General features: G+C 41.1%; 3 protein-coding genes across 4 annotated transcripts in view; 2 read left to right on the forward strand and 1 right to left on the reverse strand.

Annotated features, from left to right (window-relative positions):
• Nucleotides 1-12529: 12529 nt before the first annotated feature.
• Nucleotides 12530-16309, reverse strand: adra2db (adrenergic, alpha-2D-, receptor b). The gene is made up of 2 exons (XM_080416032.1): nt 15088-16309; nt 12530-13506 (listed from the first exon to the last, which is right to left on the reverse strand). The coding sequence occupies exons 1-2, from the start codon at nt 15838-15840 to the stop codon at nt 12946-12948; spliced, it is 1314 nt and encodes a 437-aa protein (XP_080272158.1). The 5' UTR covers nt 15841-16309; the 3' UTR covers nt 12530-12945.
• A 32899-nt stretch (nt 16310-49208) lies between these two features.
• Nucleotides 49209-57260, forward strand: LOC308075499 (uncharacterized protein). Its single transcript, XM_080415408.1, has 9 exons — nt 49209-50360; nt 50814-51076; nt 52469-52538; nt 53858-54018; nt 54151-54225; nt 55135-55266; nt 55708-55858; nt 56346-56430; nt 56508-57260. Exons 1-9 carry the CDS (start codon nt 49275-49277, stop codon nt 56717-56719), a joined length of 2235 nt encoding a protein of 744 aa, XP_080271534.1. The 5' UTR covers nt 49209-49274; the 3' UTR covers nt 56720-57260.
• A 953-nt stretch (nt 57261-58213) lies between these two features.
• The window catches only part of cnot6a (CCR4-NOT transcription complex, subunit 6a), a 21652-nt gene continuing 7776 nt past the window's right edge, over nt 58214-72089 (forward strand). The window contains exons 1-10 of one of the 2 annotated variants that reach the window (XM_080415423.1): nt 58214-58379; nt 60057-60178; nt 60415-60601; nt 60902-60987; nt 61459-61563; nt 62038-62106; nt 62834-62991; nt 63134-63288; nt 66988-67142; nt 70891-71124. In XM_080415423.1, coding sequence (XP_080271549.1) covers nt 60067-60178; nt 60415-60601; nt 60902-60987; nt 61459-61563; nt 62038-62106; nt 62834-62991; nt 63134-63288; nt 66988-67142; nt 70891-71124 — 1261 coding nt within the window. In that variant the 5' untranslated portion in view covers nt 58214-58379; nt 60057-60066. The remainder of the gene's footprint in view (nt 58380-60056; nt 60179-60414; nt 60602-60901; nt 60988-61458; nt 61564-62037; nt 62107-62833; nt 62992-63133; nt 63289-66987; nt 67143-70890; nt 71125-72089) is intronic. The other variant, XM_080415424.1, reaches the window with a different exon arrangement.

Here is a 72089-nt window from a genome sequence, read left to right on the forward strand (position 1 = left end):
CACTCACACCGGAGCGCGCATGCGCATAGCAGACTTGAGACTTGGCATATAATATTCACTTAACGTGCACAGTGGGGTAATCGATTTGTTTTGCATTCATGCAGTGCTTGGACTTGAAGGCAAAATGATCGATATGCACCAACCACTGTAGCCTTCCCTGCACCGCCAGCACTTGATGCACTGTATCTATGTGCTGTCAAGTCAGATTCACTAAACAGATGCCACATATTGCACAATGCCACCTCCAAATGGGTCTGCCAAGTCAATTACTGTGGTGTTTGCTCCTCTGGGAGTTCCCTGGGTGACCCCAATAGCCAGTTGCTATGAATTAGCTTAAAGTTTACTTTGTACTGGGCCAGAAGCTGTGGTTAGTGCATCTGGAGATTAATAGAGTTGCCTGTGCGATTAATCCTCTGTATGAGTCTGATTAATGTGTGGTCTCAGTAAGGGCTCAACTTCTATTATTGGCTTTTTAGTCAGTGTGTGAGTAATACTTTTTCTTTCTACATTGCTCATTAGCATGGGAGAGACTAGGGTATTGACTGAAATATCAATGTGATTAATCAAAGCTTTGCTCTTTTGTTTAGATCAGTTGTAATACTGGAGACTTTATTTGAAATATTATCCTCTTAGAAATATTGATGGGGTGAGATAAAGCAGAGAGATGGGTGTGTTTTGTCAAGAGAAAGTGAAAGATCAAGCTAATAAATCCCTAACCGTATTTTCCCTTTGCTGTAATCTTTTCAGCGCGTCTTGGTTTTTCTCAGGCACTTAGTCATATATAACACATTTCAGATCTGAATCCAAAACTGTAAAGTACAGTACGTGATGAAAAAATAATCAAATCATATGGACCTCGGGATCCACATGGAAACTTCATGGGAACTCCAAATTGGGATCTCGGACTTTGTGTCCAACAACCTGCAATGTCAGTCATTTATGACGTGTCACTCCAATTTTGGGCAAGGTTTCAGCCTGATTCGTGTCCCTTTGACCGTATCGTTTTTTAATTAAATGAAACACTAAAAAAATACAGTATGTGAAAACAAATGCATGGAGCTAACGTTAGCCTACTGGCACCGTACACAAACAATTTGGCCTGATTGGTCCAGTGGTTTGCAAGATTAGCTCTGGACAAACACACAAAAACATAGTCCGACACCTGCTGAACAACTGTCAGCATTGAGCAATGTTTTATAGGGGGTATATGTGACCATACCTCTCTATTACAAAAATAGACTACTGAAAATGTCTTGGACCCAGAAATGTTGTTTTCTATTACCTTTTATTATTGAAATGTAATCTATTGGCCTAGTGTATACTCAACTTTGTTGCTAAGAGTTGAGTGTTTTTGTAATTTGCATAATTAGCGTAATTAACCATTTATTGACCAATAAAAGTCCAAAGGGCCGAGTGGGGTATACTTTGGGTATGACATTTTTTTCCAAAGGTGGCTCTAGGTCCTTCAATGCCTTAATAACAAATTCCCAACTGCTGATCTTCTTTGCTCAGAATTATGAATTGTGTTGTAATGAAAGAGGCTTGCAAAAGCGCATGTTCTGAATATTTGCAATCAAAATTATGTCAAGTAAAATCAGTTACTCTCCAGATTATCATCTATTAGGAGGTAGACGTGATAAACATTCTGCCAAATGAGCTCCCAGCTAAGGAACTGGTGCTGTGGGCTTCTACACATGGGCTTTGATCACAAAGGTGTCCCACATCAACATAATGTGGACATTCTGATGAAGGATACATGAGCAGAAAGTAGTGGTGAGCTAGCCAGAATGATGCATGGAGGACCAAGATGACTGCAGGCACCACTGGAGGTTTCATCTGAGGTCAACCTAATTAAATGGAATGAAAAAGTAACCATACAGTATTGACACCATCACATATTTTATGCTTATAGGAATGATAGCTGTGTTTATAGGAGTTATAGCAGCAGGTATTCAGGGATGATAGCTGTGCTTGTACCTCCAAAAATCCATGTATTCTAATAAAGCTACCTAATTCTGAAAAATGCTCAAAGGTCAGCAAAGAAGATCAGCAATTGGGAATTTGTTATTAAGGCATTGAAGGACCTAAAACCACCTTTAGAACAAATGTCATACCCAAAGTATACACCACTTGGTCCTTTTGCAGTTTTATTGGCCAATAAATGGTTAATTACGTTATGCTAATTACTCAACACTCAACTCTTAGCAACAAAGTTGAGTATCATACACTAGGCCTATAGATTACATTTCAATAATAAAAGTTAATAGAAAACAACATTTCTGTCATTTACAGTAGTCTATATATACCCCAAAGAAATGGCTCAATCTTGACAGCTGGTCAGCAGGTGGTTTCATGAATGTATGTGTAAAGACAATATTTTGGACCAAAAAAAAAATCTATAGACCACATTTCCCATCCCACCTCAGCGGCTGCCGGACTACACAGACACACAGATCGACCCTCTTGGTCGGCTAGCCTCCTGTAGAGCCATGCCGGAATCGAGGCATGAGGAATGAGGAAAATAAATGGCCTAGAAAGAGGTTAAAGTTCATGAAAATAAATAAACAATCCTTTGTTGGGGCTGCTATGCAGCTCTCTCTGAGGTATCATCACAGTCCTCAGGGTGTCATCTGCTGTATGTAATTTCTCCTGTTCCTCCCGTTTTTGTTTTTATGTCACAGTGGAATTGCAGCCATCTCCATTACGTCTGCAGAGCCATGTTTCACACAGCTGTTCTGTCCCCCAATTTCCTTCAATCTGCCCTCTCTTTGATTTGCTATTTCCTGTTGCCCTGTCCGGTTGGGATCGCTGGATGTTGGCATGTTTCCCGTTCACTGTGACATGAGAGCACTGACCGCAAGGCCTAATTTTATGCTCTAAAGTTAGTTCATAGTTGGGGAAGTAGACTAGAAGTGTCTCGGGGTGGAAGCAAAACAACTCTCCAGACCGTGGGTTGGTTTTGGGCAGGTTTCTGACACCATGCCAGGGGGATTGTTGTGTGCGTGACCTGTGAGCTAGCCTTGAAGGGAGATGGGATGGGGTTTCTGCTGACATTACACACTTCATGCATTGTTCCCCTGTATTGCATGAGGAGTCGCGTTGATGTCATAGGATGTTCCTCTGTCCATACAAAGAAGGATAAATGAGTGAAAGGAGCTGTCTGGACTGAGAGGGCACCTCCTTTAGCTGGGGTCATGTCCCAGTGGACTGTGCAGGGTCAGGTCTGAAAAACCCTCTCCCTCCCTTTCCTGTTCCAATAGCCTCCCTGAGGCTCTCCTCTCTTACTGTAGGATTAAGTAAAAGTTTATCACAACATGTCTGAGTTAATCCTAACAGTGCCTCCCAAATAAAAGATTGTGTCAGGGCTTTGCCTTAACTTGAGAAGTTCTACATAGCTAGATCACACAGTTATGTTAAAAATAATTGTTGCAAGGAATATCGTGTTTGTATGGGAGCTAAACATTAGAAGCATAATGCACACAGTATATATCAGAAGTAAACTAGAAAAAGTGCTCCTCGGAGCACAGGTCTCCGCCAGGTCAGGTACGTTATTGTGGCCTCCTAGTGGCGCTACAATAGGCCAATGTGAAAAGGGTACCATTTGTTCAAGGGCTTTTCACTGCAATCGGACACTGCATTCATGATTTGAGGCATTTTGTTCCAAAAATGTGTTTTGCTAAATTAGACCTGCTGGTGGTGCTATAACAGGCCAATGTGAAAAGGGTGGCATTTCTTCCTCGGCCTAATAGAAATGTGCGTGTGAAATTACACAGAAATCTTAAGCTGCGTTCGTGATTTGAGGCATTTTGTTCAAAACGGACCAATCCTGCAAACTTTGGAAGCCAATCTTAGGCAATCAGGATGGAATATGGGAAATCGAATAAATCCGTGTTGATCACATGACTATAGAGATACTGTGTACCGATTTGTGTGATGTTTGGACAAAATCTGTAGGAGTAGTATCAATAAATGTGTTTTGCACATATTGGCCTCCTGGTGGCGCTATAACAGGCCAATCTGAAAAATCCAGGGAGTGTGTGTGCACAGTTTCGCAGCGGCCGGGCCAACAGTGCCAGAGATTAGCTGCTAACTGACGGACAGGACGGCCGGACACACGGACGGACGTACGGACGGACAGGGGGTAAAACATACTCTCTCGCCATGCCTTTCGGCCTGGCGTAGACAATGAACACTAGAGTTTACAGTGTGATGATTACAGGTGGTGCATATTTGATATTGGAAAAATAATTATATAACCGATTATATTGTAATGGCTTAACACATTACATTTTTCCCACTGCTATGCATGACATTAGTTCCCTGTTCATTATGAGTGTACTGTAAATGCTTCCGAGTCCAGTCCTTGGACATATTCATACATTTAGACTCTTCAAATTACAAAAAAACAAAACATTATGCATTTCCTTCCAGGGGTTACAAATTACCCTATCTTCCTTAACCCCACATGCATCCAAAGTAACCGGAATGCAAAGATGACATTTATCAGAACTTCTTTCCAGTTTCCATCCACATTAATGAAACATCTTCTGGTAGCAGAGTGGATGAACCTTCACCTCTCCCAGCTATTATAATTCAGGTGCAGCACATCTCTCTCGTTACATAGATAAGTGTAGACGGGTATACTGAACCCATCATACGGTTTGGTTGTTGGTTTGGCTCAGTGAATCACCACCACCACCGGGCATGCTCTTTGTGTAATAGCTGTGTGTCACAGCCTCGAAAGTGCAGACACATCACATACATTTAAATGTGTGTGTGCGCGTGTGTGTGCGTGTGTGTGTGCGTGTGTGCGGGTGTGTGTGTGCGTGTGTGCGTGTGTGCGCGAGCGAGCGAGAGAGAAAGAGAGAGTCACAGAGAGCTCAATTTCCCTTTTCACCTATTATTTATTTCCATTATTTGCTTCAGTTCCTGTGGTCATGGGATTCATCAAGGAAAACAGACCACAGGGACTGCAGTGCTTCCTTGAATATCCGATTATTTTACAGTCTTTGTTGGAAAACAACACACAACAGAGAATTGTGGAATGTTTCATTTTAAACCATGTTACTGTGAAGTTGAATGTAATTTTGTTTAAATATTGATGGAATGATGATAGTAACTTTTGAGAGGTTAATCATCAGACCAAAGTATAAAACACACTAGTGATACATTTATGTACAATTGAGATCCTGCCTGGTACATATATTTGTCTAGTGACCTTGTTTTGTATCTCTGTTTTTGCATGATAACTCTCAGACAACATAATAATGAAAGAGTGAAATTTCAACAAAAAAAATAGGATGATGATGATTTAATAAGGGTAATAATAATGATAATAATAATAATAATAATAATAATAATCATCATCATAATCATCATCATAATAGTGTCTCCTTTAGTTGTTGTAGCTATATATTTTGCACTTACGTGGGAATCTTCAGAATTTACTCATCCTAACTCGGAGCAGTGAATGCCATTAATACGGTGCCCAGGGAGTAGTTAAGGGTTAAATGTTCTGCTCAAGGCTACTTCAATAGACTTGGCGTGCTGGGTGTCGAACCGGCAACCTTGCGATTTCCAGATGGCCTCTCTAACCACTCAGCTGTGGTTGCCCATAACTTGGCCTATTTTTGTATCATAGAGGATTGAATGTTTTCTGAATTGCTTTGTGTTTTCTGCCCTCCTCTGCAGTCTGCTGTGTTCGAACATGCTACCTCCACTGGCTACAGGCTCATTAAAGCGCCGATGCTGTCAACCAGTTCTTAATGAGACTCCAGAGTTGACCGGTCGACAAATGAAACAACGTTCTGCAGTGGAAGAGTAAGATGGGTACGGAACAGAGTAACTGACACACACAGGTATATGCACACACACACACACACACACACACACACACACACACACACACACACACACACACACACACACACACACACACACACACACACACACACACACACACACACACACACACACACACACACACACACACACACACACACACACACACTGACACGTGCACATACGCACGCACATTCACATCAATAATGCATCATGCATGTGCTGAATGTTAAATATGCCCCCCAGCCTGACTGCCTTTGTTTAACTGTTCCATGATTGTTTCAGAAGCAGCAGCACAAACTACAGAAAAGCAATGAGGGATTAGAATAAAATCCTTTTGGTTTTATGCCTCTTCTTGGTTCTGTCAATGCCACAGCAATGGGTTTATTTATGTTTTACTTGAACTCAGTTGCTCCAACATGGAAATGTTGGAATGTGTATTAAATTGCTGACTGGCTGTTAATCTCACATCTTGGACTTTGTTCGGTTTTACGTAGATGCTTGCATAGAAATAACCATAAGCCACCCACTGCTTATTAATATACAGCAGATTCATGCAGAAAATGGGGTTACAGAGAGTGCAGAGCCGTGTCCAAATACCTCCTGCACAAAAATAAATGTGTTGATTTGTACAAAGGGCTCTTTACACCCATTTCTTATTATTAAACACTGGAGAGATTAATAGGACTGTGGTACCGCTGTCTGACTTTAAAAGGACTTATCTGTCAGGGATTAGCCTACCATTTTCTTTGGTCATAAAATATACAGGATATTTTATGTCTGTATCCTAAGATCTTCTTCTCTCCCTACACACACAGTGAACCAAAGGCACATATGTCCAACTCCTTCTCCTTCACACAGGTATGTCATGTTTTTATGACCGATACGAGACCTACAGTAGCTGGCAGGCATCTTGCAGTGTGATATATCACCCTGCTCTTCCCTCAAGAAGTGATATTAACTGATTTACACTAATGACAAACTGTCTACACCGTTTCCTATAGGATTGATGCGAGTGTTGGCCTTGTAGGCCTCTAACCCATGTCTTGTTAGAGACAATTGAAAAAAGCAATTACTTGCAGGCTTGCAGCCCATTACATGTGATAAACAAGGTAATGCAGACAGAAAACGACAAACAACCATTCTCTCTCACACGCCGTCTCTGGCTCACCTCCTAATAGCCTCTGTTCTTTTGTGCAGCTCCCATCTTGAAACATTTATAACCACATCTCCTCTACCTGTTGTGACTCTAAATAGCCTTGTCCATCCTGTCAACCTTAAATACCTCCTGCGTCTGTGTGACGCTCTGTACCTCTTCCTCTTCCCCTTCAAATAGCCCAGATGAGGCATTCCCTAAAATAGCCGCATAACAGCAAATGTTTCTGGTTGTCTTCCTTTAGTCTGGTACTCTCAACAAAACAGCATAAGAGGGGATAATGGCTCCAGGGTTGCCGCAGTCCTTGCTTAACCTCCTGAACTACACTTCAGTCTTGTTTACAGTCTCGGACGTGAAAATGGCAAGACGAAAGACAAAAGCAAAGCAAAGGGATAATTCTGAATTTTCCTCCCTGGGTCTGCAGCCGACAAAGTTAACAGTATGGTTTGCCAGGAGTTTATCAGGATGTTAAAGCACGGGAGGGAGCGTGTGAGCATGCAGACCTGGAAAGCATCCATGTGGATCAGTCAGGCTAATTAAAACATTGTGATTCATTCTTTCTACAACAGAGCATCTGATGAGATAAGTAATTAAAGCGTAATAATAATAATAATTTGACTAGGGACTTCCATGTCTCATCATATAATAATCAAAACCAGCACAACTGCTATCAGGAAACAATTTGCATCAGAGCCAGCCATGTAACCGCACAATCCCTATACAGAATGGAAACAAAATGATTCCATTACGATGGTGTTGTCTCTTGGGGAACGTCCACCACATATTAACATCACTTTCACCTTGTGAATCAATACTAATTTAAAATGAAGATGCAGATTATAGGTTATGTGTCCTCTGAGGACCGTGAGGCAGCCCCCCAACCCCCCACCCACCCACACTTACAAAATCCCAAATCAACTTATCTGCGATTCTGATAAATACCGCAGTGGTAATTCAATTTCAATAATATGCTCGTGCATAAATAAATAAAAAAAAGATACTTGGGATCCTCCATATCACCAGAGGATTATCATTGGAAAAGAGCCAATGAGCACAATGGTTGGGGGTTCATTTGAAGACCCTCCTATTGGATATTTATAGTCCCCCCCCCCTCCCCCCAGACACACACTTCATGAGTACAATGGAGGGTCAACTTTCAGTTACCACATTGTGCCTTTCTCATGGATAAGAGAAAACAAGTTGTAAGTCTCCACATATTCCATGTCTCACATATACTTTATGCCCTATACATATATGGCAACCACAATATTGCGTAGGACATAAAGCTACTATTTGTGTACAGACATTAGCCTCCCATTTCATAACCCTCCTAACCATAGCATTTTCGACCATAATATGTCATCTCCACAGCTGGGGGAAAGAATATATGGGGTTTTTTTGGATCTCACTTGATGGTTTATTCCTGCAATATATTATGTTTTGGATCGCATTTTCATGATATAGAATGCTTTTCAGAGAAGATAGAGAGCTGCAGGTATCATGCTCATGACTTTTTCCACAGTAGGCTAATATACTGATTTACAAAACAAAGGCTTGAGGCTTGGATAATGAATATTAAGCCCTTATGAAGCCCAGCAATCCAAGAGAAGGGGTGTCACTCTAAAGTCTCTCTAAGCGCAGTAACAGTGTGAGTGACTTTATCTATATTAAGGAATTAAGCAGCTTTCTATTTGGGTGTTGATAATGCTCCTGTCAGACTAACTAACATACATTAGGCCTATTCGCAACTCTATTTTGGGAGAATACAATTTGTTTAATACTAAGTGTTAATAATGCCGCCTACGCTGGATTAAATGTATCCAAACCCAATGTGTGTGTATTATGTAATGCAGTGTTTCTCAAATGGGGGTATGTGTACCCCTAGGGGTATGCGGAGGCAGGGCGTAAGTGAGATAGTGGAAATTGGAAGACTTAATTTTACTGTTAGTTATGATAAAACATGATACATGATAACATATTTGTGAACTTGCTGATCTGTAAAGTGTTAATCCTAATTAAATCCAAAACTTGACTGGCACAACTGAATAGAAAGCAATTCTTATTTGCACATTATTTGATCATCCTGACATCAAAACTGAACTCACTGACTATGACCAAAGTTTTACATAAATCTGCTGCACTACTTGCAACTCTTTCACTCCATTCTTATATTCTTCAAAAGGTGGGTTATCATTCATTCATAGCGTCTTATGCTAGCTATGGTTTTCTTTTGCAGTTTTATAAGCAAAATGTTGTACTCTGGTAAAGGGGGTACTTCGATTCAGAAATCAGGAAAAGTCGGAAAAGAAGTCAAGAAGGTTTGAGAACCACTAATAATCAATCCTCACTCCTCATTAAAAGGATCCCTGGCTAATATACCTGCCTTAATACATTATAATTGCCCTCTATAACAAAAATCTAAAATTAAAAACACATTAGATATGTCATTTGTCCATGTGTGGTCCAGCCCTATGGAATTTATGGAATGCATGTGTAAATAAAAAATCACACCCTGTGTGAAGTGGGCGGTGTCTTGCTAGCTAATCACAATACTGAATGGAGTCAACCAATCATGTACAAAAAATAAATACATTTATTGAAACACTCTTTGGAAGAAACCATAACTTTAAAAAAAACAAATTTATGTTTTTTTTAAAGTTATGGTTTCTTATATAGGACTATGCACATGTGTCATGTGACACTGGCCAATCACAGTCCTGAATAGACTGTGATTGGCCAATCACGGTGCAGGGTTAGGCGGGGTACATTTTTGTACATTTTTGTACATTTTTGTACATTTTTGTACATTTTTGTACATTTTTGTACATTTTTGGCCAATCACAGCGCAGGGTTTGTTGTACAAATATCCAAACCTCACTTATAGGGGCGGTTTCACCGCCCAAAACAACTTAATACTTCCTAAGGTTAATATGAGCATCAAAACAATATTTGAAATATTGTTTTATTAGCACATGCATTCCATACATTCCACAGGGCTGGACCACACATGGACAAATGACATCATCAACTTGTGGGCATTGTCCCCCTTGAGTAAAATATGTTCTATTTCTAAAATAAATTAGATATTTAATGTGTTTTTAATTTTTAATTTAGTTACAGAGGGCGATTATAATGTATTAAGTCATATAAGGCTTAATAGCCAGGGATCCTTTAAGAATAGCCTAATCTCAGCACCACTGCCCTAAACATGTTGTTGTTGTTGTTAATATATAATTATTATTATATTATTATTATATAATAATAGTGGACAAGAAAGGGGAGGAGCCAAACCGAGTACCTATTTCTCCACAAAAAAGGAGGTGCCCCCAGACGCAAAAACAAAGGAAAAAACAACAACAAACCCTCCCCTTTTTTTTACCCAATGGGTTCCCAGATTGGGAATAGTCAAAGGCTTACTATTGGTTAAACGGTCTTGCATAATTTGCCAAAGGAATGACACTGCTGCAAGGTAGGCTATTAACCGCTTAAGCCATATACATTCCAAATTAAAAAAGTCAATATTTTGTGTTAATTAATTAATTAATTAAAATAAATAAATAAATAAATAAATAAATAAATAAATAAATAAATAAATAAATAAATAAATAAATAAATAAATAAATAAATAAATAATAATAATAATAATAATAATAATAATAATAATAATGATATTAATAGTAATAATAGTAATAATAGTAATAATAGTAATAATAGTAATAGTCGATATAAAAGCATGTGCAAACAGTCATTTCAGCACTATGGACAGAGCCATATACGGTATAGGCCATATACGGTATAGATCGGTTATTGTCTCCGCCGAAGGTGGAGAATATGTTTTCGCTTTGTGTGAGCAAACATTGTTAGCCAAGCTAACATTGGGCAAGCTCCACGTGACACGTGTCAATTTGTTGACACCAATGCCTCTGATTGGCTAGAGGGACGCGTGACGAAATAAAATTCTATAAATAGGTGTGTCACTTCAGAAAGCCCCTACTTTTTGAAGTGAGGTAAAACAGGATCAATCAGACTTGATTGGAATAGTACCTTCAGTAAGTCCAAGTCACCCGTCTGTGCGTGTGTGTTTCCCTCTGAGAACACCTAACATTGGTCAAGCAAAGGCGCAGAAGGCCAAAGCTAAGAAAGCATACTCATCTACAATTGTAACGTAGAAGAGGACTAGAGTTGAAATGATCCCACAACAAAGCCGAACTCTTAATACGTGTCAATATGTTGACATCAATGTCTCTGATTGGCTAGAGGGACGCATGACGAAATACAATCCTATAATAAAAAGGTGTGTCACTTCAAAAAGCCGTTTACGTTTTTGAAGCGAGGTAAGACAGGATCAATCAGTCTTGATTGGAACAGTATCTTCTAGTCCAAATCACCCGTCCGTGCGTGTGTGTGTCCCTTTGAGAACACCTGACATTGGTCAAGCAAAGGCGCAGAAGGCCAAAGCTAAGAAAGCATACTCATCTACAACAGTAACACAGAAGAGGACTAGAGTTGAATTGATCCCACAACAAGACCGAAATCTTAATACGTATTAATATGTTGACACCAATGCCTTTGATTGGCTAGAGGAATGCATGACGAAATACAATTCTATAAATAGGTGTGTCACTTCAAAAAACCGTTTACGTTTTTGAAGCGAGGTAAGACAGGATCAATCAGTCTTGATTGGAACAGTATCTTCTAGTCCAAATCACCCGTCCGTGCGTGTGTGTGTCCCTCTGAGAACACCTAACATTGGTCAAACAAAGGCGCAGAAGGCCAAAGCTGATCAAACACACCAATCAACTGCTGAAACTGTTCAAGACAATGAAGATGAAGAAGACAGACAAGTATTTGAACAAACCAGTCAATTATGACGACTCCCATATGATAGATTGCTTCAATGTAAACAGAGCATTGCTTCAATTAAACAGAGCTAAGAATCATAAAGAAAGAATGAAATTAATAGAAAATGGTGGACACAATTTTCAAGAGCCAATTTAACCACCGCCTTTTGCATTATGATGATGATATTATGAAATTAGAACATTCCTAGAGAACTATGGTTAAAGATAGGGTAGGTGATTTCATTTGATTAAAATAGCACGGGTCCGCTGGCGGAGACTTGTGCTCCGAGGAGCACATTTTCTAGTTTTCAATCATTTTAGTACTTTTACTTTTGGTACTTTTAATTATATTTTGATGCCAATAATTTTGTACTTTTACTCAAGTAACATTTTGTACACAGGCCTTTTACTTGTAACAGAGTATTTTTATATTGTGATCTTGCTACTTTTACTTAAGTAAAATATCTGAGTACTTCTTCCACTACAATATAGATGTATTCAGGGATGAGTTGTTCTATAGGTTTGCAGGACTCATTAGTTTCTTATAGTCTACAATCAATACGAAACCAGCTCACCAGCTTCATAGTTTCTGTTACACATTTAAAAGACGTCAAAACACATTTGCCTTTTTAATACTGTTTCTTTCCCCCCTCCTTTTTTTTCTTTTTTTCTTTTTTACAGTTCACAAAACATTTAAACATCTGTGCACAACATTAGAGCATTCTTTTTATACCATACTAATTACATTGAATATAAGTTCATTTTTTGGATCACGTAGGCTATAGCCCTATGTCTACAGCCTTAAAGGCATGTATAGAATCATAATTCCTTTCCATCTTGAAGAAGAGAGACATGGAGAATTGTCCTATAAGCCAATGGTTCTCAAACCTTTAAATGTCAAGGTCTCCACTTAACTCTGACAGTATACAAATGGAACCAAATGGACCCTGACGGATCCATTTAGTTCCATTTGTACACTGTCAGAGTTACAGACTTGTAAGGGTCTATTTAGAACCCCCTAAAGGAAACCCAGAGAGTCACTGGAATCCACTTTGAGAACCCCTGCTGTGCTGCTACAAGCCCATTTGATGCGTCCTTACGCGTTTATCATGTGCGTTTACGCGTCCTGCATATGATCTTCTTGAAAGCTTTCCTGAAATCCCTGTTGAAGATGGTGTATATGATGGGGTTCACGGAGCTGTTGCAGTATCCGATCCAGAAGAAGGCATTGAACAGAGCGCTGGGGATGTAGCAACGTTCTCTGCAGACCGCGTGCAGGCTGTAGGTGAAGAAGAACGGGAACCAGCAGACCACGAACACCCCCATGACCACCGCCAGCACAAACGTGAAGCGTTTCTCCCTCATCTGGGCAATTTTGCTCTTGTTGGCCGCCGTCATCTGCTGGCGACCTGCCGGGTTGAGGTTCTGCTGCTGCTGCTGGTGGTCCGCGAAGAGGTGCGAGGCGCGGGCCGAAGCCCAGGACAGGCGACAGCTCTGTGGCCGCGGCGGGCAGCAATCCGAACCCTCCACCTTCCTCCGCTTGCTGAAGCGGTGGTTCCTGGGCTTGATGTCCGGCGGACAGCAGCTCTCCTCCAGGTCGATGTCGTCCAGCTCCTCCTGTCTCTGCTGGTTGATGCTGCCGGAGCTCTGGCTGCTGGGACTCTCCACCTTTCATTGATTGATTGATTGAATACTTGATTAACAGTTTGCAAAAAAGTACAGAAAGTACAGTTATATACAAGGTCTGCTAAAAGGATTTAAGTTAAAGGTAGGGAAAGTGATTTACTTTGGTTAAAACAAGTGTTAAATAGCTCTATATTCTGATAGTACTCATTGCTATAGAGTGTTTGTTCAGTAACAGGAGTCTCCCATGTCTCTCCAGCTCTTTATTAAACAGAAAATGCATTTTCAGTGCTCTCTCCTGATTGGCTTAAGTTTTGTCACCTATATACCTGAAAATGCACTTTATTCTGTTTACTAAAGAGCTGGAGAGACCCCTGTGACCGAACAAACGCTCTGTATACAGCAATGATTACTATCAGAATATAGTACTTTAACCTTTTTAACAAAACAAAAAAAATATCACTTACCCTACCTTTAAACCCAAGATAGCACTATGGCTTAATTGTTTACATTGGGGTCCTGTGTATTCACTTCATAGAAACATTTAACCACTTAAACCTCAGCATCCGTATTGTGGGGAAAGCTTTGGCAGAAAATAGCACATCGACAAGCTCACAAAGCGTCGCCCTGCGACGCGTTGTGCTTTAATGTTGCTATGGTTATAGAAAATTGATTGATGACTTGACTTTGACAAAAAATAACTTGACTCTCAAAGAAGTTTCTCTGCAAGTTAATACCGTACTGACATGACAATGAAACAAACATGTCTGCCTTTGATTTCTGCCTTCTAATGTCTCTATTCTCTCCTAAAAAAAACTCGACTTGGTTTTTAATCGTCTTTTTTTATTAATCTTCTCTTAATGTCTATTTCACTGTTGATGTACTGTATGTTTTATGTTATGGATCTACCCAACCTAAGATTTTAACAATGAGTGTACATTTAAGAGAAAATAAACTTTTCTGAATCTGAAATAAAGCTAAAGTGTGTCTACTAGTTAATGCACTGATCATAGAACTGACTGCCCCATCCTGGCTGTGAATGAGACTAAAGGACCTCTGCTGCATGTCATCACTCCTCTCTGCTGACTGTTTATTGAGACAGATGGAATGACAGCTGAGGAGGAGACTGGCTTTTCGTAGGCACAGCAGTGAGGTCAATAGAGGAATTTATAAGACTCTTAAGCACCACATGATCAGTGGACAAAACCAGTTACATTAATAACAGAAAACAGAAATGACACTAGCATAGAGCCCTGAGGGACTCCGCTCAACCATATGGGGTTTAAGTGGTAACAATAATATACAATACTATGCAAAAACATCATATAAACTAGGCCTACTACAAAAATAAGAAATAAAATATGTACATTAAACAGTTCAGGGGGCATTTCTGGTGATAGGCGTTGACTTTTTATAGGGGCCAGCTCCAAATTGCAGCCACTGTGCTCTTATAGGGGCCAGCTCCAAATTGCAGCCACTGTGCTCTTTTAGAGCGCTTTTGAAGGAGAGTAAGGATTCACACTGTTTTATGACTGTTGGTAGGACATTCCACAGTGTTGTGGCATAATAGCAGTTGAACTAATTTAACCCCCTGTTTTGTGAACGTGATTTGTGGAGCTATAATACCTCGAAGCGGTCCTTCCTCACGAAGCACGTCTCCGACTGGGACGGCTGCCTCTCCAGGCCGTTCTTGGCCACGAACACGGTGGAGGAGCGCTGCTTGGCCACCTTGTAGATCTTGCAGTAGACCAGGATCATGATGAGACCCGGCGCGAAGAAGGAGACCAGGCAGGAGGATAGGATGTACCAGGTCTCGTCGTTCAGCAGGCACTCTCTCTCGTCGTGCTTGATCATGAGGAGCGGCGGGAAGGAGATCACCAGGGAGATCATCCACACCACGCAGATCATGGACTTGATGCGCCGCGGGGTCCGCTTCAGGTTGTAGCTGACCGCCTTGGTGACGGACCAGTAGCGGTCCAGGCTGATGGCGCACAGGTGCACGATGGACGAGGTGCAGAACAGCACGTCCAGCGCGAGGTAGAAGGCGCACCAGGTGCTGCCGAAGTACCAGTAGCCCATCACCTCGTTGACCAGGGAGAACGGGATGACCAGCGTGGCGACGAGGATGTCGGCGGACGCCAGCGACACCAGGAACAGGTTCTGAGGCGCGCGGAGAGCGCGGCTGGTCAGCACGGCCACGATGACCAGCACGTTGCCCACGATGGTCACCGAGATGATGACCGTGACCACCAGGACTATGAGCGCCGTGGCCGCCTCGCCGTGCGGCGCGTCGATCGGCGCCGCGCTCGTGGCGTTCTCGTCGTTGGAGACGTTGTCCATCGACGGGTTGAACTGCGTTGGATCCATTTCTGAACACATACAATGTCCTCACATTTCACATCATGTTGCTGTTGCGCCCACGTCCTCCCCGAACAGTGGGGCTGCTGGGGAAGTCCCGTCGCATCACCATCATCAGCCCTCGGACAGAAGAAGTCGTGCGCCAAGGCGTGTGGTCAGTGAACATATACAGACTGCTGTGCGCATAGTGGAACATACCTCCGTGACTTTGCCCTTCATGAGAACGGGTCTCCAAATGCTCCTTGTTAACGGGGCCGACGCGCGCCGAGGTCCGAACATATCCAGCAATAAGTTTGGACATCACAGAGTTTATGAGCCAAGTGTTGATCAGAGCTTCAGTCTCCGGAGAGGATGGTGAGGGGCATCAAGATGGTCCCTTACAGAGGATGGTGAGGGGCATCAAGATGGTCCCTTACAGTCCCAGTGTTAGTCCTCCTCCTCCGCCGTGCGTATTATTGCCGTTTTTCTTCTTGGGTTGTAAAGCGTATAAAGCGCTTTGGAAACGCACGCAACTACACTGCTGGAGGAATGTATGCGCATGTAGGAGCGAAGTGAGTGACATCATTCTGAGGACCAACCCATGATCTAAACGTAGAGAGAGAGAGAGAGAGAGAGAGAGAGAGAGAGAGAGAGAGAGAGAGAGAGAGAGAGAGAGAGAGAGAGAGAGGAGGGGGCTCAGGGGGGGGGGGGGCGGAGGGAGAGAGTAATTGTTTGTGCTTTTGAGAGAGAGCCCAGTGTGTGTGTGTGTGTGTGTGTGTGTGTGTGTGTGTGTGTGTGTGTGTGTGTGTGTGTGTGTGTGTGTGTGTGTGTGTGTGTGTGTGTGTGTGTGTGTGTGTGAAAGAGAGAGAGAGCGGAGTGAGTGGGGGAGAGAGGGGGGACAGAAAGACATCAGCTGTAACAGACTTATTTTGCTGTCTGTTCAGTGGATTATCTTTACTCAGCCTCCCTGTTGCTTTCCTGTTCACTATATCCTGGTCCCCTAATATTCAAGCATATAGCTCAAGATAAAGTGAATGGAATTCTGTTTATAGGAACTAGTAGGCCTGTTATATGACTGCAGTGTAAAGTAAAGTGCAAAGATAACATTGCTAACTATATTTCATTCAACCGACTGATGATGATTGATTGATGGATTGATGGATTTATTAATTGATTGATTGATTTAAGAACAAATGTTTGTATTGTTTTTGTGTAGGCCTATTTATTTAGGCAGGCTGAGTTTTAATTTAACTGTGAGAGTGTATAAATGGATCACTGCCATTGCACTTACGGTATCACATCAGGATCAATGGTGATCAATCAGTCAAAGGAGCCTTTAATAAAACAGTGGCAAACTTCTCTCCAATTGTATTCTGTCTTTAAACTGTAGCAGTGCATTATCCACAATTTCACATATTTTGCTGATGTTTTGATCGATTGATTGATTGAATACTTTATTAACAGATTGCAAAGACAATCACAGGGACGTACAGTTCAATACAAGGTCTGTTAAGAGGAGTTTAAACCCAAGAAAGCACTATGGCTTGTTTCCTTGTCCTTTGTACTCAGTTCATCGAAACATTTAATGACAGACAAATATACAATATATGCAAAAACATCATAAGCAAGTAGAAATCGAAAAGGGGGGGGGGGGGGGGGGGGTAGGCTTTGACTTTTTACAGGGTACAGTTCTGAATTGCAGCCACCTGTAAGTTCTCTTTTAGAGCAGTTTTGAACGAGGGTAAGGATTCAACATTTTTATGACTGTTGGTAGGGCATTCCACATTTGTGTGGCATAGCAGTAGAACCTAACCCCTTGTTTGAGCCAAATCTGTGTTGAACGTGATTTGTGGATCTCCCTCTGGTGCTGTGATTGTTGACGTCATTGATGTTTTTGAAGTAGTTTGACAGGTACATGGGTGTGTTTGTGGTATAGTGTATCTTGTTGTAAACCAGGCCCATTGCAAGTTGCTGTACTCTGTCCTCTACACTGAGCCATCCCACACTTGCAAAGTGGGCAGGGGTTAAATGAGTTGTAGGTGTGAGGCCAAGCAGTAGCCTGACCAGTTTGTTTTGGGATGTCTGGACTGGAGCCTTGTTTTTAAGGCCTTTGTGGTGTTATGGTACCATGAGGTGCATGCGTAGTCGAAGTGACATAAGATGAGTGCTCCTGTTAGAGTCCTCAATGGATTCTTTCTGACCAGAGTGGAGATCCTGTAGGCTACAACAATATGTAGACCTTATGGTATGTTTTCAGTGTGTATTTATTCATAGAAACATATTCCTAGAATTTCCTGACAATAATACCTGTTGCTGAGAAGCTCACAGACGATAGAGGTTTAGTTACATAACACAGTGCAGTGTTCGGCAGTCACACAGCCAGGGCTTTAGTGAGCGAGCGAGTGCGCACACACACACACACACACACACACACACACACACACACACACACACACACACACACACACACACACACACACACACACACACACACACACACACACACAAAATATGTTGGCCACTTTGGGGTCATTGTGAAATTCCTGCTGAGCTGATTATGGGATAGAATGCAGTTCTGCTTGCTAGATGTGAATGTGAAAAGAAATCGTTCTGGATTTCAAGGAAACCCCAGAAGGCTCAGTTTCCAAAGTAAACAGCACCTTAAACAAGGTTGGGGCTCTTTGGTGACTGTAAACATCTGTGTATGTGCGTGAGCCTGCCTCACTCACCCCCAGGGATCCTTCCTTATGGGGGTTCTAGGGGGTCCCCATGCTGAATGATTGATGGTTAGAAACCAAATGGACCCTTACGGGTCTGTAACTCAGAGAGTGTACAAATGAAACCAAATGGACCTGTAAATTAAAAACTATATCAACCATATCAAAACTGGGGGTCCTTGAAATGAAAAGGGTTGATTATGGCTGCTCTGTGGAGTGGGTCTCCGTGCAAACGTCTCAGTGGGGGAGTCAGCTGGATGATACAGAGAAGGGGAGGGCGGAAGAGGAGGGTTAGGTGGAGGAGGAGGCGTTCTTTCTAGCCTATTCTCTCTCATCTGGCTCTCCACTGTGAGCTCAAAGTAATTGAGAACGGCTAACATAAAGGACGACTGTCCAATTAATCTATGGCCTACGGACTTTCCCCGAGGCGAGGCTCTAGATGCACTACAAATATTGAAGAACTCAGGATGTAAGCCAGACTGACCTTAGTGTCCATGCCTTCACCAGGACCGGCATCCTATTTACTAATAGGACACAGCAAACTCTATTAGATTTGTTAACCATTTACAGACCTAATAGAGTTTAGAGGCTATACTTACTAAACTAATACTTAGTTGACCGGAGTCAGCTATGTACTTGGTCCACTCTTTTTTCCCTCTGCACCAAATATCTTTGTCAAAAATAGCAGATCTACAAGTTGTGAGCTTGATAGATCCTCTATTTCAGGCGAATGTTCCCCCCAGAATAGCGATGCTAGAGTTCAAGTGGTTAAAAGCTTGGTTCAAAACAATGGCAGGTAAGAGTAAGACTGTTTGCATAAAGCGGTTTACACTTTACAGCCAACAGAATAGTGTGATCACTCATACACACACACATTAGCACCATACACCTTCAGTATTTCTAAGCTCATCAAAAATGAAATCACACAGTATCAGGTCTGTACACAATCAAAACATGGAAAATTTGTTCTCCCTTGAAAAAAGACAAAAGCATTTTTGTTAAGGGCTGTGAAAAGAAAAACGGCTTAAAGTTGAATTAAGGTGGATCAACAACTATAAGATAATAATCTCTCCTCTAAATTTGGTGTTTATAGTTACATAACAAACCAGGAAGATTTTTCAAAGTGTCATTGTCACAGTTTTTGTTCTTGTGGCTACCCACATTCTAAGCACCTATTCTAAGCACTACAACAATGCCCAGTATCCTGGAGATTTGGAACCAGCTTCCTGTTGTGATGCAGTAAGCACACACCTCAGTGGCGGCTGGGCGTTACATCCTTGTGTTTTGCGATCTACCTTCCTCTAGCTAAAGGCTTTTCCACAACCCCACCCATACAGACCTAAAAATAATACAAATGTAGCCAAACATTAAGCTTTTCCCCACTTACTTTCATTTTCACCTACATATAATAACATCTCACCCTCCATTAGAGAGCAACCTAAGAATGTATTGGAAAATAAATACAAATAGAGTCTGTCAATCTGACAAAATGATACCAAGATGTTATGTTATCTTATTACACAATCGCCTAATCGCAATTATTTGAGATAATCGATATTATTTTGCATATCGGGTTTGTTTATGGTATGTCTGAGTAATAGTGACATGGCCGTGGTCCTGCCTATATATGGGCATATCGGGTTTGTTTATGGTTATGTCTGAGTCAGAGTGACGTGACCGAGGTCCGTCCGCCCGGCACCCACCCACCTTCCCATTAGCCAATTTTAATATAGGATTATTATTTTTTTAAGTATAAAGTCACTAGAGGTTCAAGTTTGAAGTCGATCGGTCCCATATATGCACATGACCATATACTGTACGGGCATATCGGTCCGATCTATGGCTCTGGACAACCGGATCTCTGTAACGGTCAGTCCTTGTCCCTTTTATGTCCATATATGGAGATCACTGACATGGCCATGGTTTGTTTATGTTGTCATAGTGATGTGGCTGTGGTTTGATTATGGCTAAGTCAGAATGACGTCAGAGGTCCACCTGCCGGCCCTCCCATTAGCCAATTTTAATATAGGATTAAATATGTCAGTAATTTCTTTGCATATTTAAGATACTAGAGGATCGGGCCGCGCCACTATGCTATGCGACACCTACGTTGCACCACGGATCCGAATGATATGCCCATATATGGAGATCCCTGATGTCATCAGTATATGTCCAAATTGCCCTTTTGTGCCCATATATGGAGCTGACTGATTTGTTTGTGTCTGATGCCATGACGACACATTGAGGTTAGACAACACACTCCATATTTGGGCGTAGCTGCATTTAAACTCCTTATAACATGGTTATCATGGTGACATGAGCGTGACGTCAGAGGTCCGCCCGCTGGCCCTCCCTTAAGCCAATTGTAATATAGGATTTGTCATATCTTCCAGGTACAACTTTTGATTATGAAGCCTAAAAGGCAAACATAAATTAAATTTGTATTCATAATGTTCTAATGTTCAATGCCAAAAATGAACAATTCTATTGTTAATAGCAATTATTTGTATGACAATTAATCGTCAACTTAAATTTAGAAATTGTGACTGCCCTAACCAGATGTGGGAGAACCACCCATTGACACAGGGAACATAATTATGTGATCAGAATAACAAACGATGGCAACACAATGAAGCTATATAACCCAAGAAAAAGCTGTATATAGTCTCATGGACTCATATCTTTCATTAGAGGTGAACAGTGAAATGAACCCTGCTGAACCAGCTGGCTGATGTGATGATAATTGCTACCCACAGACATTAGGCAGTATCTAAGCAGTAACACTCTTACTGAACACTGAAAGTGTGATTTTGTTCTCTCTCTCTCTCTCTCTCTCTCTCTCTCTCTCTCTCTCTCTCTCTCTCTCTCTCTCTCTCTCTCTCTCTCTCTCTCTCTCTCTCTCTCTCTCTCTCAATTCAATTAAAAGGGGCTTTATTAGCAGGAAAGCATGTTTAAATTGCCAAAGAAAGTGTGAAATAAAAACAAACAAAAAATAGGAAATATATGTAAAGATATAGGCCTACTCAAATAAAGAAATGTGTAAACATACTGTTTCTCTGCTGTCGGGCAGAAACCAACTATGTCAAAAAATATTACTATAATATAAAATATTATTATAATATTAACGTTTCAGGGAATGAAAAAAACTATGTTTTTAATACATGTCAAAGTTGGTGACTTTATACATTGTCAGATACTTGCAAGTGTTATTATATTATCATCACTGTACCCAAATCCAGCTCAAGTGGAGTTAGGAGGTTTTTGACCTGTGATGTGGAGATAGTTGTTACAGTTACAGTATGTCCATCATTGATTAGAACTAAGAAGTCTGACGGAAACTAAACCTGAGTTGGAGTTAGGTAGTTTGACCGACTTGGGATTCAATGGAGTTAGGAGGTTTAGTCAGAAGCGCTTTTTAATACTTTTCAATGGCTCAATATTTGCAAAACCCACAGTCAGACCTAAAGGGTGTTCAATAGACCAATTATTTGTTTACCAACATTGAGACTGGATGCACAGGTGATCGTTTCATGCAATCAATTCTCAACCTGTTGTTTCGGCGCACCCCAACACCCTCTTGTGTGTTGGCTAGTGCTGCGCGCCCTAGCGAGACCTGACAGAATGGGTTTCATTTGGAACCAGTATGACGCTTGCAACCAGTGTGACGTAGTCTGATAAGGGGTCTATATAGCACTGATTTATAAAAAATAAAAAAGTTCAAAAAAGGAGATAGGAGGTTTGCGCCTGACAGGGACTATACGTAGCTATAATTTTGCAATCAAATATAGATAGAAATAAACCAAAAAAATTACAAACAGAAATGGTTTGCTTTTGCTGTTAGAAAATACATACCATTAACTTAAAAACTATGTTACACCATGTTGCATTCCATTAGATGTCCTTTTCCTGTCACAGCAGCTCACCAATCATGCTTCTGTGTTTGCACATGGCTGTGTACTTCAACCAGCAGGGGGGAGATATTTGTCATTAGTCATGTTCTCAAATTCTTTTTGTGTGTTTGTAAGCTGTGATAAGTATGTGTCTCTGATGCCTTTGTACAGTTGGCAGATGGTTAGAAAGTGCAGCTCAGTTTCCATCTCATCTGTCTGTCTGTCTCTCTCTCACTCACACGCACGCACGCATGTACGCCGCACGCACACACACAGATGTTGTCATGTCAGCGATATATCCATGGAGGTTGTGATATGCTGGGTCTCAAGCAGGGATTACGTAAGCGTAGGTCCCCAAAAAAAAAGGTTCTCGGGAACTGTCAAGAGAGTGAGAGATTTCCCAGACTGATTAGCACCCAAAGGGCAGAGTGACGTCGGTGAGGTGAGAAATGTGAATTGGTTGTGGATGAGACCTAGGCAGAGACACAGATGAATCAAGCCTTTAAGCTTGCAGCCCAGCAGCAGTGAGTGATGGTATAGACTGCTTTGATTCAGATAACAATGTTGTTTTTTATGTCTGTCCAAATGCACAACTCTTGGTCAGTGGTCAGTGTAAAGAGAGACTCAAGTCTCTCCTACACTGACCAGCTTGCCTAAATCCACTCGATCTCCCACCTTGCTCTGATGAGGCACTTTTCTCCAGTAACTAGGCTATATAAGGTACTGTAGGTTATATAATGTTCCATGAATAAATGCCCAGAGGTGCTGTGTGAGTTCCTTATGTCGGTTCCAAGTGATTTATAACCATGCCTTCTGTCAAGCTTTGATCCTTTGTGATTACTGCGTGTGTGTGTGTGTGTGTGTGTGTGTGTGTGTGTGTGTGTGTGTGTGTGTGTGTGTGTGTGTGTGTGTGTGTGTGTGTGTGTGTGTGTGTGTGTGTGTGTGTGTGTGTGTGTGTGTGTGTGTGTGTGTGTGTGTGTGTGTGTGTGTGTGTGTGTGTAATCCCTGCTTGAGACCCAGCATATCACAACCTCCATGGATATATCGCTGACATGTTGACAACATCTGTGTGTGTGTGTGTGTGTGTGTGTGTGTGTGTGTGCGTGCGTGCGTGCGTGTGTGTGTTTGTTTGTGTGTGGCGGGGGGGGGGGGTCATTTGTGTTTGCGACTTTGCGTGTGGGTGAAAGACAGGAGCAAGGGAGGCATTCTGAATGGCTGCTATTCCTATAAAGGGCTTTACAGACAGAATAGTTGATCTCATAACATAGGACATATCCAAAGACTTTCAACCATCACTGAGAATGTACTAACAGTCCTGTATCAAACCTTTCATCATGTTGCATCTCTGTACTGATAATCCTGAAATCTTTGCACATCTCTCTGCTAATAAACCAGATGTTGTCGTCAATACAAATAATAATCAGTTTCTATCTCTGAAGTAGCCGGCTCCTTTCACTCTAGCTTAGAGGCGGCTTTTATGACTAAAGTCATTAAATACCAGCCGCTCCTTGATACCATCACAGACCTACAGTATAGGTGCAATCTACTTGTTTGTGTCTCTGGCAGCCTAGGGCACGTCCATAGGTTTGGCTGTAAAAGTCTTCCAACAACTTGAGATGCCGAAAAAGCAGCTATAATGGCTTGCAAAAGTCTGTGCATTCTCTTCTATCATTGGTAGCCGGCCGCCAAATATGGCGAAGGAGCTGTTACTTGTACCCATGAGGGGTGTTTGGGTATTTGTCCAAGATTTGCTGACTGTACTTTTATTACAGCACCTTGTGTCCTTGTATTGTATCTCTTATGGGGACATAAATACATTATTATGTCCGTGTGGCAGGGTGGGGGGAGGGTCATTTCTATTTGCGTGTGCATGAAAAGAGGTAGACAGGACACAGGAGCGAGGGAAATAGAAAAAGAGAGAGAGAAAGAAAGAGAGGAATTCAGTTTCACACCTCTTCCAACACGTACTGCTGTTGTGGTTGCCTGCATGTCTGGCAGGTCTGTTATATGTCACAGGTAAATTGGCATTCCAGGTAAATTGGAAGGGGAGCGCTTGTTTTTAGGCACGGGGCTTCGGGGCGAGGCGGGGCTTTGATGCGACGCAGACCTGTCTTTTGTTGTTGTTCCCCACGTAGCAACCAGGAAGCTACGCTAGAGGAACGCTGAACACGCGTTCACACGCACACGTGATAATAGTTATTGTCCATGACGGAGGCGCGCCGACTCAGCAGAGCTTGAGGCCGAGGAGGCGCGCCCTCGCGCCTCCAGGCGCGAGTGCCCGCGCTGACCGGCCGATGCTCTGCTAGTCGAATCAACGCCGTCCGAGTTGTGAAAAAAATACGCTGGAAATTTAAACTACAACCAGTTAATGAAGGCCTTGAAGGCCAAATGTGTGTGGTACTGTACAGTAGGTCATTTAGTCAGTGTTCCAAGTGAATTCAGATCAATTATATTTATTGGTGGCATGTTTACCAGAATTTTAATCATCTAAAAGTTTGTAAAATATATCACTAATTCCCTGAACCCAAAACATTTACCTAAATAAAGTCGATCTGGATAAGAGTGTCTGCTAAATACATAAATTATAATTGAACAGTGAAATGTTGGTGCGGCAGACTTCACCAGACTGTGCTAGTAATACCAACCTACCATATAGTACAAAATATAATACAAGTAGGCTAATATAGTAAAAATGTAAAGTTATAGTACAAGTAATATACTAATAGTAGTAATAAGTAAGACAGTAAGTAAAAAAGTGGGCCATACATAGCTTCATGCACAGACATTGGAATTACCATATAGATTAAGATATACAATTTTGAATTGCACCTTCACTGGATTACTGAGATATGTTATATGCTACAATACATACAGTATTATGTTGCAGCCAGAAAATAAACAGAACATAAATGGTCGCGCAAATAGTCACCAAATATTTGCATATAACATACATTGATGAAGCAGAAGGATTGATAATTTAGCAACCACCTAAGTGTAAATAGAAGTCAGTAATATGTGGTGAACTAGTTCTGACCTTGGTACAATCCAAAAACCTACAAAATATGCAAAGAGGTTGTGCAAAGATATTGTCCAAAAATACTGATGACCTTTCCCATTACAACTGCCACTTTCAGTTAAAGCAATGGGTTCTCTATTCCTGGTAGCTATGCACACTTTTAGCTGCAGGGAAGCTTCATTTGACATTCACATCCAAGTCCACTGAGAATAAAAATTCTGCAAGCAGTGTTTTGTAAATGACTTGGCCTATCTGCCTTCAGTCAATACTGAAGAGGGAGAAAATAATCTTTGTCTTGTTAACAGAGGCCCATATTCAGACAGCGTACATTGTGTGATTTAGGTAATTACTCAGTTATTGGTTGGCCTTACTTTCCCCCCTCAGTCTTCTGACTAAGAGCACAGTGAGTTAACGAAGGAAATATCTTGACAATTCACGGGGCCCAGATCATTAAGGCCAGCAAACAGTCTGGACTTTGTTATTGTCCAGTGTGCATTATCTTTTCATGGGCTCTGATTTGTAGCTGGATTAGACTTGGACAATGTTATTATCATATAGAGTAGGTGGTAGCGGTAGTAGAGAACGCCTTTTCTGACTGTGTCAAGCAAAGTAATTTACATCTAACAAGTCTGGTTAAAGTCTCATCTTTGCAGTATATGTCACATTCCTGACACCCTCTGGGTACACAACCAAGGCCTGAGCCATTCACAGTGAACTGATAATATTCTAGGCATCCGTCCGCAACTCGTTGCTGGGCCATGTGTTCATTAGATCATTCATTTCACATGACATTGGTCATTTTCCCTGTTGTTATTGCATCAGCCTGCGGTCTGATTCTGCCTTATTATTATCGTGGACAACATATCTTTTAATTATCGGGGAGAGAGTGTTTGCCTTGGCATGGACAGCTGCTCTCCTTCATACGGTACACAACATTGTATAAATGAGGGGACGGGAAACTAAAACTATTTCTGCTAGTTTTATCAGCTTGACGTTTCCACATGATTCATTCATCCTTGTCCTCACAATCGCAGAAAGGCACTTTCTCTTCTATGTTCAGTAAACAAAAGAAAATAAACATGGAAGGTGTTTTATCAAACACCTTCCATAAAAGGTCATGCCTGTTGCAATGATCAGCATTGTTCTATTACTGCATCAAATGTAAAGTTTTGCAAAAAAGAAAAAAAAACATTCCCCCTGTTTTTTTTCTTCCATTTTAGCCTTGCAAGAGTTCAGTAATGTTATTCATTTAATACCAATTTCTTGGTCTTTCAGCAACACCATAGATTTCCAGATCGATAACACTATTTGCTACAAGCTATACCTGACTATATGGACCTTGAGCATCAGTAATACAGTATATATAAAAATCGAACTGGTATAATGATGTTGTTACTGTATCATATGGCACCTTGGGGGATTATTTTTGGTTCATAACCTGTTTAATATATTTAGACGCTTGTGTTCCGAATCAGTAATAAGGTATCATAAAAGAGCTAGCTGTAGGCTACTGTTATAGTGCCACCAGGAAGCCGATTTTTACCTCCTTATTTTGTATTCCTCTGTTGTATGCTTTCTATAATGCTCTCCCAAGTGAAAAAATAATGTATTTTCTTTGTGCTAAAGTATACTTTTAGCACAATAAGTATGTTAATTGTCAATTTTAACTTTTGTCAAAGCATACTAACAGTGCATTTTTTGCCAAAATATATTTAGCAAATATAATCAGAGTGCATTCAAAAATATATTTCTACAATGCACTTAAATGTCAACATGAATTAATTTGTCATTTAGCACATTTGTTAAAAGTGTACTAAACCAAAAAAATATATTTAATTAAATAAAAATGTACTTTTCAAAAGTCTATTCATATGATGTTTAATTTTTGTTTAACTTAGTACATTTAATGTTGAATATATTTTAAATTATTATATTTTAAGTGCTTTTATAGTATATTCATAGCAAATTATCCTCAATATGCACTTAATTTAAGATATACTATAATATGCTTATTAAAAGTATACTTTTCACAAAAACTATTTAAAATATGTTCAAGTAGGCTATATATTTTTGTAAGTATGTTAATGCCTATTTTATTGAAGTTTCACTTAAGTACTACTTCGTAAAAGTACAATTTTCATCAGTGTATTGATAGTATAAGGCTGAAAAAATATACTGAAAAAGGCATTATACTTAAAGTTTGCTTTAGTATACTTTGTAAGTATACTATTTTGAATATGTTCCCGGATGCTATTAGTAATATACTTCTTAACATTATACTTGTAATATACTTGTTTTAAAGTGCATTCAATATATATTTATACAAAGCACATTAAATACTAACATAAATTAATTTGAAATTTAGCATTTTTTTAAAAAAGTTTACTAATGTGCTTTGTAAAAAATACATTTTGAATGCACTTTAAAACAAGTATATTACAAGTATAATTTTAAGAAGTACATTACTCCTGGATGCTATTAGTAATATACTTCTTAACATTATACTTGTAATATACTTGTAATATACTTGTTTTAAAGTGCATTTAATATATATTTCTACAAAGCACATTAGTAAACTTAAAAAGAAATGTGCTAAATTACAAATTAATTTATGCTAGTATTTAATGTGCTTTGTAGAAATATATATTGAATGCACTTTAAAAAAAGTATATTACAAGTATAATATTAAGAAGTATATTACTAATAGCATCCAGGAACATATTCAAAATAGTATACTTAAAAAGTATACTAAAGCAAACTTTAAGTATAATGCTTTTTTGGTATATTTTTTCAGCCTTATACTATAAATGCACTGAAGAAAAGTGTACTTTTAGGAAGTAGTACTTAAGTGAAACTTCAATAAAATAGACATTAACATACTTACAAAAATATATACTTGAACATATTTTAAATCGTTTTTGTGAAAAGTATACTTTTAATAAGCATATTATAGTATATCTTAAAATAAATGCATATTGAGGATAATCTACTATAAATATACTGTAAAAGCACATATACTATAATAATTTAAAATATATTTAACATTAAATGTACTTAAGTTAAACAAAAATTAAACATTATATGAATACACTTTTGAAAAGCACATTTTTATTTAATCAAATATACATATATATATACTTTAATTACAATACTTACAGTATCTGAAGTACACTTTTGCTGATGTCATTAAAGTATACTATCATTACATTTATGGTGGCTAGAGGAAGTCCATTTCCCAGCATGCGCCCCAGTGCATGCTGGGAAATGTGTGTTATTGTTCCTATTTGTGTTATTATTTGAATATGGGAATGCGTAGTGGGGTTATGCTATGGGTCATTGAGTTTAGTGTTTTGTTGTGGTGCTATTTGGTGATTTATGGTATTTTATGTAATTTGTTAGTAAAACCATGAGTCTGTTTGTTTAGTCAGTCTCTCTCCCCTTTTCCCATCCTTGCATATAACGTGAGTGTGTTGTTGATGGTTGCACCAACCGAGAGTTGTCATGGCTCTTACAGACAACTAAACCACAAGCCTCCACGTTACATTGCTCTTCCATTCGTGTAGGTTAATTTTGAAAAAATATTAAATTTCATTTCTCAGAAGTATATTGAAATATACTCATTTGTACTTTTTATAAAATTCAATTTAAATGATGTTGCACTAAAGATATGCTAAAACATATCATTAATATACTTTTATGTACTTTTGCCCCCCAAAAAATACAATTTAATTACAAATATACTTATAGTATCTGAAGTACAGTTTTGCTGATGTCATTAAAGTGTACTATTATTCAATTTATAGTGAATTACCAATATATATCAAGTACTAAATAAATAAATATAGAGTACATAGCAATTATGCTTAAAATATACTTTCAATGTAATAATAGTATATTCTTAATTAACTAACTGTGTACATTTAGTTAAATTAAGTTGTAGTTGAAATACATTATTATTATATTGAAAGTATATTTTAGCACATTTGGATTGTAGTTTAATTACTTTATTATTACATTGATAGTATACTTGAAACTATTAAGAGTATACTTCACATTCATTTATTTTATACTCCAAGTATATTTGTAATACATTGATTGTATATTTTAAGCATAATTGCTAAATACTCTATATATATTTATTTAGTACTTGATATGTATTTGTAATGCACTATAAATGTAATGATAGTATACTTCAGCAATTGTACTTCAGAAGTAAATTTGTAATTAAATTGTATTTTTTGGGGGGGGGAAAGTACATAAAAGTATATTAAAGATATGTTTTAGCATATCTTTAGTTCAACTTTTAATATACTAAGTACTACTTAAGTCTTTCCAAAATAAGACAATTTAAATGTAATTTATAAAAAGTACAAAAATAGTATATTAAGTATACTTCTGAAAAATATATTTACTATATTTATTTTTCACTTGGGAGCTCCTCTATACACACAGACACGCACGCACACACGCACGCACGCACGCACGCACGCACGCACGCACGCACGCACGCACGCACGCACGCACGCACGCACGCACGCACGCACGCACGCACGCACGCACGCACGCACGCACGCACGCACGCACACACACACACACACACACACACACACACACACAAACTATCTCTCACACGCATAAACACACACACACACACACACACACACACACACTCTCTTTCTCTCTCTCCCTCTTAGTGTCACGCACGCACACACACACACGCATGCACGTATGCACTCACTCACGCACACTCGTAAATTTTTTGGACATTGTGTTTACAGCCAACACTGCCCTGGTATCCTACCCAAAAAGGGCATAAATGTGCTACTCATAGGGATGGAAGGCTCAGTGGACAGGAGGACCATAAGCTTTTAAAACACTTATAATTATTGTAACATAGCCTAGGAAAATTCCAAGACCGGAAATTGCACTTCACCTACTTGCAAGTACGGTAAATGGTTTGTATCGCCTCCAATCCAAAGTGCTTTTGAATGTGCGTTACATTTACCCATTCACACACACATTCATACACTGGCATTGGAGGCAAGTCAGGCAACCATGCAAGGCATCATCCTGCTCATGAGGAACAGTAAGTTCAGTGTCTTGCTCAAGGACGCTTTGACATGAAGCCAGGAGCAGGGGATTGAACCGAGAACCTTCAGGCTCCCAGATGGACACTCCATCAGTATCACCTGAGCCAATGGTCCAACTTGATAACAGCAGCACAGCTCTGGGACTTGTTTTAATAATTTTGGACTACAATGGATTTCTACGACTTCTGTATATGAGCTATACAAAGTATTTATTTTCGCAGGACAGACTTTAAGTTAGTTGGAGAAATTACCTTATCCTTTAAGTACGAGACAGAGAACATTGTGTCAAAGAAAAGACGTTGGATGATACACCATTTCCCTTGTATACTGTATGTATAAATATAGTACTTCAGTGTCTCTTTCACTTTTTCGCTCTCTCCGTCACTCTCACACTCCTTCTAACCCTTTCGCTTTCTCTCGCTCTCTCTCCCCCTGTTGTTGACGTACAGTATGATAATGAGACACCACTATGCCAGTCCTCTCAGCCCTGCCCATCTGTTGTGGCTTGTTGTTGAGATGCTGTTCTTGCTTCCACCGAGTTCCATGGTAATGACCTCTGCAGTTCGATCCATCAACAGACCCACAGGTGCTGTCTGGCCTTGGATATAAGAAGAACCCTAAACTAGCTGGGCAGGCAGGATCTCTATGATTACAATTAATCCATTAAGACGGGGAACGCATCTGTCATTTTAAGATTTCTTTGGCTATTAAAAAAATAGCAGATCTACAAGCTCATACTATGAGCTTGTAGATCGTGGATTTTTTTTTGCAAATCTTTGAATATATATATTTTTTAAAGCGAGCATTTGTAACTCAAATCTTTGCTTCTGGGAGGTCCCTGGAACAAAACATTTTGAGATGAGGGTCCGTGGGCCAAATACATATCTAAAAGAAAAATCTAAATCCTAACAGTATGTTGCTATATCAGTGGTGCTCCAACTCTTTCATTTCAATGATCCCCAAAATGATATGTATTTAGCCACGGACAAGGTATTTCTGTTTCTGTCAAGAGAACACAATTATTTTTCTTGTTTCAGCTATAGATTCCGTGAAATACAATGGATGTGTATATGTAACATTCTGACTCAGAGTTGTTGTTTTGTTTCAATTCAAGTTGAACTGTTGAACAACAACACATTTGAATCCATCTATGTGTATATGTCACGGAATTGTAGGAAAATGGGAAATGTGGAAATAATGCAAATAAGCACACTGACACATGGTGACACCTGCCAGAGTAATGCTAGATTGAATGGGCTGATTTTATTTCACTCTCAACTGAATAAAGAATGGGTTAGAATGCATGATTATTATTTTTGCACAAATACAAACAATTTGTGTGAAACGCTAAATATGTCTTTTTCACCTGGACCCTGATAAGTTCATCTATATGCATAAATGTAACAAATATAAAGGCGCATTGTTGCACAGTAAGTAACAGAAGGCGATGCGACAGGAGGTGTACTGGTATGGTAATATGATGTTGAATGCTATTCAATTGCATATTTCCAAACTTTCTTTCTCTAAGAATGCACTGATCTAATGTGAATTGATTTATATAAAACAACTGAACACTGCATTACCGTCATGAAAACATCAAATCTGTGACTTCATCATGAAATGACGGTGTTTGAATGCATTTGAACACGTGCCCTGTTATGAGTGTGTGATTATTGATGGCGGCAGTGTGGCAACATCAGGGTGGGGAATAGTGCATGTCAGTGTACCCTCGTTTTTCTGTGTTTTTTTTTTCCTTGAGCCTCTGCCCCCCAAAATATCAGTGTCATGGTCTACTGAGTGTGTTTGGCTGGGCTGTGAAGGATCAGCAATCATCAGGATAAATATAGTTATCTCAAATTCTGAGGCAGCTCCTCGATAGAATGAGTTTGTGGACCGTCTCCCGGTCAGTACAATACTTTTCATTTCAAATGGTAAGATTGGCTGCTGCAATTCAATTTAATATTACAATTATGAAAAGCATATTCCGAATAAACATTACTTTGGACTGGGACACACACAAACAGAGTTCCAAGCTACACCAATATATGTCATTATTTATATCATGTTTGATGATAAATATTTACAATGAATAATCTGTGGTACTCTCTAACTCTCATGACACGTTGTGTGATACTTTATGGCATAATGCCATAGCTCATTGTCCATGATTGTCATTTAAGATGAGATCATTATATCACCGATTTGATTACAATCACCTGTTGTTGGTGACCAAGATGTCTGAATAGCCTACACTACATTGTGCCTGAGTGTTCAACCTATATGACATGATGAATGTAGCTGTCAGTGTACTGTAACTCCCAATGTATAGATACAATTCTCACTTATTTCAGCTGTAATCTCCTTGTATTTTGTTCAGCAAAGTCATTATACTTGCTCAATATCCCAAAACAAATATTGATTAAATACCCGACAAGTCCTGCTGTGCTCCATAAATTACCAACTTTTTTATATAAAACATCACAATTACAGTAACTCAAGTTCTCTCAAGCCACAGCCTTGCTGCACAAACACAAGCCTGAATGTGTTTGTACAGTATCTCTCTCTTTTTTGTTGTTGTTGCAATGTGTTTCGTAACTATCGTATTCCTGTCCTTTCCTCTTCTCTGTGCTCATGTGGTGCATGCATGGTGGTACAGGTTGACTTACTTATCCCAAGTGGAATTTCTGTGTTCTTAATCTTTCACTTTCCACATTTGAATTTCATTCTGGCTCACACCTTGTAGCCCTTTCCATCATTGTGCTCTGTCGTCACTCAGGTCCACTTGGGGATTTTCTTGAGGAGCTGGATACTCTTATCAGCTCCTTCTGGGAAAATGACACTCCTCTCATTCTACTGCATGGGTGACTTCAACCTACCCACGGACAAGTATCTTCACGCTACTTCTCTCTTAACATACATAGTACCTTTATTAGAAGGATAAACCCCTTGACATGCATCGTCTCATTTTCGAGGGGGCCCTTAAACCAAATGTACAGAGAATACAATACACAAAACAATCAACACAAATACATCCATACAGACAAAGACACTTTTCCTAAAACTATCTGCTCCCACCCCACATGATCACCCCCAAAATAAAAAACTTGATACAGTGGCATACCCATGTAAAGCTACATGAATAATAGAAACCAATACATACATGCATATGCAGTAACATGCCCATGCAGGACATAAACAAACACCCAAGAACAATTATCAAGAACAATTAGAGGCAAGAGCAGGATGTTACGTAAAAAGTATGCTTTGAAAACATGAAAGGAGGTAATAGATCTGAGTGAACTTGATAGGTTCTCTTCTGTCCTCATCCAACCTCTCCTTTTCTTCTTCTCCTCCTAGAGCTGGTATGTATTGTTCTCCCTGCTCTCCCTCTGGTAGTCTAACATCTCTGATTCTCTTCCCTTCATGTCTATGATCACCATTTTGTGACCTCCTATATCTCTCGCCACTCACCCACTTAAACCCTCTCAACCTCAATCTGTCACCATGGACTCAGCAGGATCTAAGGTCTCTAAACCCCTCCTCTCTCTCATCTTCTATCCTCTCCTCTCTTATCTTCCATCCCCTGATTCCCTATTCTCCATCTTAACCTCCTCATTTCCTTACAACATTTCATCTGTCTTTGACCATCACTGCCCTCTCTCCTCCAAGCCGGCTTTCCTGTCTCCATGCACAGGGATCCCTCAAGGCTAAGTGAAAAAGCCTTTCATTCAGTCCTCTCTGCATTCTCACGCTCATTTATTTTCGTTTTTTGATGACCTTATTAGTCTCACTGAGAAAATCAAGTTTCCAGCTTCACCCAGCTGATGGCTGCTCAGATAGTTATGATGAGCGCTCAGGGTGGAGCAGATAGGTGTCTTGCTCGGGGACACTGACACCAGGGCCGGGAGGCGAACCGGTGACCTATTGATTACCAGACGGCCTCTCTACCCAGAAAGTTACGGCCGCCCCAAATATCATCATCTACTGCTAAGTCATCTACAGTATCTATTTCTCTAAGATTCAGCCCTCTGCCTCTTGCAGGAAGATTTTCTCCACCTTCTCCTTCCTCCTCAACCTGCGTCCATCCTCATCCTTTTCTGATGAAGCTTTTGTCACCTACTTTGATAAGAACGTTGATGATGTCAGAAGTTCTTACACCCAGCTTCCAACTGTCCAATCGATTAACTCATCTAATGTTAACCATCTTCTTTCCTCTATCTCCAAACGAGGTCCTGCAAATTGTTTCATCCACCAGACTGACTACCTGTCCTGGACACACCCTTTCTGACCTCTTACCTGACTGATAAAACCTACCAGGTTTGATGGAAAGGTTTGCATTGATCCCCCATACAATCTTGACTGGAGTCTCACATGGGTCAAGCTCTCCTATCACTGTTATGCTGATTGCACTTACTGTAACTGTATTTCTCCTCCCTCTGCCACATAGGTTGAAGGGTGCATTGTTTCATGCCTGGCTGACATCTCACAGTTGATGTTTTCCCATCACCTCAAGCTCAATGTAGACACAACTGAGCATCTCTTTTTCCATGGAAAGTCCTGACCCCTACAGGATCTTTCAGTTTCCATCAACAACACCCTGAACCAGAACCTGGCCGTGGTCCAAACAGTCAGCTGTCTGCCAAGGAAGGCACACATTAAAGTGATGACTCTGTCCTGTAGGTTTGCACTGAACAACGTCCAGAATATCAGACTTTTCCTCACCAAGGAGTGTGCCCCACTCCTTATCAAAGCCTCACAGGCTTGACTACTGCAACTCCCTCCTTGCTGGTCTGCCGCTGCACGCCTGGTATTCAAAAAATCTAAATGTTCATGTCTCCCCAAGTCCTGTGCTTGCTTCACTGGCTTCCAGTTTCTGCCCACATCCAATTCAAAACACTGTGATCACCTCCCACGTGGAATGACCCTATCCCCCAGACCAGTCAGGATTTTTAACTGCATTCTGAAAACTCACCTCTTCAGACACCACCTAAACCCCTAACACTCCTTATTTCCTATAACTACTTGTTTCCTACTGCCATAGACACTAGATATGTGATGCACTAGTGTATGCAGATGTACGTTATTTGCTCACACGTGTTAAGTAAGTTATGAAGATAGACACTATAGATACTATTTTCTTGCTTTTAAAACTGAAATGATTGCAAAATTAGCATGTTGCAGGGCTTTGCAACTGAGGGCTTTCTCAGTTGCAGCCCCCTCCCTTTGGAACTCACTCCCAGCTCACATCAATCCTTGCCCTGTTCAAAGCCTCCCTCAAAACCTTTTCAGACTTGCATTCCCCGCCTAATTCTAATCCCCCTTTTTGCCTTTTAATTTTAATGTTTTTGTTTTCTTAGTTTTTAGCTTTTTAACTAGTTATTCTCTTAATACAGTTGTTTTTATTTGTTCCGTTTTTTAATAGCGACGAGCCCGAGAAAAGCGCTATATAAATTGGATGTGTTATCATTATTACTATAGACAGAGATCAGATGCTAGGTTTGATATGTACCTGGTATCCTGCTACTTTGCAACACTTATTTGATTTCTTTGAGCTCTATTTACTTGATCCTTTACCCTATCACATTGACTAAAGGGGAAATGCCACTTACTCCGATCTTTCACTTTATAAGTCGCTCTGGACAATAACGTCTGGTAAAGGCCTCCATTTTCAACTGTAAATTCTAAGTAAAGAGCAATATAATCTTAATTCGTTACTACTGCTCATAATTTAGCCTATCAATGTTGGAGTTGAACAAGAAATTCAGTCACCAATAGGCAGCACAGCAGTTAGAGTTACAGAGTTACAGATACAGAGTTTTAAAAAAAGTACGGTAGGATACAGTAACACAAAGGGAAGAAATGGCATTACCAAAGTACCAACAATAATGAACAAAAGTATACAATAGTACAAAAACCTGCACTATGCAGAACAAAAAACACAAAGTGTCACAGTATCCCGCCCAGGCACAATCCAGTATGTAAGCAGCAGGTATACACACAGTTGTCCATACCATGTCACGCCCTAACCCCAACAAAATCTGAATCGGTGTCAACAGGGTAAACAGTATAACCGCACCCTACAGTGTTACTAAGAAGGAAACACCGGTGATATTATGCAACCGCCACGCTCGAATATCAGTCAGTGGCCGTGCGGAAAAGTACAGGTGTTACCAGTGATGGAAGAAGTACTCAGATATTTTACTTAAGTAAAAGTAGCAATACCACAATATAAAAATACTCTGTTACAAGTAAAAGGCCTGTGTTCAAAATATTACTTGAATAAAAGTACACAAATATTGCCATCAAAATATACTTAACGTACCAAAAGTAAAAGTACTACAATGAGCTTGTAGATCGGCTATTTTCAAATAGCCTATGTATAAAATAGGGCTAAAGTGGTTAATGTATGTTTTATAATATAGTAATTTATATCTGCAAACCGTCTTACTCCAAGTTATTTGACTGTTGGTCTGGCAGAGCGACCATCGTGTGCCTTGCAACTATAGCTTCCAGGGTCATGAGGGCCTTCTACTGTAAAATAGATACCAGATTTTCATCCAATATATTAACATCACAGGCCTGAGCACGCTGCTGTCCCCTCAGGTACCTAGGGCTCACACAGACAAATCCCTCTGGGGTTTCAGCAAAGGGGATGATGGAATATATTGAAAGCAGAGCTCAGGGCTGCTTTCTTTCACATTCCAGTGAACTATAGCCATACATCTAGAACACAAACATACACAGTTTCAGATACAATCGATGAATGCTCGGAAGTTTTTGCGTTGTAAAATCAATAGTTCCTTAAGTGGGCAACTTTGCTTCAGGCTCTTGTTGATTGGCAGACTGTACATGGTCTTCCAGTCTCACGGAGCTGGACTCAGCAAAAGAAAGTTAGAGAAAGGAAATTCTATTTTAGATACACTGTTCTCATTCCATTTCAGGTTTTTGGTTGCAATTCCAAGCAGAATCATGTAGTGAATAGTAACTAACTCTTACCCATGGTAATGAGCAGATTTACCATGTTCAGCCCTTTGAAAACCTTAGCTTTTTCAGTGGTAGTAGTGATGTGAGTCAGAGGATAGCATCAGTTGTGGTGTGTAGAGGTGTGCATAGCCAACCTTGACCTTTTTGGCAACCAAATCGCCTCGTATGGCAAATACTGTGTCAGAGATGTAATATATTAAATTTTGTGGCCTTGTGATGTTCTGATTTGATGTCATTGCAGACAAACTGACACTACGCACGCACGCACGCATGCACACACACACACACCCTATAGCTTTCCTATTCTGGGGGCGATCATTCAGTTAAAACAGCAGATCTACAAGATCACAACACGTCGCAACATCTGGTGAGTGTTGCCATGTTTTTTTGTAAATGGAACCCTGCATCATCCTCCTCTCTACTTAACTGAAGTTGGATCACTTGTGTCCTCTGACATTAATGTTATTATACTGTTGTTATTCGGTAAGAGTGAGGTGTGATATTAGGGCAGAACCGTATAATGCTGATCCACCTTACCAAGTTGAACACAATTATTATTATTACAAATGTGATTGGGCACTTAACACTATTTGGTGTATGGTGAACCACTGGTGCATCTGGACACCATGGTGAAAGCTAAAATTGGCCATAGACAGGATACACTGACTGTTGATCGCTCAAACAAAAAATAATATCATTCTCCTCTGGATTATTTTCTGTCCAATTCGTTTTATCATAATTATCTTTAGAAGGAGTTGTGCATAAATGATGACAGCTGTGTTGTAGCTGTGCTTAACTTTTGCCTCCTGTGTACCATTTTGCAACAAAAGTGCATCACAGTGTTTAGAGTTTTGCAAAAAGAGTGCTAGAGTGTCTAACCACCTGAACAGTGTTTAATGTTTTGCGAGTTGATTTGAAAATGGCCTTAGGCCACAAAGCATTTGGTTCAGAGAATGGGATTCAGTTGATGGGTGTGTTCCCACCGCATGAATAAAGATTTTGTCAGCAACAGTGAAGGTTTTTTAAAGCTTAAAGGAGTAGTTCACCCAAAATAATTCTTTGTTTTTGTCGCATTCCTAAGCCAATAATTTGATGACAGGCGGTCTCTCCGGTAGGATACTCAAAGAGTCTCCTTTGAGTCTCCTACCAGATACATTAGCATCTTCATCTTGATTATGCTAATGATCATCTTGATCATTAGCATAAATACATTAAGAACGCGGGGAAAAAAATGCCATGAATTCAATGCTTCATGGGGTGTGTAATTGATAGAGAATAAGTAATGCTTTGGGTGAACTACTCCTTTTAATCATTTGTTGTTACCTTGTGCTGAAAAAGTTGAAGAAAATGAAACGAAAAGGACAACATTTGTCAAACATGATTGGATTTGATTTTGTGAGTATTACGGTTTTTATCAACTTTTTGTGGCAATTTCTTGGTTGAAGTCACATTATACACCTAGCTAGCAACATTAAAGTGTATTGATGTGTTCCTGTGCATTCCATCTCATTTACCTATTAATTTGTCTTTTACAACTGGCAACTACCGCCCTATTTCTATTCTTAGCTCCATCTCGAAAGTCATGGAAAAAATAGTCTATGAACAGGTCGATATTATCTTGCCGAAAAAAATCTAATCTACAAATTCCAATCTGGTTTCAGAACAAACCACTCCACTGACACATGCCTTCTCTATTTGAACGACTCTATCAAACAAGATGTCGACAAGGGCAAATATTGCGGCATGGTCATGCTGGACCTCCAGAAGGCCTTTGACACCGTTAATCACCCAATTATTATCAATAAGCTCAAAGCAATAGGTTTTGATGATACGTCAGTGAACTGGATGAGATCCTACCTGGAAGGGAGGGAGCAAGTGGTGGAAGTAAACGGCACCCAGTCCCCCCCCCCTCCCTGTGACTTGTGGTGTCCCACAAGGAAGTATATTAGGACCTTTACTGTTCCTGATATATGTGAATGACATGTCATCAGCCTGCGACTGCAAACTGTTCCTGTTCGCAGATGACTCTGCCCTGCTAGTCTCGGACAGGGACAGGCTGCAGGTTGAGAAAACTCTCAGCTCCGAACTCAACAAGATCTGCATCTGGCTCTCCGACAACAAACTTTCATTACACCTGGGTAAAACTGAATCCATCCTCTTTGGGTCCAGTCCTAACCTTAGCAAGGCAGAGAGTTTCACGATCAAAGTGGGTGATGATGTCATCAAAAGAAAGGATGAAATTACCTACCTGGGCTCCATCTTGGAGGCAAACCTCTCTGGTAACAAAAACGCAGAAAAAGTGATCAAAAATGTCAACCAAACAACACGCTATTTGTGGAGGATTGATCGTCTAGTCAGTAAGAATACTCTGAAGATTCTTGCAGGGGCCCTCATTCAAGGTCATTATGATTATGCATGCACTTCATGGTATCACAACACCTCCAAGGCCTTAAAAACAAGGCTCCAAACATCCCAAAACAAACTTGTAAGGCTACTTCTTGGCCTCAATCACAAAACCCATCTAACCCCTGCTCATTTTGCTAGGATTGGATGGCTTAGGGTTGAGGACAGAGTACAGCAACTTGCTATGGGCCTGGTCTTCAAGATACACCACAACATTGGGATCCCCCTGTATTTGTCAAAATACTTCCAAAATGTTAATGAAGTCCATGATCATAACACCAGAGGCAGCTCCACAAATCATGTTCAACTCAGATTTGGCTCAACTAAGGGAATGAACTCGTTCTCATGCTATTCATCAAAAATGTGGAATGCCCTACCAAAAGGAGTAAAGGAGTGTAAAACCCTACTCACTTTCAAAACTGCCCTAAAGATACACCTTCAGGAGGCTGCAATTCGAAAATGGCCCCTGTCTAAGTCTTAACCTACCCCCCCCTACCCCCCCCCTCCTTCATTTTCCTCTTTTGTATATATATATATATATATATTTTTTTTTCTCTCTTCATACCAGTAACCTGAAAGCTGATTGTATGACATTCTGTATAGTAGTGTGTATATCTGTCTGCCTCTTATATGACATCATGATTTGTGTGCATGGGGTTCTCATCTTAAACAAGCTTAGTGCTTAATGAGAGTTCCAGTTTAGTAGACCTTGTATTGTGAATTTGTACTTCCAGGTACTGTTATATACTGTCATGTACTATTCTCATGTCTTTCTAAATAAACTACATCAATCAATCAAACAAGTTGAAATGCATGAAACTCTGTGCCAGAACCCAAGGCTGTTTCTATTCCAAAAGTACCGACCAGCTTTTAATTATATGCCAGGAAAAGGCAACAACGGTTCTCCAAAGCAAACATGCTTCGTTGATGGAATCAAATTGGTCTCTTTTCTCTTTTGTAAAATTAATTCTCATAACACTCCAGGGCAGAGAACACTAATCGCGCGCGCGCGCGCACGTACACACACACACACACACACACACACACACACGCACACACACACACACACACACACACACACACACACACACACACACACACACACACACACACACACACACACACACACACACACACACACACAGACACACACACACACACACACACACACACACACACACACACACACAATGCCATTTGTCCTAATTTCCCTTTGTAATGCTATAATCCACCCTTCATGATGCTGAATAGATGTCAGGTTCAAGGTTCAAAGTTTCTTTTTTAATTGTCACATGCACTGCATTGCAGGCAATGAAATTCTTGTTAGAGCCTCTCAACAGTGTGACAGGTTCAGCAATACTAACCCCCAAGATGGCCAAGAATATAAAATATTCATAATAAAAGCAGAGGGTTTCATGAATACAAACCTCATATGTGTCCATTATGGAGAAAACAGCACAGATTAGCTTCACGCGTTATCAAATCACATGATATTTATTTTGCACATAAAGTTACATTTACATATTGGATGGTTCTGTCATAATACAGTTTAGTCTTCAATTTCATTGCAGTGTTTACCATGATGTTAGTGTTGTCCTTATCAAACATGTTAAGCCTCAGCTATACTTAGTTGCGTGTCAGTGTCGCACATCGAAAATAGCAGATCTGCTATTTTCGGTGCACGACACCGCCGTACAACTAAGTATAAATCAGCCTTAAGTCACCACACGGCTCAGATCAATAGGAAGCAGCTTTTACTGTCACCATCCAGGCTGCCTTTGTGCTTGCAACAGAACAGGAAGGGCTGGTAGTGTACTGTCAAACATGTCCTTTAATGGCTTGCTACTTTCACAGAGGCAGTTTTGGTGTTTTGAAATGTTCTTTGTTTCCCATTGCTATAAACTTGGTTGACTGATGATGATGATGGATGCCAGAGGTGAACTACATTTTCACCTCAGTGGATGTGCTCTCTGATTTAAGGACCCCAATTGAAACAAGCCATTGTTTTGTTTTGTTTTTAATCCTATTTAGTTGACCTTGTATTTGAACTGTACTTTCGTGTGCTTTTTTTCTGCAAACTTCTAAATAAAGTATTCAATCAATCAATCAATCAATCAATGAAGAGTTTGTTTGTGTTTTGTTGCTATTTCATTTTACTTACATTATTTGATCAAGTCCCTGTGAATGTGCAATTTATTTATAAATAACTACTGTCTCACCAATACTTAACCCAGCTATTATTTCGATTAACAGGATGATTAATATGAGAGACTGATCGGAGCAGGAACAACTTCTAATCACTTCAAGCCACGAGTGACCTCTAGCGGAAATGTTTGCACATTGCACCAACAAGACCAAGCAACAGAACCAAGAACAGAACCCGGAAGTCACTGCATTGCATTCTTTACAGCGTTGCCATGTCCGCTTATTATAAGCGTCTTTGGGCTTATTTTTCTGTAAAGTTGTTTGTAAATATTGGTAGTTGCGGATTGCGGTAGTTGCTTATTTGGGCTTGTTTCCTTATGTTGTTTTCATGTCAAGGACCCCCAAATTAATATGTATTTGTCCCCTTATCTGAAAATATGTATTTGTAGTACCCTTACCTGAAAATAGTGCCAGAGAGAGACCCCATATAACTTAAGATGTATTACATTTGTTAAATGTTCCAAAATATTCAACTTTTTTTCTCCTAGATTCCTTTGAAAACCTGTATGAATGAATGAACCATTGTAAAGCGCTTTGAGCACTTGGAAAGGTGCTATAAAAATGCAATTCATTATTATTATTATTTGAAAATGGCAGATCTACAAGCTCACAACGCGTCGCATTGTAGATCTGGTATTTCCGCTCATGCCTAGGGGGTCGCTTCTTTTGGGCTTGTTTTCATAAACTTATTTCTCTCTCAAAATCTGGCAACACTGATTCTCCCATGTTGTTCTTTTAGAGCTGTTTTCACCGCACGTTTTAAAGTCAAACAGACTTTGGTCCTACCAGCCGGGTGCTTGTGTCACTATAACACGGAACTTATACTTACACTGTTACTTACAATCACTTTAGTTACACTGTAACTATCACTTGATCTTCGGAGAAACATCATCAGGCTTTATATATGAACGGATATGTGTATGCAATCTTGGTTGAGATACTAATGCTTTATAGATAATAACGATACTGGATACTCAGACAACAACACCAACCGATACCCGGGTGAGTTTACACCACAAGTTAACGTCTGCAACGTCTTTTCAGTAACTAGTATAAGCGGGCACATGCTGATTATTATTATTTATTGTTTGATGATTATTTCTGTTTGCAGGCTAACTAAACTACACGTCACGATAACCCACTACAGGCTTTGCAAAAAAAACAAATAGGCCTACTCAAAATCCTAGGTTAAGAAACCAAGTCATTTTCTTTTCATCATTTCCCAATCAGTGTTAATCTTGAATAACACATCATTTAGTTTTAGTCCTATATCTGAAATTGTTTAGTTTTAGTCTAGTGTTAGTCGACTAAATATCAAAATCTTAGTATTTTAGTCTTTTAGTCTTACTCCACGAAATTAACACTGTGCCCAATGAAAGGCAATTTGCTAAAAAAATATATATAGTTACAAACAATAGATGTGTCCTATTTAGTATTGACAATATTACACATGGTATGGTTACACTTGAAAAGCAGAACACTCTTTACAAGAGGGGACCTCATTATCCCACTAATAAGTACTTGTATGCCTTACAACAGTGGTTCTCAACCTTTTCAGGCCGTGACCCACCAAAATAATCATATTTGAACTGGGGACCCCCCACCCTGACAAGCACTTGGAATTGTTGGAGTTGAGGCATTACATTTAGTTTGACTCGATTCCACAGATATTGTGAAAATAGCAGATCTACAAGCTCACAGTGAGCTTGTAGATCTGCTATTTACACAAGGGTTGCATCTTTCTTATATTATTTGACAATTTGGCTAATGTTTGACCAGTTTTTATAGTATATTTTGTTGATTACTTTGGATGCTGTGATGGTCTTTTTCTTAAAGGTCTTAAAAGTCCTTAAATTTCCACTTCATTGTCATCTGGGGACCCCCCTCCCCCCAAAAAATCATGTGTGGACCCCCCTGGGGGTCCCAACCCACAGGTTGAGAACCACTGCTCTAAAAAGTACTTGCTATCCTCACAAGAGTGGAGCTCGATACTCTGCTGCAGCTGCTCCCAGTTTGTCAGTGAACTTGTCTTTTGTCTTTCCAAGTACGCTACTAGGCTATAATTGCAAACATGTCATCATAATGATAATAATATTGCTGCTACTACTACTAATACCTCAGATTAATATGAATAAGTACTCAGTCACTTTATACAGGGTGGAAAATAAGAGTTACAAACCTTATTAAATAAAATGATAACATAAATTGTGTATGTCTGAAAGTAATTGTGGGGGCTGGTTAAACTGGGGAAAATAAGTCTGAAGAGGTGTGATTTGAGAGTGGTTTTGAAGGATGCGGTTATGGTGTGTGTTCCACAGGGACAGGGCAGCAACTGACGAGGCCTTTTGGCCCAGGTGTCTTGTGTTCTCTGTTTCACTGTGTAGTTTGCTCAGTGATTACATACATTACGGCGAACATGTTTTGGTTTGCACTGAAAGTCTTAACTAACTGTCTCTCCCTTTCCCCAGGTTTTGACTGACTTCACAGATCCTAAATGGCCTCTTCCATTTAAAGTGATTGACTTGAGCGGACAGCAACATCAAGAATGGGTCGGACAAGGAAAAAAAGAAATAGCCGCCCGTTGTGGACTGTGAAAAGAAACAACAGCAGAATAGCAGCCAAAAATCCAGGAGTGAAACGCAAAACACGGAATTCCAGTGTTGCAGTCAAAGTTGTTGAAAACGCAAAGAGAATAGCATACAACAATCTAATAACACAACGCAAAACACGGAATTCCAGTGTTGCAGTCAAAGTTGTTGAAAACGCAAAGAGAATAGCATACAACAATCTAATAACACAACGCAAAACACGGAATTCCAGTTTTGCACTCAAAGAAGAACCAAAGCAGTATGATTTAGATTGTTTGACTCAGTTTTCGAATCGCAAAAGATGGAATTCCAGTGTTGCAGATGGAGTTATTGAAAACACAAATAGAATAGAAGACAACAATCTAACAGTGAAACACAAAACACAGAGTTCCAGTGTTGCAGTCAAAGAAGAACCAAAGCAGAAAAATGGATTTGATCGCTTGTCAGATTGCAAAAGACGGAATTCCAGTATTGCTGAGAGATTAGCAGACAAATATCCAACAATAAAACCCGAAAGACGTGAAACACGGAATTCTGGTGTGGCAGATAGAGTTATTGAAAAAAGAAGGAGAAGATTAATCAAACATTTTAAAATGAAACGCATAACACGGAGTTCCACTGTTGCAAAGCAGGTCTTTGTACTAGATTGTTTGACTCGAATTGTGAATTGTTTGTTAGGTCCCGAGGTTGAAAAGAAATGCAAGCACTCACCAATCTTAAAACTGAAGAGGTTGGTCTTCTCCAATGCCCAGATCAGACAACTGAAAGCATCAAAGCCTATTTCCATAAGTGAGTTGTCATGGTACCCTAAACAAATCGATGGTAGAATTGTTAAACTAGAATGTTCTAAGTCAAAGAAAACAAGAACATCAAAAGTTGAAAGTCCTCGGAAAAGAAGACGGGTAGACATTATTGAGGCGCCAGGAAGCACACAGTCACCAGTAGATGTTGTCACTCTGCAAAGCCCCCACTGTTCAATGTTGTCAAGAGATCACAGTTCCCATGAGCCAGAGGCTAGTGGCTTCAGTTTGTCCACACTCGTCCCCTCTGATATGTCTCCCTTACCATCTCAAGAAGAAGTACAGACATCTGAGACATCTCCCCTGCCGTCTCAAGAACAAGCACAGACTTCTGAAACGTCTCCCCTACCATCTCAAGAAGAAGTACAGACCCCTGAGACGTCTCTCCTACTGTGTGAAGAACAAGTACAGACTTCTGAGACGTCTCCCCTGCCGTCTCAAGAACCAGTACAGACCTCTGAGACGTCTCCCTGTCTGTCTCAAGAAGAAGCAAAGACCTCTGAGACGTCTCCCTGTCTGTCTCAAGAAGAAGCAAAGACCCCTGAGATGTCTCCCTGTCTGTCTCAAGAAGAAGCAAAGACCCCTGAGATGTCTCCCTGTCTGTCTCAAGAAGAAGCAAAGACCTCTGAGACGTCTCCCCTGCCGTCTCAAGAACCAGTACAGACCTCTGAGACGTCTCCCTGTCTGTCTCAAGAAGAAGCAAAGACCTCTGAGACGTCTCCCTGTCTGTCTCAAGAAGAAGCAAAGACCCCTGAGATGTCTCCCTGTCTGTCTCAAGAAGAAGCAAAGACCCCTGAGATGTCTCCCTGTCTGTCTCAAGAAGAAGCAAAGACCCCTGAGATGTCTCCCTGTCTGTCTCAAGAAGAAGCAAAGACCTCTGAGACGTCTCCCTGTCTGTCTCAAGAAGAAGCAAAGACCTCTGAGACGTCTCCCTGTCTGTCTCAAGAAGAAGCAAAGACCCCTGAGATGTCTCCCTGTCTGTCTCGAGAACAAGTACAGACCTCTGAGATGTCTCCCTGTCTGTCTCAAGAAGAAGCTCAGACCTCTGAGATGTCTCCCTGTCTGTCTCAAGAAGAGGCAAAGACCTCTGAGACGTCTCCCTGTCTGTCTCAAGAAGAAGCAAAGACCTCTGAGACGTCTCCCTGTCTGTCTCAAGAAGAAGCAAAGCCCTCTGAGATGTCTCCCTGTCTGTCTCAAGAAGAAGCAAAGACCTCTGAGACGTCTCCCTGTCTGTCTCAAGAACAAGTACAGACCTCTGAGACGTCTCCCCTACCATCTCAAGAACAAGTACAGACCCCTGAGATGTCTCCCTGTCTGTCTCAAGAAGAAACAAAGACCTCTGAGACGTCTCCCCTACCATCTCAAGAACAAGTACAGACCTCTGAGATGTCTCCCTGTCTGTCTCAAGAAGAAGCTCAGACCTCTGAGATGTCTCCCTGTCTGTCTCAAGAAGAAACAAAGACCTCTGAGACGTCTCCCCTACCATCTCAAGAACAAGTACAGACCTCTGAGATGTCTCCCTGTCTGTCTCAAGAAGAAGCTCAGACCTCTGAGATGTCTACCTGTCTGTCTCAAGGAGAAGCTCAGACCTCTGAGACGTCTCCCCTACCATCTCAAGAACAAGTACAGACCTCTGAGACGTCTCCCTGTCTGTCTCAAGAAGAAGCAAAGACCTCTGAGACGTCTCCCTGTCTGTCTCAAGAAGAAGCAAAGACCACTAAGATGTCTCCCTGTCTGTCTCAAGAAGAAGCAAAGCCCTCGGAGATGTCTCCCTGTCTGTCTCAAGGAGAAGCAAAGACCTCTGAGATGTCTCCCTGTCTGTCTCAAGAAGAAGCAAAGAAAACAAGAACATCAATCAGTCAAGCAGTCAATCAAAGTTCTAAGTCGAGGGTTAGGACCATTTCAATGGATAAGTTGTTAAAGGTGGTTGAAAGTCCTCGGAAAAGAAGACGGGTAGACATTATTGAGGCGCCAGGAAGCACACAGTCACCAGTAGATGTTTTCACTCTGCAAAGCCCCCACTGTTCAGTATTGTCAAGAGATCACAGTTCCCATGAGGCAGAGGCTAGTGGCTTCAGTTTGTCCACACTCGTCCCCTCTGATATGTCTCCCCTACCGTCTCAAGAAGAAGTAAAGACATCTGAGACATCTCCCCTGCCATCTCAAGAACAAGCACAGACTTCTGAAACGTCTCCCCTACCATCTCAAGAAGAAGTACAGACCCCTGAGACGTCTCTCCGACCATGTGAAGAACAAGTACAGACTTCTGAGACGTCTCCCCTGCCGTCTCAAGAACAAGTACAGACCTCTGAGATGTCTCCCTGTCTGTCTCAAGAAGAAGCACAGACCTCTGAGACGTCTCGCTGTCTGTCTCAAGAAGAAGCAAAGACCTCTGAGACATCTCCCTGTCTGTCTCAAGAAGAAGAAAAGACCTTTGAGGCGTCTCCCTGTCTGTCTCAAGGAGAAGCTCAGACCTCTGAGACGTCTCCCCTACCATCTCAAGAACAAGTACAGACCTCTGAGATGTCTCCCTGTCTGTCTCAAGAAGAAGCAAAGACCTCTGAGATGTCTCCCTGTCTGTCTCAAGGAGAAGCTCAGACCTCTGAGACGTCTCCCCTACCATCTCAAGAACAAGTACAGACCTCTGAGATGTCTCCCTGTCTGTCTCAAGAAGAAGAAAAGACCTCTGAGACATCTCCCTGTCTGTCTCAAGAAGAAGCTCAGACCTCTGAGACGTCTCCCCTACCATCTCAAGAACAAGTACAGACCTCTGAGATGTCTCCCTGTCTGTCTCAAGAAGAAGCAAAGACCTCTGAGATGTCTCCCTGTCTGTCTCAAGACGAAGCAAAGACCTCTGAGATGTCTCCCTGTCTGTCTCAAGAACAAGTACAAACCTCTGAGATGTCTCCCTGTCTGTCTCAAGAAGAAGCAAAGACCTCTGAGATGTCTCTCCTACCATCTCAAGAAGAAGCAAAGACCTCTGAGACGTCTCCCTGTCTGCCTCAAGAAGAAGCAAAGACCTCTGAGATGTCTCCCTGTCTGTCTCAAGAACAAGTACAAACCTCTGAGATGTCTCCCTGTCTGTCTCAAGAAGAAGCAAAGACCTCTGAGATGTCTCTCCTACCATCTCAAGAAGAAGCAAAGACCTCTGAGACGTCTCCCTGTCTGCCTCAAGAAGAAGCAAAGACCTCTGAGATGTCTCCCTGTCTGTCTCAAGAACAAGTACAGACCTCTGAGATGTCTCCCTGTCTGTCTCAAGAAGAAGCAAAGACCTCTGAGACGTCTCCCTGTCTGCCTCAAGAAGAAGCAAAGACCCCTGAGATGTCTGTCTGTCTGTCTCAAGAAGAAGCAAAGACCTCTGAGATGTCTCCCTGTCTGTCTAAAGAAGAAGCAAAGACCTCTGAGACGTCTCCCTGTCTGTCTAAAGAAGAAGCAAAGACCTCTGAGATGTCTCCCTGTCTGTCTAAAGAAGAAGCAAAGACCTCTGAGACGTCTCCCTGTCTGTCTAAAGAAGAAGCAAAGACCTCTGAGATGTCTCCCTGTCTGTCTCAAGAACAAGTACAGACCTCTGAGATGTCTCCCTGTCTGTCTCAAGAAGAAGCAAAGACCTCTGAGATGTCTCCCTGTCTGTCTCAAGAACAAGTACAGACCTCTGAGATGTCTCCCTGTCTGTCTCAAGAAGAAGCAAAGACCTCTGAGATGTCTCCCTGTCTGCCTCAAGAAGAAGCAAAGCCCTCTGAGATATCTCCCTGTCTCTCTCAAGAAGAAGCAAAGACCTCTGAGATGTCTCCCTGTCTGTCTCAAGAAGAAGCACAGACCTCTGAGATGTCTCCTTGTCTGCCTCAAGAAGAAGCAAAGACCTCTGAGACGTCTCCCTGTCTGCCTCAAGAAGAAGCGAAGACCTCTGAGATGTCTCCCTGTCTGTCTCAAGAAGAAGTAAAGACCTCTGAGATGTCTCCCTGTATGTCTGAAGAAGAAGCAAAGACCTCTGAGACGTCTCCCTGTCTGTCTGAAGAAGCAAAGACCTCTGAGATGTCTCCTTGTCTGTCTAAAGAAGAAGCAAAGACCTCTGAGACGTCTCCCTGTCTGTCTCAAGAAGAAGCACAGACCTCTGAGACGTCTCCCTGTCTGTCTAAAGAAGCAAAGACCTCTGAGACGTCTCCCTGTCTGTCTCAAGAAGAAGCACAGACCTCTGAGACGTCTCCCTGTCTGTCTCAAGAAGAAGCAAAGACCTCTGAGATGTCTCCCCTACCGTCTAAAGAAGAAGCACCAACCTCTGAGACGTCTCCCTTTCCGTCTGAAGAAGTACAGATTTCCAGACAAAAAGATCTCGGCCATTCCGTCCAGTCTACGCCTACCATTGATTCTGGAGCCAAACAGGTGGGAATGGAGTTGGACCCATCAGAAGCTACAATAAGCCATGTGACAAACCCCTCTGACCCACAATTCCCTATGCTGGGTTTGGACCTTCCCATTTCCCAGCATCCTGGTCCCAACTCGAAGCCCAGCACAAGTTCATCATCTCCTTGTGATAGTGTTAAGAGCCCAGGAAACAGGACCACCTCCTCCACAGACATACCTAACGGTGAGCCTGCTGAGTTGTGTCTGATAAAGAACATCCCAGACTGTCTGAGCAACACTGTTCTAAGTGATCCTCCCTTGTCGGTGCCCAGAACGGAGGACTTGAATGAGGGATGTGAGACTGGGGCGTCTAGTGCTGATCCAAGGCCTGACAGTCCAATGCATGTGGAGATGCAAGAGGGGAGAGATGGAGAAGAAAAACATGGGGAAAGAAAGCTTGATGTAGACAGACATTTCGTTTGCCCTCTTGCTCTCAGGAAGATCATGGGCGGACCTGCTCTAAGCTTGGTTAGTGACATGCTCATTTTTTGATGCATCTGATTTTCTCTGATGCATATTAACCAAATGACCCTGTAATACAATGTTTTTCCTGTTTGTTTACCATGACCAGTGTTAATTTTGACAGCAAATTTGGATTAAGTTTTAGCCATAGTCTTTTGAATAAAATGTCATTTAGTTTTAGTCATATTTTAGTCATCTGAAATGTTTTAGATTTAGTCTAGTTTTAGTCGACTAAATATAAGATTTTAGTCGACTAAAAATCTCCACTAGTCCCTCCCTAACTAGTTTTTATTTGTTTACGAAATTGTCAATATATTTAGTCTTATATATATATATATATTCATCATAGCTTAGTTTTTATTTAGCTTTCGTCAGTGAAAAAAGGTAGTCGACGAACATTTTTCGTCATAGTTCTACTCGTCGACGAAATGAACACTGACCATGCTGTCTTTCACGTAGGCTGCTGAGGAGGAGGAGCAGGGTGACGAAGGCACTGGCGGCGCTTCAGAGGAGCTGTGCCGGCAGAGCCTGAGCGTGGTTTACAGTACGATCGAGGAGAACTTCCCAGTGGGCACCCTGCAGTTCTTGTCTGACCTGCTCCAGCCTGGTGTGTACCCTCCCAGGGACATCACCTCCCACCTGCTCCGTGGCATCCTGCTGGAGCCCAGGCAGCCACATCACCTGTGTGTGCAGGCCTTCAGTCTGTTGATGAGGACACAGAGGTGAGGCAGTGTGACGTAGGGGTGCAGCAGTTGATCAAAGCGATCGATTTAACCCATTAAGACCCGAGGCCGATTCTACAAATGCCTTCTAATTCAGTAGTTCTCAAACATTTTCGTGCCAAAGACAGCCAAAATGATATGTACAGTATTTGGCCGCGGACCCCCATCTGAAAATGTCTTGTGCCAGGGACCCCCAAAAGAGAAGATTTGGGTTAAAAAATATATAATATAATTATTCAAGATTTTTCAAAACATTTTCAACTAGAAAATGTGCTCCTCGGAGCACAAGTCTCCGCCAGCAGACCCGTGCGCACGGGTCGTCTTGGTAGAACGGGTCGTCTTGGTAGAATGCGCGTGGTTTTTGGTGTTCTGCAGGGGCGACTGAATATGTACTGTAGTGTCTGCATCTAAAAAATGTTCTTCTTGAAGCAATGTGTCATATGGGAGTCGTCGTAATTGACTGGTTTGTTCAAATGCTTGTCTGTCTTCTTTCTTCTTCATCTTCATTGTCTTGAACAGTTTCAGCAGTTAATTGGTGTGTTTGATCTATGTCAGTTTTCTCTAGTGCTACATAATGTATTTGATCAAGGTGGCCAATTGTTACAGTATTAAGACTTCGGCCTTGTTGTGGGATCAATTCAACTCTATAGTCCTCTTCTGTGTTACTGTTGTAGCTGAGTATGCTTTCTTAGCTTTGGCCTTCTGCGCCTTTGCTTGACCAATGTTAGGTGTTCTCAGAGGGACACACACACGCACGGACGGGTGATTTGTACTGGAAGGTACTGTTCCAATCAAGACTGATTGATCCTGTCTTACCTCACTTCAAAAACATAAATGGCTTTTTGAAGTGACACACCTATTTATAGGATTTTATTTCGTCATGCGTCCCTCTAGCCAATCAAAGGCATTGGTGTCAACATATTGACACGTGTCACGTGGAGCTTGACCAATGTTAGCTTGGCTAGGAGGGAGGTGAACACACGGCGGGACGAAGCGAAAACATACTCTCCACCTCCGGTGGAGACAAAAATAGCAGATGTACAAGCTTGCATTTCGGCACGACGTAACGTGCTGTGAGCTTGTATATCTACCATTTTTGAGAACCACTGTTCTAAATCCTAAGTTTTTTCTAAAAAACGTATGTTGCTATATTTATAGCTCAAATCTAAAATGACACGGAGGGTTTTAATGGATAATCGCTACAATTATGGATTTAAAAAAAGATGATCGATTGTTGCATCCGTTTTGTGAAGAGGGTGGATATGAATGAACAGCTTCCCTTCCTTTCTTTGTCTCATCTCCTCATTCCTTCCTTCCTCTTTGTCTGTTCTCCTACTCTTTAAAGTTTACAGTGTTGGCGGTCAAAGACTAACTCTGCTTTTCCAATTCCAGACACCACATGGCTAATACAACCACTGTTCCTTGGGACTGGGAGTTGTTGACTTCAGTCATGGCAAATCAGGTTCGACTTGTGACATTAACAGTTTTAGGACATGAGACCAGGGATGGGCATGAGTACTCAATTTGGACATCGGTATTCGTTCAACGTACATAGTAATCACATTTTTCACAGTCTGTGCCCTCATCTGTAAATGTTTTGTTCAGTTTAGGCAATGACTGCAGATTAGAATCCAGATCATGCAAATGTAACGATACCCATGGTTATATTCTAGTACAGAAACTGAAATCAATAAGGTTGAGAATATCAAACAGTTGGCACGATGGCTGTCTATTTTTGAAAGAAAGTAGGCTACACCAAAACAAATTCTTAGTTAATATTTAACAAAAAGTCCCCACATTTTGGGGATTTTATAGCACAGCAGGCAATATGAGCACTGTGGTAAAGTTCTTCAGAGATTGGAATCTCAATACATAGTCCAGTTTATTAATAAAATATTTACATGCAATACATGTAACTAATTTATACTTTGTAGTACGACGGTGTTGTTTGCCAAAAGTCAGTCAACATATATTGTCAGCTGGCAGTGTGGACCAAGAGTTTGAGCCTTTAGCTAAAGCAGATCTGAGAAAGGTGGGTGGCGCATAGCCTAGCCCAGTGGTTCTCAACCTGGGGGTCGCGACCCCCAGGGGGGTCGCCAAATAATTTGGGGGGGTCGCCAGATCTTTTGGTGAATGTGAAGAAAAAAAAAGTTTATATATATATATATTTTTTTTTTAACAGAATATTTTTTAATGTTATTATTAATTAACAGTTATCAGTTAATTTACTAAATTCAAGATACAAATATTTAATTATTAACATTAGAAACCCTAACCCTAACCCTAATAATTATCAAATAACCTATTATAATTAAATAACCTAACCCTAACACCGAAATAAAGTAACCAAAAACCGGGAAAAAACGTACCCAATCCGCCCAGAACCGCAAAAAAAAATCGCGCACGGGACCCCCCCCCCCATGCACGCGAGCTGCGCGCGCATGCACGCGGGAAATAATATAATTATTTTGGGGTCGTGGCCTGAAAAGGTTGAGAACCCCTGGCCTAGCCTTCTGGTTCTCAACATGGCCATTTGGCTCCATATGTGCACTCAGAGTTAAATGGACTGAGGATTTTACAGTACTCTACTGTGCAGACACCAAATCAGAGCTGATGCTGTGCAATGAATCATATCGGTTTAAAGAAATCTACCCACTTTTTCACTTAGGTGTTTTTTGTGAATACTCTTAATGCCCATCCCTAGTTGAGACACTGGACAGCCTTTGTGTGGTTACAGTAAAAATGATACATCCTGATCTATGTTCCTTGCTCTCCCATCAGAACAATGCCAAGAGCCAGCGCTGTGTTGTTGTGTGTATGTTCCTTGAGTATGTCTTAAAAACTCTGGAGGATGACTTTCAAGCCAGACTCAGTCGCTCTGGTCTCAAGCAGTCTATAGTTAAGGACACCCTGTCGTGTGATTTCAAGTTCTCTCATGTCAGGTGAGTTTGGAGACCAGGATGCACCATTTAACAAAGTTAAATACGGAAGAAAATAAAGAGACATGAACATCTGTAGGTTTTGTGTTTTATCTGCTATGACACAAGTAGGGAATATTTGTTTTACTTCTCCAGAGATGTCATTAAATGGCTGTTTGCTGCCATCGAGAAATCAACGACAAATGGAGACAGCAGAGATGAACATATCAGGTAAACCACCTCATGATATTTAAAAAAAAAAAAGATTAATTTTACTAATCTTTTATTTGTTTGATTATATATTTCTGTTGTCCGATAGTGGTAGCTGGCTATTGGGCAACACACATAAGTCAGTATGCCTATGCCAAGCAGTGATGTGTGGCCATCCTCACCACCTATGGCTGAATCGCTGTGATCAAGGTCCAGATTATTACAATTTGTTTGTATAATAATCATGCATGGTGTTTGGCCAGAGCAAATGCACTGTTAGACCTAGAATGCGTATAGCAGTCGAGAGGTGCACTCACATCCAAACATTTTGACGGGTGTTGGATCAAAACAGATACAATGTAAAGAAAGAGAACTGAAATACAAATACCCAAGTAAAAATCTCTGACTCAGACTCAACTAGAGTTACACCTGTAAACCAGTGATGAGACAATAAAGTTGAAAAGTTGAAGCCTGGCGATTGCTTTTCATAAATACAATACAATCTTACACTGTAAGACCAAGAGACTGGGTGTGGAAGAAGTTTGTAATAAAGCTGAGGGACAGCATATCTGTGTCTTTTCATATATCGTTGCTGTCGGGTAGAAAACTTCTATCTATCATATTTTAACTTTTCATGTTTTTTTCCCGTAAATTAACGTCCTCCTTGATCGTACCACCGCGTCACTCAAAAGTGGCAGATCTGCAAGCTCGAGCTTGTAGATCTGCTATTTTTGAATTTGAATTCTGAATAGTAACGGTTAAGTAACAGTTTTGGACATATGAGGTTTCCACCCGACAGAGATGATACATAAAACCTGACATTGAAAACTTCAACCTGTAAGATCTGGCCCACATCAGCTCCTCAGTAAATGATGCGCATGCAATGTGTTTACCATGCAAACAGCACAGGGGTTCTTTTGTTACTTGCAGGATGGTGTGCATCTTCCAAAAGATGCTGTCTCTGGCCCTGGAAGTGGACCGTTCTCCAACACTCTGCTCTGCCAAGGTGGCACAGGAACTCTTCCAAGATCTCATCAGCGTTGTACCTTTTCGAGCACACAGGTGAGGTAGACAAGTACACAGGGGAGAGAGAGGTGTGTGTGGGGGTGTGTAGGTGTGGGAGCGATACAAGTACACCGGTGGGGGTGAGAGACAAGTGTACAGGTAGGGTTGAGAAACAAGTATACAGGTGAGGGGGAGATAGACAAGTACCCAGGTAAGGGAGAGAACCAATTATACTGGTGAGACAATAACACTGGTGAGAGGGAGAGAGACAAGTATACAGATGCGAGAGACAAGTATACAGGTGAGAGAGAGACAACTAGTAGTACACAGGTGAGAGAGAGACGAGTACACAGGTGAGGGAGAGAGGCAAGTTGAGAATGAAGCAACATTGAGAAGAGTTTTAGAGAAGTCGTGCCATATAATCAATTGTGCTCTTACAGATCCTGTATTTCACTAGAGTTCTCTTATCTCTCTGTCTGTTGCTATGACATACTGTAGGATGCTCTTATTGGAGAGCCTGCAGAGTAAGCTGCTGAGATGTAAGCTGTTGGAACGTCTGTTGGACTATTCCTGCCGAGTGAAAACCCGCCTGCCTATGTCCCTCAGCCTTCTGCTTCACTTTATGAAGAATTGCACTCTTCCAGCTATGGTGAATATCGGGGGACCACACTTCTTAGCAGGAGGCCATGTCTTATCACAATTCACAATTATTTTATTTTGCCAGGTACTGATTGTTTGCACATATGAGTAATTTATCTCTGTGAGGTTGGTTAATTACAGTGAATATGTTCATATTTGATATGAGCACACAGTATGTTCTCATAAATGTATGGACAGTATACGTTGAAGTAAAGGATAGAATAATATACAATATAGAGTTTATGAGCAGCATATGGATATAGGTAAATATGTACATGGAAGGTAATAGTCATGACATAACATTACCCTTTCACAGAAATTGCAGTTCTGGCTTAGGTTTTCTCTGAGAATGAATCCCTAAAATGAACACAAAGAAGAGATTATTTTCCACTGTCACGGAAATCTGTGTATGGATACATCTAATTGGATGTTTTAGAAGACATTTTTATCCAAATACAATATGGTATATTTGTGTTTTCTTCTTTCTTCTTCTCCAGGGTGAAGAAGAGAGGTGGCAGAGATGGGATGAGCTGGTCCAACTACTCTGGATGTTGCTGCTCAGCTACAACCAAGTGATGAAAGGTGAAGACCGTGTGTAGACACTGTGTATATCAGCTCTATCAAAACACGCTCTAAATTCTGCCCATTTATCACCCCAGGCAACCTGCGCTGCCCGATCATCGAGCGAATGGGAAATGTCTGCACCACTTTCCAGGGGGCGCATGACGGAGTGTCCAGGGCTGCAGTTAAGGAAGCAGTGGAGTCTTTCCTGTCCAGGTCTAAGGGTGACATTGGCCAAGCTCTGCCCCTTCACACTGAAGAGTTCCTCACCTACTTACAGGATTACCTGCTGGAGTTCTGTCGGTGTTGACCAGGCTTTTTAATTTTGTAATTTTTCCAATGTACGAAAAAGTATAAAATGGGATGTAATGCACCTCAAGTTTGTCATCATTAGTCTGACCCTCAGGTGATGTCATGGGAACATCTGCTTTGCCCTGCCAGGGACCGCCCTTATTTAACACACATGCATTATGCCTTAATAGTTTTTTGTTTTTTTTACTATTTAAAGAATGATTTATAAATGTATGAACTGATCCTCAACCTAGACTGAATTGGTCCTTTGGTCAATATAAATTGGCAGTCAACCAATTTTTTTTTAAAACACTGCTTGTGTTTGCGATTGTCAGTCAGGTTTATGTATCTATCTATTGATAATTATTTCTATATGACACAGACGCCAGTGGGCACGCTGCTGAGATTGTTTTGCAACATAATACTATTTGCATTGCTTTTTTGCGTTTTATTTATTTTGACTTCTAAGTTCTTACTGAATTTTTTTTATTTGTCCATTTTTAGAAGGCTCTAAACTCATCAATTCCGCTCCCTGCAATTTGTTGCAATAAAAACCTTGAACCTTTTTATGCCTTTTGTTATAAGTTGAATCATAAATGTGCTTTACAAATAAAAGAAAGCTTGGAGTACAATAATTCCTTGAGTTTATGCAAGACAGTAGAAAGGAAATGTATGCTTTTCATGGCACCTGTGTACGTGCATGCATGGATGGTCACCTGTCCATCCCCTGAATAGATCCACTAGTGCACATGACATGATCACAAGACTGGTTCCTCCAGTTATGTATGGGTCGCTGCAGACCAGGACGGGCCTTCACTGACAGAACTACTACACTCTGCAGTCTGCACTCACAGAACTTAGGGTTGGGGTTGGGGTCAGGTTTAGGGTTAAGGGTAGGCTCCTGTCAGTGCAGTTCTATCAGTCAGTCCAGGCTCCAGCAGCCTCCCCCTACTACTTGCTTCAACAACAGCTGGCTGCACCCGCGGACCAATGGTATGGAGCGTTGTTAGGGTCAGCGTTGCCATGTCCGCTATTATAAGCGACTTTGGGCTTTTTTTCTGTAAAGTTGCGTGTAAATATTGGTTCTTGCGGGTTGCAGTTTTTTGGGCTTGTTTCTAAAGTTTAGTTGCTTATTTGGGCTAATTAATATTTAAACCGGTGGTTCTCAAATATTTTCAAGTCATGATGGACCCTCAAATTTAATATGTATTTGTCCCCTAACCCCCGTCTGAAAATGTTTTGTGCCAGATTTGTGTTGTTCCACTTTTTTTTTAAAAATATTAGAACTAAAGCTGAGCTTGTAGATCAAAATAGCCGATGTACAGGTTTAACGCGTTCATGTCGCATCTTTTGGGCTTGTTTTCACAGACCTGGGATGCTTATTTCTCTCACCTGGCAACAACTGGTCATAGGGTGTCGCTTGCCAAAAAAAAGGACAGATCTACAAGCCACACAACGAGTCGCGTCGCGACCGCCTCGAAGCCTTGTGTAGATCTGTTCTTCTCTTGGCGAGCGGCGACACCGTGGTACCGCAGGCTATAAGTGAGGCTCTATCATTGGCAGAGAGACAGTCGCCATGATACAGCAGCGGAAACGAGCCTGAAGTAGAGCTAGAAAACAAAAGAGAACAGAACACGCACTCACTCAGTCCTCTCGATCTGGTGGTTATGCTTTTGCAGGTAAAAGAAAAACGGCATTTTTAAACTATTTATTATTGTTATCGTCATCGTTGACAACAGCGAGGGACGGAGAAATGTTTAAAAATGTCTAAATCGTTTTAGTTTTTTCGAAGCGACGGTTGTTTTATTTTTAAATGTGTGAATGAAAAGTCGGGTCAGCTCCGAAATGTTTTTTAAGAAGACGCGTTAGCTTGTGGGGGCTAGGCGAGTTAGCCCGACGCTAAGCTAAGCTAACAGTTCTGTTCTGCCTGACTGCTGTGTGTGGCTGCATTCAGGGTTGCCATGTCCGGTTACTATAAGCGTCTATAGGTCTGTTTTTCCTGTGAAAGTTACTTGTAAATATTGGTGGTGGTTTCTAAAGTGTAGTTCGTTTGGGCTTGTTTCCTAATGTTGTTTAAACCAGTGGTTCTTAAATATTGTCATGTAAAGGACCCTCAAATTAGTATGTATTTGTCCACACGGACCCCCTATCTGAAACATTTTTAGTGCCAGGGATCCCCATACCAGAGATCTGTGTTTTTTAAATTAATTTAAATATTCTAAAAATGTCACCCCCCCCCCCCCCCTTGTAAAAAAAAAAAAAAGCTTGTATATCGGATTTGAAGTGCTCATGTGTCGCTTCCTATGGGCTTGTTTTCACAGAACTGGTTGCTTGTTTCTCGCACACAATCTGGCAACACTAGCTGCATTGTGTTCGCTTTAGCTGTAGGCTAACTAGCTATGTGGCTAACCCGTTAGCTGTAGCTGTTAGCTTTGGTTGTAGGCTAACTTAGCCTCTATGTGGCTAACCCGTTAGCAGTAGCACCCTGGTTTGCTTCACAGCAGACGGTGATGTCAATGCTTGGCTCTCTGGGCCTAGCAGCTCTTAATGCGCAAGTCCGTGTTGTTGTTGGAATTACATAAACAACAAAATGTGCGTTTGGCTTTTTTTCACGTTGTATTTTCCTCTTAATTCACGCCATTTCGTGACGCAGACGGCAGCTAATTGACCCGTATGAGTATTTTTTTAAAAACGTTTGTTTGCCTCCTTGCTTTGGTGCCTGTGAAACTAGTGTTATATTCACACAGCATTGAGGCTAGGCTAACTAGCTTAGCCACAGCGAGAAGGAAAACGATTATTCAAAAAACTAGCCATATTTTGCATTTGTCAAACTCGTGTGTCCTTATTAGTCAGTTTGTTAACAGCCCTGACATTTGATGTGTAAAGGATTGTTGTTGTGGTGATATCACTTCTTCTCCTTCACGCTTATGTAACTAAGCGGACACCATTCATAGCAACAAAGCTGGTTAAATGTTAATTGGACTATATTGCAACTAATGCCGTGACGTTCATGTTAACGTTACAGTATTTCGACTTTTTGTAAAGTTGTGCTTTCAATGCTTTGCCTGACTTCATGATGGTTGTGATTCAAAACGACTGAACTGGATTTATTCACCTGTACAATAATGACACCAGGTGGTCCTGTTGGTGTTGTGTATTCACATTTAAACATGGGATGTTGGCTTTTGGAATTGCCATTTGTTGCCGAAATAGACGAAACTAAAGAATTGTATTCCTGTATATATGGGTTGTGACACATAAAATGCTTGGTGTGTCATAACTGAAGTCCTTATGTGATTGGCTTGTATTTAAATGGCTTGTATTTAAATGAAATCAATGTAACTTCACTCCCACAGTGTTACAGGAATGCCCAAGGAAAAATATGACCCGCCAGACCCTAGGCGGATGTACACCATTATGTCTACTGAGGAAGCAGCCAATGGGAAGAAGTCATACTGGGCTGAGCTTGAAATCAGCGGTGAGTCATGGATGTGGTGAAGGGACACTTGCACTGGTTAAATTGGGGAGGAAAGGCCCCTTTACTTTTTATTTTCATTATGCTTTTCCATCATTGGGAAGTGTGTCATGAAAATATGACTCGGTTTGTTTACTATCCATAAAGTTTTTCTGACTTGAATCACACAAATGCATAGTTGTCACCCAGGGACCTCATTCTCCTGTTCATGTTTGTCTACCGTCTATGTTCCTTGGCAGGTCGAGTAAGGGCCCTCAGCCCAGACCTGTGGACTCTCACCCACCTCACTGCCCTGCACCTCGGTGACAACTCCCTGTCACGCATCCCACCCGACATTGCCAAACTACACAACCTGGTGTACCTGGATCTCTCGTCCAATAAGATCAGGAGCCTGCCGTCAGAGCTCGGCAACATGGTATCTCTCAGGTGAGTCGACTGTAAATATCTGAATTCATCCCACACTAATTAGGCAAGGCTTTATTGTTCAGTGGAAAAGAGAATGGAATAGCTTTTATGCAGTTGACCCAGATTTCTAGTGCGATATGCTACATGATATCCATAATGTCAGGTACTTTGAATTATGGCCTGGGCATGTCAGAGATCCTTTGACACTGTTGTCATGGAGGTTTGTTGCTGGATAATGCCTGTGAAAGGTGAGGAGGTAGTTACGTCCTCCTCCATAGGGCAACTTTTTGATTCCTATATCTTCCCTCTCGTCTTCAACAGGGAACTTCTTTTAAATAACAACCAGTTGCGGGTTCTGCCATTCGAATTGGGGAAACTGTTTCAGTTACAAACACTGGGGTTGAAAGGTGAGTGCTTAAACGATCAATTATAGGAATGGGACGATATGGAAATTACATGTCACGATTATTGTGGCAAACATAATTGTGATAATCAAAATATGCTTAAAACTTAAAATGCCGCTTTTGTTAACCACGGGAACTCCCAGCATCCCTGTTCTGGGGGGGAACTTTAGCCAAAAATAGCCGATCTACAAGCACACAACGCGTTGCAACGTGTTGTAGAGTGAAAATGGTGCACCAAAGGTCCGTTTTATCAAGTATAGAGGGTTTAAGTGGTACTGAATTTGCAGGTCAACAAAAGCTAATTCATCCTACTGTATGACGGAGGACAATTTCACTTTAAATTCTCCGCTACTATTGTGACACGATTATGAGCGGTTTCTTATCACAATTAACAATTATTGTCCCATCTCTAAACAATTACATTATTATTCTGTTTGGCTGGAGATCATGCAACACATTTTGCTCTCTCCTCAGGAAACCCACTTGCACAAGAAATCCTGAGCCTCTACCAGGAACCTGACGGCACGCGGCGACTGCTCAACTACCTGTTGGACAATCTGGCAGGTGCAATTAAGCGCAGTGAGTCCTCTGTGGATGTCAATTGAAAATGAAGCATGTTTTCTAAGCATGTTTTCTAATTCTAATTCAGTGGTTCTCAACCTTTTCAGGCCGTGACCCACCCAAAATAATCATATTTGAACTGGGGACCCCCCCAAAATCATATTTGAACTGGGCACCACCCACAAATCACAGGGAACCTTTTCAAACCCACAGGTTGAAAACCACTGGATAATTGACAGTCTGGATAGGCAAGGGAAACAGGGAATCCTAGGGTTGTCTCATTTGTCTTGATTTAATTAGCCCTCAATAACTAGTGTTAATTATATTGCTGTTCAGAAAATTATAGCCTTCAGGCTGCTCTCTAGGCTCAGAAAATTATAGCCTCTAGGCGAGAATTCCTGACCGCAAAGTTTAAAATGTAGTTTACATGTCATAGTCTATATATCCATGTTTGTTCTGCCCATGTTGAGCTCTCCTCTTCCCCCTCTTCAGTACCTTCAGAGCAGCCTCCGGCTCGGTCATGGATCCAACTCCAGGAACCTGACCGAACACGACCCTCAGGTAATGGCCAACCTGACATTGTGTGTATGTGACTGCCACTGCCACACACAGTGCTGGCAGTTACCTAACCAATACAAGTGTTTTTTTTTACCTGTGATTAATTTCTTTTAGAAAATGACAGATCTATAGTCTCTCAATGAATTGTGAGCATGTAGATTCAAAGTGTTGGAAATGGGGCTTACAGGGTTAAACACTACTTCCATAACTTTTTTACTACAGATATTACAGCCTTGAGTATCGGCCGATGCAGTGCTTTTATTTTATTTAGGTCGATACCGATATCAATCCGATACAGCACGTATTTCTGACTGATATCAGGCAGGCAGAATACTTATTTCGTACTCTGGAATGTTAAAGTCTTGATCAAGTGATATTACTCAGAAAGCAAAATGTACTTCCCCAGAATAATAGTCCACAACACGTTATGAGAAAAACCCTTTATTAACCAATGGGTTCAACTTTAAAATTTAAAATCAAACTGCAGCATTAAACAAAATGAATAATAAGACCCTTTGTAAGACATCTTTAACATTTCTTGATTGAAGTGCTGGAGTGGACTGCTAGAGTAAAGTGCTTGGATTGGATTATTTTCCATGCAGTTTTTTGTGTGCTGAAAATCGGGCCGATATCGATCCACGTATCGGATGGGGACAGCCCTATCCATCACTGTGCACTTGAAAATATGAAATGGCTCTAAGACGAAACACTTGTTCTTGTCTCCCTTCAGCGTTGTTTTCTGTGATGTGCTACAATGTGCTATGTGATAAATATGCCACACGACAGCTATATGGCTACTGCCCATCATGGGCTCTGAACTGGGAGTACCGGAAGAAATCCATCATGCAGGAGATCATGGGCTGCAATGCAGACATAATCAGCTTGCAGGTAAGCAGTGGATGTCAAATAACAGTTGGTGAACAACATTCTTATGTTGTCGCCAAGTGCAGTGGAGAATACATTTTTGCTTTACAATCAGTTGTCAACAATCTGATTTTAAATGAAATGAGGTGTGTTAATGTGATTTCAGGAAGTGGAGACAGAGCAGTACTACAGCTTCTTCCTGCCTGAGCTAAAGGAGCAGGGTTATGAGGGATTCTTCAGTTCAAAGTCACGGGCAAGGACCATGTCTGAGTCGGACCGCAAACACGTGGACGGATGTGCAGTTTTCTACAAGACAGAAAAGTATGCAGCTGTATTTCTTTTTTAAATCTCCCTGTAATGGGCAAAAAGTGCCTTTTCAAGCAGAGCAGCAAGCAGAATAATCAAAGTTGCATGACACTGATACCCAGAAAAGGATCAGAAGACAGGCCTTACATTTGCATTTTCAGTCTTGGGTAAGTAGACAAGCCTGGCAGCAGCTCTGAGATCTATTTGCCCTGTTAGTGGTGGGGCTGGAAGGTTTGCTCGGCTGCTGCTCGGTTTGTCTGTCCACGACTTTGGGCCAAAAAGACATCTTGAAAACTACTGGCCGTATTGTCATGGAACTTACTGTGCACCTTCATGCTCTCCACAGGATTAACCCTACTGATTTGAATGACCGTGTGGCCTTTCCTCTAGCGCCACCATTTGCCCCAAATTTCCACGTGCACTCTTTACGCGCAAGCCAAATCTAAGTGAAAAGTTGGCACTATGTTTTTCACGTTAACACTAGTATTAACAATGGGTGTTAATCCTACAGTGACTATACCATGACTCCCAATAGTAATCTTAAGCCCCACTACTGATATTGGCGTGTGTAGCTAGCAGGGCGCTTAGACTGTTTTCAAATTTATTTTTAATTGCTGTGGTTGATGCATTTGCTAAGCATTGATAAAATGTGGTGTAGACTAGTTGTAGCAACTGGTACATTGCCATATCAATTTATTTTACCCTCACTATTATAACAATGGCTTCTTAAGAGCAGTGAAATGCATACGCAACACACAACACAATTGAGCGTGTTGATTCTTCTGCTGGATCCATTACATAACGTTATTGTTGGGTTTCTATGAATATTTGACATTCTATTAACGCTGTCTTCATCTTGGGGTGTAACTTGTGTCGTGATATAATTATTGGCTTTATTTGTGTAGCACTTTTCTAAACTTAACTCTTTGACTGCCAGATCAATAGTGTAATAGTGTGCCACTGCTGCCAGCAAAAACAGCAATTTTACTGCACCTTTGAAAAATCATGGGACTATTCTCTGTGACCGCTGTCCTCACAAAGATGTGCTCGTTACACGCACAGGGTTGTCAAAGTAGAGGGGGAAAAAATTATCCAATCGCGATCCTCCATTCAAGAGCTATGGCTGTTCAATTAGAAATGGACTTTGACAATCAGCTCCCCTGAGGTAAGAGTAGTTAAGTCCCTGATGGCAAGTGTTTGATCTGCTTTGTTAATCTGGATTTAGAAACGACCAGACCAAACTTACTTCAGGTTCTGGGAGCAAACTGCCAAAGGCCTAAAATATAACGGGGAGCCACGCCCATCTGGGCTTCAAATGTTATCAGTGAAACATGCAAATCAATTCTAAAATTAGCAGTTAACCAATGCAACGATGCAATAACTGTGTTAATTTATGGAATTAATTACATAAATTCTACCCACACTGCACTAGTTGTTGCTCCGTTATCTGATGGCTGATAGATCCAAATGTTATGGAAAGGGTGTGTGTGTGTGGCCCTATATTGTTGGGGGGGACGCAAGTCTGTTATTGACAGGCTGCGCTATTTACCTAGGCAGCGGCTGAAATCACATGGCACAACTGGTTGAGAGGCTGAGATGCGAAGGGTGAGAGAGATCAAATCATTTATTTTTCTGTTCCCACAAAAATATACAGAGACTGGGCATAATTACAAATGGTGTTTCATCATGATTAATCTGTGATTTCATCCGATGAAAAAAAAACTTAGATTTTTTTTTTCTCCAGTTAAAACCTTGCATATGCATTCTAAACAAGCTGTAGGCTTGAGGAATGGGAATGATTTTAATTAAAGTTTTCGAAAGAATCTTATTCATGTTTTCCCTCCTGCTAAAGGCATGATTCAAACTTTAACCTCTCCTAGAATATTTTGTAGTTTTCATTTCTTTTTTCAGTTGGGATAATTTTTTCCTATCCTGATCTACTGGTATTGTGCCATTCCTTAAATGGGCTCAATAGGCCATTTTAGCGTTCTCTTGAACTGGTATTTGGCTGAAAGTGACATACTTTTCTCAATCCCATCATCTGCTGACTCTGCTTGGTTGTCAAATCTAAGCTGTGATCATTTTGAATTTAATTTTATTCGATCGGTGGAGGTCTGGAGGAGCGTAATCAAACTAGGCTTTAATCAACTTGGTGGTTGCTATTGGTTGATGTTTATTCAATACAATTAGTATGATAATTATAAATGTGGTGGTTTATTCATAATCCATTGTGGAATGTATATGCTACTAGTACTACCCTCTATGTACACACTTATTTTTGAGTAAATAATACAAAATGCATCTATACTGCAGTCAGTGCAATGTACCAGCCATGCCGATACAAATTCCTTGTATTTGTAAACATACCTGGCAATAAAAATAATTTGGATTCTGCTAGGTGCAGGACTATAGATATAAAATAATAGATGGGTAGCTCTATTAAATCTAACTTTATATCTCTCCATTTAGGCTGGGGCAACTGACTATTGCTACCATAACAATTGCATCTTCATAGAGAACACTGCATCATGGAGGCCATATCAACATGTTGAAACTATTGATTACTTACTGTTAAATATTTAACAGGGACACACGCAGCATTGCTATACTTATTTTTTATTGATCAGTAGCATTCGTATGCAACTCCATATTCATAATACGTTGCCAAACTTGACTGAATAATAGTCAATGTTGGCTAAACAACATTGCGTGGTTAATAAGTAATGGGTGTCAGAATAGTTTTGCTCAAGTGTGGCGCTAGAGGAAAGGCAATGGATCAGCAAAATGAATATCGTCAATTAGATTTATCTTTTGTGCACCTGAACGTTTTGTCCTGAACGTGGAATTAAAATTGACTTGACTTTTGGAAAGGTCAAGGGGTCACTCAAATGTTAGGGTCATATTCCAGGAAGCCGGAAGCCTGAATGTACACAGCAAGTTTCATGGCAGTCCAACCAGTAGATTTTGAGTCTTCTATTGTGTGCAAGTGGAAATATTGTCATGGGTGGTGCATTAAAAACCAGACAATTTTGGACATCTAAACTAGGCGGAGTGGAATTGTCAAGATGGCCTTGTTTCTCTTTACTCCCTCTTCACTCCCTGTATCATTGTCGCTCAAAGCAGGAAGTGAACAAGAGGCTAAAGTTTGCATAGAAACATGGACAAGACAAATGTTAAAGCTTTATTTGCATGCTTTTTTTATTTGCCAATTCTGTCTCGCACAACACTCATACAATGCAACACCACATGCTCTTAAAGCTCTCAAAACTTTATGATTTCAGCAAAAAAAAAATATTTTGGTTTTACAGTGAGCCAACTCTTTTCTTTACATTAGACATCCTCAGTTATTTGTCCACTAGTTGTGAAACCTTTGCTCAACACTTTGCATATAGAAAGCCATGTCGTATAACAATGACTCATTGGGGTTGACCTCAAAATCTTGAAAACATGACTAGCTTAAAAAGCCTAGTATGAAAGGGGGTCAGTGCTTAACTGTAGAATTCTTAATGAACAGTCAAATCAGCCCAGGGCTTGTACTAAAGCACAAATGTTTGAACATGGACTAAGCCAGCCCTGGCCGATCCTTAGCCTCGGGCTTGCATTAACCCAGCACATGAAAGTGTGAAAGCACTTAATCTAGAGCGGGCATGATGTTTCTGAACTTCTGAGACGTTCCCGATCTGTCTGCTCAGTGCTTCTAACTGCCATCTCCAGGTTCAGTGTGGTGCAGAAGCATACGGTGGAGTTCAACCAGCTGGCTATGGCTAACTCCGAGGGCTCCGAGGCCATGTTGAACAGAGTGATGACCAAGGACAACATTGGAGTGGCGGTTCTACTCGAGGTCCGCAAGGAGATGATGGAGCTCTCCTGTGAGTATGAACCCTGTTGTGAATTTCTGGGCTTTTTTTGTTTGGGTGCAGAGTAACTATAAAGTAACTACCGTAATTTTCGCACTATAAGCCGCACCTGACTATAAGCCGCAGCAGCTAAATTGAATGTTTGGAACATATATAAGCCGCACTGGACTATAAGCTGCGGGTGTAAAATCCATAGATTTAGGAGGTCCCCTAGTGGCCGTTAGCTGTAAAAATCCATAGATAAGCCGCACCGTTATATAAGCCGCAGGGTCGAAAAATGGGAAAAAAGTCGCGGCTTATAGTCCGAAATTTACGTTATATAATTTCGTTAGACACTATGTAAGCAATATCAACGCATTAGGGAGTGCTGCTGTTCTGCACATCAACACAGAGCCGTGATACGGTCTGAAGCATGCTATTGAGTACAACAGCACAACTATGAAAGTGTTATTGCTTTTATACAACAATTCTACAAGTGGCTTTTCTTGATTTACGGTAATAAATATCATATTTGGCTCCACCAATACATAGTTCCGCGACTGACTTTTTTTGGGCAGCCCTCCAGTACATTCTGACTGGAGGCCTGGTGAAACTTTCATTTGAAACAGTGGGTAGAATGAGTGAGTGAGCAGCTCACTCGCTGGGGATGGCTAAACTGTAATTAAGTTGCGACAAGACCAGAGTCAGTCTGTTATACTGACCAGGTTTGAACCAAACTTAGATCAAACTTCTCAGCCAAATTGAAAGGGAAATGTATTAAAACATTGCCTGAGGTATGCACCCTACAACATAAACTAACATGACACATAACAGCTTTTGTTGGCGTTACTTGCTGCAGTCACCATATTTGTTTCACTGAGTAGTAGTAGTAGTATATTTAATATAGACACTATTGTTGGCACCTTGGGGAGCCCTTCCCCCGCTTAGATGAGACCGGCAAATGCGTCGCCGCCAAAGCCGTGCCCCTTCTCGGAGGCATGATCTCTCCTTTAAACCTATCATTTCATAATACTAAAGAATTTTGTTTACAGCTCCAACCTGCTGATGTCATGTCGGATTACTTCCGCAGTCCGCCCATCTTGTTGACATCTGTTCCTGATTTATTTTATCTTTTTTTTTGATGTGTGTAAATACATCCAGAGACACAGACTTATGGACTGCAGAGGTTATCTAACGTGACGTCAGCAGGTTCAATTCAATTTTATTAAAGTGTCAAATCACAACAAGTTGTCTCAAGACACTTTACATGTAGAGTAGAGACCCGACATCCCACCCTGAGCAAGCAATTTTGCGACAGTGGCAACGAAAAACTCCCTCTTAACTGGAAGAAACGTCAGGCAGACCCTAGGCTCTAGGGCAGCTGGGGGTCCATGGACCTGCGACGTGGGAAATAAAAGAAACTCCGGGGAGCGGGTCCCCGGTTGTAGAATTAGTGGCAGGCCTTACTAGAGCGTGAATCCGTACAGGGTTAATTACGATTGTACCAATGGGACACAAACCCACACAACCAAAGGGAGGACGAGAAAAGAGAGGACAAGAGGAGAGAGGGAAGGGAGGGGTGGGGAGGGGGGGTAGAGGATGACTATAGGGTGACTGAGTCTATACACTTCGGCTATATCATAGAGAAAGGTTTTTAGTCTAGTCTTAAATTTACAGAGTGTCTGCTTCACGGACTGAGACTGGGAGAAGGTTCCACAGCTGAGGTGCCTGAAACTTAACACATTGACATCCAAAAAAAAGTACTCAGGAGCCGAGATACAGAATTTTTAAGTTAACAAGGAAGTGGATAGGAGTTTAAATCTTCGCTAAATCATATCTCCTTGGTCTTTGGGTAAAAAAAACAAAAAAAAAACATATATATATATATTATTTTTTTAGAACGCAGATCTGCGTCTTCGGCAGCCAGGCGAGCGATTAAATAGAACGCAGATATGCGTCTTTGGCAGCCAATGTGTTAAATGCTCTGCCTCTTGTTCTAAATTTTTGGGGGTTTCCTGGAGCCGTAAGCATTTTTTCATACTGTGGACGCAATGGTGTTCTGGCTGGTTTATAGGGCTCGATGAGTTCTTTGAGATATACTGGTGCCTGTCCATTGAGAGCCTTGTATGTGAGGAGGAGAACTTTAAACTCTATTCTGTATTTAACCGGGAGCCAGTGCAAAGAGGCCAATGAAGGAGTGATATGATCTCTTCTTCTGGTTCCTGTCAGTATGCGCGCAGCGGCATTTTGGACTAGCTGCAGGCTATTTAGGGACTTACTTGGGCAGCCTGATAATAAAGCGTTGCAATAGTCCAGCCTAGAAGTAACAAAAAAAAAAAGTTTTTCTGCATCATTTTGGGACAGAATGTGCCTAACTTTTGCAATATTACGCAGGTGAAAAAAGGCATTTCTTGAAATTTGTTTTATGTGGGACTGAAAGGACATATCTTGGTCAAACGTGACTCCCAGATTCTTTACAGTGGCCCTGGAGGTCAAGGTAATACCATCTAGGGTAAAATTCTTATCGGCTAATTTATCTCTGAGGTGCTTAGGGCCAAGTATAATAACTTCAGTTTTGTCCGAGTTGAGGAGTAGGTAATTACGGGTCATCCAACTCTTGATGTCTATACAACAATTGGAACAATTGCGCTGTAGTTAAACAAAGCTCTCGTTCTCAAGTTCAACTAATACTTAACTAAACATTAACAATTTAGTATGGAAATGCTCTGAATATTTCTAGCTTGACGTTAATATAATAAACTAGAAAGTGTGCTCCTCAGAATGCAGTTCTCCGCCAGGCCGGGTTGCCTACCCAGGGCCAGCTAACTTTGGTCATGGCCACTTGGAATGGGATCTGAAAAATAAAACGTATAAATCTTGATCACATGACCCCCAGAGATGACGTGCACAGATTTGTTAAGTCTGTAGGAGTAGTAGAGAGAGAGTGTGATTTGAAAACTCAATATGGCAGAGAATGTAATCTGGCACAAACGGGGCCTATAAGTGAAACATTTGGGGCAGTGGTTCTGCTCTGGCCTCCAAGCAGTGCGTGCACAGTTTCACGCCAATCAGTCCAACGGTGCCGGAGATTAGCTGGCCAGAGTGACAGACGAACACACACACGGATACATGGAAGGATGGACAGTAACATAGTAAAACATAGTCTCGGCATGGTACAAATTTAGGTCAAATAGCATAGGTTTACAATGGAGAGATGCCCCCTGTAAGAAGGGGCACAGCCTTGGCGGTGACGTGTTGCCAGGCTGGTATGTAATGTCAGCGGCCCCGCCCTCGTCTATCCACTTTTCACTTCAAACATTCCCAGGCTTTCTTTCTGAGAAAGCAAGGCTGGGATCCGAGGTTAGTTGCCAGGCAACACAAACATTTTCCTGCACACTAGCTTGCTTGTGTAGGTCTACATTACAGCAGGCCAGGCCAGCTACTTTGTCAACACTCTTATTACACAGTTGCACAATAAATGGAAACAAATTTGCATGTTGACAATGTCTTTGGCATTTCTGTTGACAATTGCATTGGTGGCATGTGTAATTCCAATGATCAGACTTTGTTTTCTGCTCTCCATTCTGGAGCAGACTGTTGCTTAATATAAAGGAATTTTAATTGTCTTCGAATTTCGTAAAAAGTTAAAACAATCGAGTAAAACTATATGCTTTGAAATTGTATACGTTATAAGCAACTTAATTAAGTGTCAACTCCGTATTGTTGAAATCCTGTCCTAAAACTCTGCTTCATGCCGTCCTTTTATCATTCTTCCCTTTAGCGGGGAAGTCACTCCATGGCATGGAGAAGCAGCTGCTACTGGTAGCCAACGCCCACATGCACTGGGACCCAGAGTACTCTGACGTCAAGCTGGTCCAGACCGTGATGTTCCTGTCAGAGGTGAAGAACATTGTGGACAAGGCCACACGCAGCCTAAAGCTCTCGTCTGTCTCTGGTGAGACCAACGGCATCCCTCTGGTGCTGTGTGCTGACCTCAACTCCCTGCCGGACTCTGGTGAGTGAGGTGGACTATTGAACATATTGGATTATATTGAATATAGGATTGATGATTGGGTTTCTTTCCAACACCTTCGTGACATTTCACCGGATTATATGACAGCATTTGTGTTAGTAAAGACGCTTTTGTATTTTAGATGGTACTGAAAATCATACTGTCTGTATTTTTAAATGCTCTCTAAAGTAATCTTGCCCGTTGAAGTCTGTATTTCGGTAAAGGTGATTGACAAAACGTGAGGTTGCATAAAGTTTAGGGCAAAAAATACAGACCGTTAAAGCTTGATTTTGCCCAGGCCTAAAAGCCTCTAAAATGAATCGATATACGCTGATAATAAAGTCATAATCAATCTGATCCATTGATTGCCTTGAAGCTAATAATTGTTTATTCTACGGATGAAATAGGCCTACATATGTTCCACAGCGGTGCTGCTGCTGGAATATAAACTCAGACAGCTCTGTGTTCTCTTTACGCTATCAGTTAATAGACATTTTAGGCATTTGTCAGCATTTTTCTTGTTCTTATCTCTGAGCACACAACCAAATTCCAAATCTCTGAGCACACGCAACGATCAATGTTTGAATATTTTGTGAATATTCAAGAGTCTTGCAACTTCACTCCTTCACACTGCATCGCCTCCCAAAAAGAACAAATTTGCAGGTTATCGTGTCGCGATGCAAGCCTTAAAGTAAACGTAATAATTTGATTGGAATATGCAAGGAAACCTCTGAATAAACATTTGTAAGTCAGATCATCTTAATAGTCTTGCATAGAAAAAAATAGAATCCTCGGTATTGCCCATGCACTGAGTGTTTTGCCTGGAGGGGGTCCACAGGGCTACCCTGACTCCGTGACACATTTCAATCTCCGACACCTGACAGACTTCTTATTTTGATGGCACGCGCGCAAGAAAGATATTAATTGCCGCTGCCACAACTTCATTCAGGGGAAAGACTTTACAGAAA

This window comes from Gymnoscopelus braueri (assembly GCF_963280865.1).
Source record: "Gymnoscopelus braueri genome assembly, chromosome: 20".
NCBI lineage: Eukaryota > Metazoa > Chordata > Actinopteri > Myctophiformes > Myctophidae > Gymnoscopelus > Gymnoscopelus braueri.

Bases quoted from the DNA above. Each gene is read 5' to 3' on its own strand.
- adra2db (XM_080416032.1), bottom strand. From the start codon at position 15,840: ATGTGTTCAGAAATGGATCCAACGCAGTTCAACCCGTCGATGGACAAC. The intron at 13,507-15,087 runs GTATTATAGCTC...AATCAATGAAAG, and splicing joins TGAGGAAGGACCGCTTCGAG to GTGGAGAGTCCCAGCAGCCA.
- LOC308075499 (XM_080415408.1), top strand. From the start codon at position 49,275: ATGTCTCCCTGTCTGTCTCAAGAAGAAGCACAGACCTCTGAGATGTCT. The intron at 52,539-53,857 runs GTTCGACTTGTG...CTCTCCCATCAG, and splicing joins CTTCAGTCATGGCAAATCAG to AACAATGCCAAGAGCCAGCG. The intron at 55,267-55,707 runs GTGAGGTAGACA...GACATACTGTAG, and splicing joins GTACCTTTTCGAGCACACAG to GATGCTCTTATTGGAGAGCC.